At 45.9% G+C, this 50,783-nt stretch overlaps 2 protein-coding genes and 1 long non-coding RNA gene across 3 annotated transcripts; all 3 read right to left on the reverse strand.

The window, feature by feature from the left end:
• Positions 1 to 3,386: 3,386 nt before the first annotated feature.
• On the reverse strand, positions 3,387 to 7,623 carry LOC135373394 (uncharacterized). Its single transcript, XR_010416440.1, has 6 exons — positions 6,450 to 7,623; positions 6,340 to 6,378; positions 5,380 to 5,471; positions 4,924 to 5,038; positions 4,360 to 4,498; positions 3,387 to 3,460 (listed from the first exon to the last, which is right to left on the reverse strand). It is a non-coding gene; the product is annotated as an uncharacterized LOC135373394 (long non-coding RNA).
• Positions 7,624 to 14,027: 6,404 nt separating this feature from the next.
• On the reverse strand, positions 14,028 to 47,859 carry LOC135378829 (uncharacterized). Its single transcript, XM_064611940.1, has 8 exons — positions 47,526 to 47,859; positions 42,892 to 43,004; positions 39,058 to 39,256; positions 32,664 to 32,849; positions 21,612 to 21,688; positions 18,647 to 18,872; positions 17,734 to 17,808; positions 14,028 to 14,111 (listed from the first exon to the last, which is right to left on the reverse strand). The coding sequence occupies exons 1-7, from the start codon at positions 47,622 to 47,624 to the stop codon at positions 17,776 to 17,778; spliced, it is 933 nt and encodes a 310-aa protein (XP_064468010.1). The 5' UTR covers positions 47,625 to 47,859; the 3' UTR covers positions 14,028 to 14,111; positions 17,734 to 17,775.
• LOC135373395 (uncharacterized) lies at positions 26,616 to 28,055 on the reverse strand. Its single transcript, XM_064606607.1, has 3 exons — positions 27,634 to 28,055; positions 27,320 to 27,417; positions 26,616 to 26,985 (listed from the first exon to the last, which is right to left on the reverse strand). The coding sequence occupies exons 1-3, from the start codon at positions 27,800 to 27,802 to the stop codon at positions 26,698 to 26,700; spliced, it is 555 nt and encodes a 184-aa protein (XP_064462677.1). The 5' UTR covers positions 27,803 to 28,055; the 3' UTR covers positions 26,616 to 26,697.
• Positions 47,860 to 50,783: the final 2,924 nt, after the last annotated feature.

Here is a 50,783-nt window from a genome sequence, read left to right on the forward strand (position 1 = left end):
TAAGAGTTCAAACACTTACGACATATTGACTGAATGGGTGGACAAAAGGATGCGTCAGAACAGGATTGCATTTGTGTCTGTGGTGGAATTGAGAGCCCAATGTAATTCTTGCCAGGCGGAGCAGGCTGATGAGATGGTGCTTTGTGTCAGGGGTCAGCACAGTGGTTTATCCATATTCCGAGCATGGAGGAGCGTTGAAAAAAGTTCGGGGGGGAGGGGGGGTCATTATTATAGTTGCATCATTAGTCTACAGCTGAAATTGCAAGGGCACCCCCTGTAGGGGTTACTTCCACCTAGTATCTTGGGTATTTAAAGCATGTAGTAGTTACTATGGGAAAGGCTTTGCGTATCCTGTTCACCGCGCAGACTGGTTTAACGATTCTCTTGTTTTTTTGTTTGTTTTTTTTTTTCAAGTTTGTGCAACATCCATCTCACGAACTGTTGCTATGTAGTATACGTATCTATTTCCTGTATGAGACATGCAAGCTTTGAACAAAGCTAAAGCTAGTAGGACGCCGAGTATTAATTCAGCTGCACTCTTTCTGAACAAGTGACGAAAATAAGTTCTGAAAAGCTCAGAAAAACTATTTTGTATTGAAACCAACCAGCATGATTGTGCATGAGACACGTACGCTTCTTACTTGTGAATATGAGCGCTAGGTTCGTGCTGCCCTCGAAGTTCTAAATATGCGACTTCTTTCGGCATTATTATGCAATGAACTACTCCGGCCCCTTTACACGGCGCCGTCAAACATGAAATTTACACAAGCTGTTCATGTGCTTCATCGTGATGGATGCTGAAAGCTCATCTAACGCATCTAACAGTCTGTCGTTGGAACTTCCTCTTCATGCTGAAGCCGATTCGCGGCTCAACATTTCAAAAGCAAGGCCTCCAAACTCTGCTGCACGTAGCAGGTGCCTCTCAGCTGCTGAAAGGTAGCTGAAAAGCTGACTTGTCGACTCCGCTGTGCTTCCGCGTCATATTGAAAAACCAGCCAGCAATACGGAAGTTGCGGAAACCACCCGAACTTCCGGTGTGGACTTTCCACCAATAAACGTCGCGGGCGTTTGACGTCATACACATGGGAAAACCACTGCATAATAGCTAGAGTTTTGCGTTGATCGCACGAGTTGAGGGCAGAAATAGAAACCGCTTTTCGGCTCCTTTTTTCGGCAAAAACTGTTACCTTTTCGAATCTGACTGTGCTGTTGTTCAATATCGCTGGATTTCTATGAGCTCGCTAATCTGATGCTCCTGTGAGTCTATTGTAAACACTTTGTTGCCAAAGAGCTTCAGTTACAGTTAAAGTGTCTGAACTGCATCGGATTCATATCATTGATGCCATGTAAATGCAGGCTGCCAGAATGATTATTTTTCAGATTCAGTCACACAATTCCATTTTTAACGTGTGCGCATTTTGATTTGCCGAGTAGGATATATCACTTCACGGTCTCTTTAGTAACCTCATCTTTCGTCTTCGAATTGTCAGTCGGGAATCGAATGGGTTCCGCACAAGCAACTATGATCCGACATGTATGGATAGGGAAATACTTGACACTTGTTATCACTTGATATCACACATTGTCTTTTCTATTTTCAGTGTACCTCGGAAACGTTCCTTCCTGCTACCTACAGCTGTCTACCACCCCACACGTGTGTAAAGTACTGGTTGCATTTGGAGCATTCAAGCATGGACCCAAAGACAGAGGCAATGCTTGCAGTTATCAGTGATACAAGTGCTGCGATTTGTGTACATGTACATTACTATCTACTTTGGAAGAGTACCAAGATTTGCTGGTATGTGACTGTGCAATGAGGGGAAGTGCTCACTATGTCTGCGACTTGTCCACATGGTTGGAAGTCAATGTTTGCCCGGTATGTTCATAGAAAGAAATATTTTCAGTAAACCATAAATGTCCTTTAGACGTCCAGAGTATGCATAGGCCTGGATATTTGGTATGTCTAGTAGATATCCAGATATATCCAAACTACGCTCAAAGGACGTATTACAGATCATCGAATGCTTGACGAAATCATGTTGCTGGTACGTTGTATGGATGTCCAGGCTGGATTTTGTACCATCTCAAGGATCTACCTCTGAACCAAAGGAATCTCCATCGGGTATCCGATCTACCTTTTCGTGTGTCATGCACTTCTGATGATTTTTTTTATTTATAAGCAGCACCAAACAGTGGGAATGAGATCAAAATAGCATGCATTTTATTTAATGCACTGCGGAACGGAGAACAGTGACATAACACATAAATGTGAAAATCCAAGAACAGAGATACACTGATGGGTTGCTCATCGCCATGGTGTAGGTTGAAAAACTGGCAGATGAACGATAAAAGAGCTAATGACCAACATATTAGTCAGTCCTTGCCTGAAGTAGGAACTGAAAGATAGCTGAAACAAATTTTTGATGGCTTCATTCGGTTCTAATTAAAATTATACGGCGGTGGATTTACACAAAAACTGGGCGAAACCAAGTACCTTGGCACATTATTGAAATGCGTAGTATATGACATTGTACCTTTTATTAATGAATGCACTGGCTAAGTGCGTATATTTAATGTAGCGATACAATGTATTTAGTGTTGCAGACGTAGAAATGGAAATGTTGGCACTTTAGCATGGCTTTGGAAGGCATTACCAGCCTATATAAAGATTACAACTCTGTGAGAACACTCTGTCATAAACTTACAGTTGTACAATTCGAATATGCTTTGAACTGCATAGAAATTGAACATATCTATTAAGTACATATCTGGTACCATTCGTTATATCAGGTACTTGCAAATGTGTAGTACATGACTTTATACTTGCTTAATATATTAAGTGCATTAAAATATTTGACACGAAGCATTATCACGCAGGTACACCTTCGAATTGCAGTCCACTTCTTCATTTGAGCACTGAATTTCCCTCGTGGTGGATGCAAGCGTGTATGCTTAGTGACTTGACTACAAGGGGAGCATTAGTTGTTTATATATGACACTGTCCAAAAAATGCACTTGAACCGAGTACGGAATGTCCTGTTGGCAGGATCCTCATCCTCCTGAATGAGTAAACAGGTTTTAAAAAACACCACTGTGGAACTCTGAAGCTAAAAAAAAAGAGAGTATGTGCATTCTTGTCCTTTGTTCAGGAAAGCAGTGTCCACACAGCGAGGCCTCAGTGTGCAGATGTTTCATTTGAGGAACCATTTGCAGATGAGCTGGATATTTCAGAAAACAAACATTATTTGTCTCTGACCAATGAAGCTGTAATTACATAACATTATTCAAGGGCAAAATATTTGGACAGTCATTACGTGCACTACACTGATGGCAGCAGAGAGCTCGTGGAATGCATACCTCTGGGACGTGTCCCTGGTTCTTGCAGGTGCACGGCGGAGCCAGTCTTTTATCGCGCTTTCAATGGTATAGTCGCTGCATTTCCGTGTAGACTTAACAGCAGCTGCATAAAAGGAAAAGAAGAAAACACGCGTGTTATTATAAAAATGTAGGGCAACACAACTCAAATGAAACACTCACATCTTGAGGGCTTCCCCCGCTTTGCAGCATTTTTCTTCACATAGTAATTATTGCACACCTTATACTCTCTGTACAATGCTGCACCCTTGGAGGTTACACAGCCTGGTACCCTATTATTGTGAAGTAATCGACCTCGATTACTTTGAGACTCGTCTCTCATTGGTCGTTACAGGGAGAAGGCGTGAAGAACTGAAGTGAATGGCACGCGCTCTCACTCAATTAATTCAAGCACTTGATCCTGCACTATTCATCCTTTATCTACTTTATCACGAAGATTGCAGGATTAAGAGTTTGACTAAAGACATTCATTTCTGTTGTCCATTCCTTCTCCATGTAACGACCAATGACTGGCCCCTGTTCCGAATGACTGGCCCCTGGCCCTGTGGCCGATAGAGGCCCTGTTCAGAAGCACCCAAGCTTCGGTTGATAATGATGATAATAGGAGAAAAATGAAGATGTGAACCCGCTCATCGCGGGGCAAGCTACTCCAGAACTAGTAGGGGAAAAACGACTAACAAGACAAGAGCTCTGCTATTCTATTAACGAAGGTGATGAGTGAGTGCTGCGCACCCTCACGAAGAATCGGCTGAACTTCTCACTGGTCCAACCAATTGAAATCCATTGAAACTTGTGAGAACAGCTGCTTAGCATGCTTCCCTCGTAATACATTTAAGCCACCACCCGCATTAGCTGTGCAGGCAAGTTTTAACGCAAATTTTTATACACTACGCAGTTCTGCTTTTACACAGGAAGAGGTTTCATCTGGCCCACGAGGGTGGAAACATGAGTTAAATGACTGGGGTTGCAAGAAGCTTTACCTACCGATAATGCATCGGGAAACGTTCAGCAGAATGAGTGCTTCCCTTTTTTTCCTTGCCACGAAAATTCTCCCGCCATTCGATCTGACATCAGCATCCTTAGTATTCGCCTAGCACAAGATTCCGGGCTCATGCCCCCAATGCTGGACAAGTAGTGAACATGCAAGGTTAGAAGAAACCAATGCAATTGGAATCCGTTTGGCAATGGAAGGAGCCATAACGCGACATCATAACTGCTTTGTGCCTCTATCGACAGCTGCCAGCAACGGGAAGCATTCACGCAAACATATTTTTATTTGAAATAAATAACAGCTTATTTTCCTGATGTATTGGCACTTCATTGCCCTCTAACAGATTCGTATACGGTTCACGTAAAGGGCTGTTTATACTCCAACAGCAGACAATGTAGCTCGTGCAGGGTTGTCGCTCTCTGCTATTTCCATGTTCCCGTGAGATACTTATCTGCTAAAATGTTGCACGGGGCAAGAATGCCATTCGCGCTACTAAACTGCTTTAGTGTACCTGCAGTGACAGCTATATATGGTGTTCAGCGCAAGCATTTAACTACTTCCAGGCAGTTGTCTTTATGCTTGACGTGTCATAGCCCGTACGAAATCCGTGCAGTATTTCCAGAGATCCTTCCGTTGCTTCGGTCAGACCAGTCAGCACGTCATGGTGGAATTCTGGAATAACATGCATCAGTGAGTAATCGTGCCTGAAGCGAAATTGCTTCACACCAGTTTTCCACTACACAAGCTGATGGGATCAGAACGTTGTTAAAAATCTGACCTAAGCTGCAATATACTGTAACTGGCAGGAAGTTATTATCCCACCCTGGTAAGCAATTTGTTTGCCCTCAAATAAGTTACATATTGAAGCAATCGCGTCTATTATAAGGACTAAACCACAAGTGAAAGGCTGAAATTCCATGTACATCAGCAGCTAATCGGGATGTGTAATAGCACGACCTTGTGAACAACCCCCCCCCCCCCCCCCTCTCCCGTGCATGTAGCAAGTTACTCACCACCAGGAGGTAACGCTTTTCTAATAGTGCGTGTTGGCTGCTGTTGCTGTTTTGTACGTTCTTTGTCATCTCCAGGGACGCCGAACTATGCACTGTATAGAAATAGAACGACTGAAGCATAAGGGCAGCCATGGCAATATTTGTCATGTGTATTTGCTATTTCACATTCAGGGATACATGCTATTTGCTGGATATCCTACCAAGTAGGATATCTCCTCATACAATAGATAATTATCAGCTAATCCCTAATCTGGTGTTCAGACATTTCTGCCAAAGCATCTTTGAAAGGCCAATTAGCAAATTTCACATAACTTCACGCGCTTATTGTGCCTGCACAAAACGTTCACCCGCATAACCAGCAGGAACAAAATCTATGCTTCTATGGCTGCGCTCTGTCATGCCTGAAAACGTTTGCTTCTTCTTCTTTTTTTTTTCTTTTTTTTTTTGCTATTATACAGCGGGACAGGGTAATGTAGAGCGTAGAGTAATTGCAATCAACGCTCTCATCTGCTGCTTGGATGTCACTCATGTCATCTACCACAACCAAAATATAATTGCTCGAACTAGTGCTACACACTAACCACATAATATGCAAGACGTACCCAGCACGTTCATAAGATTAGGATAGACCCCACTCTGCAACAGTCATGTCAAGTAAATGTTGTGCAGGAACGGGGTAGCTGTCGCAGCGAGAAAATTCAGAACTGATGTTGTTTGATTTCTACACTAATGTCTCCTAATAGTGATATGAGTACAAGAAGCCTAGTTAGTATAGGCTGAGGAAGGAGCTCATTGAGTGAAGAACGTATAAATGGACTACAAGTATTATTCAGTCCTCAAGTCGGCACACTACTTTGCGGTCCCACTAACGACTTACGTAATATATGTATACGTGTACATGTGAGGTAACACACCGAGGTCACTTGAGGACAGGGATAAGACCCACAAATTAATAATTACCAATTATGGTATCCGATACCGTGGACAATGCTGCGTCATCTGAAAAAATATTCCCAAACATTCAGCAAATATATGAATACTGCACCCTAAAAAATATTTGCAAGTGTTACCTTGGTCAGGTGTATCATTACGAGGAGTTGTAATTAGAGAACGAAAAGTTAATAAAAACTTCTACAGTGGGACGTCGAGGCTCGTGGAAAGCTCAGTGGTGGCATGGGTGCATTGTAGAGTAAGTCTTCATTGTCAAACAACAACTTCATTTTGACTTTGGAGAGTGGGGAGGTTCTCTACCCCATTGCTGCTGGGGATGTGGGGAATAAAATAACGAGCCCCTTCACAATAACGAACGAAGTCCGATGGTGTCCAAAAATGTCAAAAGAGCTTTGAGCGCAGATCGTTGCTTGGCTGGATTGGGCCAGGAACCAAGCAATTTCGATAGGGAGAAGGGGCGAGAGTCCAGCTCACGAAGAGACTCTGAGAGTGTGGTTCGGGAAGGTTGGTAGTGGGGGCAATGAAGAAGGATGTGTTCCAGATCCTCAAGAGCACCACAGTGGCAGCAGGTTGGAGAGTCAACTTGTCACTGACCTGTAAAGCCATATCGAGGCGCATTCGGTGGATCAGTGCGGCCCTGGATGCCTGTTTGGCCGCGTGTACTTCAAGGGCACGAGTAACGGCCAATCGGAGGCTCAAGGGGTCCGCCAGCCGGACGGCCTGCTGGACGTCAGCATCGGATATCGCGTCAAGAAAGTAGCCAACAGCGACGGTGTCCAGGACATCCTGGGCGCAGTCGGCAAAAACCACACGAACCTTTCTCTCAATATCATAAGCCAGCTCGGTGAGCGACTCATTTGGAAGTTGTACTCGGCTTCTCAACTGGGCATGGAATAGCCCTCGCTGATGACGTTCACCGAAACTATGTTCAAGAGCCTCTGTCAAGCGCCTCAAGCTGTGTCTCTCTGACGGCGACAATGTCTGAAGAACCGCCAGCGCAGGTCCTCGTAGCGCAGAGACAAGGTGGCATGCTCTCTGTTCTTCCGACCATCCATTTGCGTCGGCCAACACTTCAAACTGTGCCAAATAGCTGGTCCAAGGATCCTCGCCGTTGAACTTATCAGGGTTTGCAGCTGCTGAGGGTTGACGTGTCTCTCATGATGGTTTATCGTGGTGTGAACGATCCGCCGTCGTACCAGACGAAAGCTGACCAGTTTCAGACCCTCCCTGAGGCAGATGCAACAGTGCAGCGAATTCGGACCGCAGCTCCTCCACGACGCTGCGTGTATTCGACTGCAGCAATGTTTCCATTTGCTCTCGGGTAATGAAGCTTGCGGCTTCAGGATCATGCTCCACTGGAGGAGCCGGTTGCCGGCGTCGTCGTGGGGGCATTGTTCACGCAACGGGAAGCCCACTTCTGACACCAAATGTTACAAGGTTCCGATCCCTTCACCTCCGTCAGTTCGATCCCGAAAAAGTCGAAGTGTCCGCGCCCTTCACCTTCGACGTCTTCCTCACTCTCGTAACAGTATCTTTTTAATCTTTCCCGTCACCACATTGAATATTTTTCTCCGCAGTAGTTCTGCACTGCGGAATTGAGCAGTGCTGCTGCTGTTTGAGTTCTGTAAGCCGGGAAACTCCGTCGCGCACGAAAGGAAGCTGGGGCAGTTTCAGGTCAGTGCGAAATATACCAATCCTCTTCTGCTCCTATCATTCATTGAGTGTTCCTGCTGGGGTCCACTAGGTGGCGAGCAGCTAAGGCGAATATACGCGCCCAGAAACGACGTTTTTTGCAATTCTGTTTCAGCTATTACCAAAGCTGTAGGGAACGTATTTTACAATGCGATGAGGGAAACCGACGCGCACTTCCTGTTTCTGGTAAAAAATAACAACAAAAATACGTGAGGTCTTCGCAAATTTCGGAGATCGGAGATTCGGCAAATTCACGTGCTCAGAAGTCATGCAAAAGAAAAAAACAACCCGAGCAGTGACCTCATAGTATTCAAACAAATATATTTTTAATACGATTTTCTTTTCACGCCAGGTGAAGCAACCTGCAGGTCGAATACAAGACACGGAAACAAGGGAAAGTTCTACCGTGCCCAACCCAATTTCTTTGATGGGCTCACGGAAGTTGTTGGAAGTCCTCCGTGGAAGGCCTCCTGCGATAAAATGCTGGCAAAACGCTTCCGGTGGTCACTTTCAACCGGCAGCGTCTGTACATGTTTAAAGGGACCGAAAAGTGAATATAAACCTACCGAAACTATATGTTCAGCGAAAAGCTTGAACCTTCAAAAGTTCAAATATCAAAGAACTCCGCTGAAATCGTTGTAGTTTTTCTGTAATCGAATTTTCCATAATTGCATGTCCAGGGACCTAGTAGGAAACCGAGCAGTCTGTCAACAATTGCATGACCCCGCGCCATCTGTCGAGGACGCATGTAATACGCGCACTTCCGGGCGCTAATCCGGCGAAAACGAAAATGGCAGTGGGCATTTGTGACCACTTTCTACGTCAAGAATGTCGAGCCTCTTGAACATGAGTGCGCTGGAATTCCGCATTCGAGAACTGTCGCTCACACAGAAATGTTGTTCGTGCGTTAGCGTGCTGGAAAGTGTGTTCTTCGCAGCAGAAGATTCCTCGTCCAGAGATTAATCGGAGTCACATTCGTCCTCAGCAGTAGCTCACCGTGCCGTGAACATGGACTGCTTTGTGAAATTTCCATGTATCAGGCAGAAGCACTTGTGTAAGCCGAAACAAGCGCTGTTTTTGCGTCGTGCAGGTGTTAATGTGTGAAATGCAAACGGACGGATACTACGGATGAATACTACGGTTTTTGTTGCCGAGAGGTAGAGAATGCGTGTGAAAAGCAGACAGACCATTGCATCAGAACTAACGAATATTTCGAAATACTGTGCCTTGACACCGAAGTACTGCAAATGTCTTTTACATACATCCGAGAAACCGAAGAGCATGGCAACATACGCCGTGTGGTCTTTACGCGCTACTTGAACGGCAAACTGGACGGAAAACCGTTATTTCTGCAGGAAATTCCGTTATACCACATGTCGGCCATTCACAAGAAGGGTATGGGGTGCCCCGAGAAAATACAATAGAAAGTACTCCACTGGATCTTGATCTGCGTCATGCATGCTATTAGGGATGCTTTCCCATCAGTGCGCTGACCTGTAGAAATGTTGTCAACATACATTCATTTATTGCTGTAAGTTTTTCTCGTTGCTTTTTCTTTGCTGTCACAGCATATTATAATTACTAGTTTGTTCCTGGAGGGTTAAGAACCTGTGGGCATAGATGTATTTGTAGGTTATTCTCATGTCTCATGTGAGGAGTAAGTAAGATAATTTTCATCAGTGTCATTCAGCTGAACTGTGTTCATAACCTTTTAGTATACTTTTTTAGTGACCACGTTTCCAAATGTCAACTAATAATTGAACCAAGATTGGGATTTAGCACTTAATTAACTCTGTTTTGCTAAACAGAGTACTTGTAACTGATTCATTGTCACGTCACCAACTAACATTTGTAAAGAAGGACTTGAGGGCTGACTTCAAGTATTATTAACCCTTGATCTGGGTTCAAAGTTAACCATGCACCATTGGTGTGCATAGTACTCCAAAATGGCTAAATAATTTATTGCATAAGTTCTCTGTTACTGTAATTGAGATGTACTTTTGTAAAGTACTTTTGACAGCCCTGCAAATTGAAACTGGCTTCAGTGTACACAACAAATGCATCGTAACATTTAATTGAAATATAATATAAGGGCAGAAGCAACATTTTGTCACAACTCAAACTATATCTTTCTTTTTTATTGTCCAGGGATTTAGGAAACAGAGTAGGACTTCGTGCCCACTGATGTTTTGACGTACTTGATAGAGTTGTAAAACCTGCAACAAAATAAACAAGAGAAGTATAAACAGTTTCGTCTTTCCCTTTTGAATTTAACAAGCTAGTTATATTTTACCATTTGTTCACTTTTGTATTCTCTGTTGGTGAAAAGATTACAGGAACAATAATGCTGCAGATCGAGCGACGACCTGTCATCTTGATGAAGATCAGAACATTTCTTGAGGCATGCTAAGTGAGACAAAAGAAATGTACAATGAAGGTTGTACAAAAACAGCAAATCTCCGTCGACTAAAACTTTACATATGTGGATGTTACCACATCGTGTAGTTTCCATCCAAAAGTAGGACTAGGCAAGGTTGTTTGGTAGGTTGTTGGCATGTTGATGTGCTATACCGTTACAGCACATCAATATAGATGAGGGGCAAACACAGTAGACAGCGTGATGGCTGCAAACTCAAGTGAAGATTTATTCGACAGAACAAGAAACTGAAAGCATGAGTATAGAGAAAGGCAGTGCCCATGCAGTGTATGGTGAACCACATTAATTTCTGAGAAGGTAGGATCGGAAGAGCAATAAAGCGAAATTACAGTTGCGTCTGAGATAGGGGAACTCTGCAAATTTAGGACCAATACGATGTGGTAACCTTCACACTGTAGCTCTGACACACATTGAACAATTCCAGTAGTGGGGCTTCAAAGACCACGAACGTTTGCTGTTTCACTGGGCATTCAAGTGTAGAGGATGCATCTATAGAAAATTAATTAGCGTTCCTTAGTCATAAAGTCATGACTACATCTCAACAGGAAGTATTCTTGCACCCTTCAAACAAGCTAGTAGTTCTCATCGGTTTCTTCTCCCCTTGTTGACGTCATACTAATGTTCTGCACCTGTCCAAAGACTAAAAAAAATGTCACAAAGTCTGCAACACGTAACAAATCTAGTGCTTCAATCTGTGGACTTTGCATACCTGCTTTCAGCTATTTCTGTCATGTCAACTTGAGTGCCTGGATCACAGACACACGAAACAGTTTTGTGCCACTTCAACACTGGAAGGCCCCTAAAATTAAATTTGTGGTGTTGACTATGGTGAGTACGGGACAAGTAGGATAACATAAGTTAAATGGAATACGTCGTCGCTATATTATAATTTATACATGTGTGATGCCTGTACATACCTAAGACGTTGTGCTGAACTCGTCACCTCGGTGAAGCAAAATCAATGGGTATTGAGCACCAGTGTGCTTCGGACGTCTTCGCAATTCGCCTTCTACGGCATCTTCGTAGTCATCGGCAGCAAAATGAGCTCAGCACACACGACACGACTGCTACATCTAATAACCGAGTGTTTCGAACCACATTCGTTTTCGCGCACTCTCCTGTTGAATCTTGTGGTAGAAAACGCCCGCCGCCGATGGTGAACATGATTTTTGCATCCCCGAACACCAAAACTACACCAGGCATATGTAGGTCTCTCGAATAATTGACACAACAACCACGAACATGTCATTCACTTCTCTTCGCGCGACCAACACGACCACCCACGACGTAAACAATAAACGCGATAACACAGACGGCCTTGCAGATGGCGCGGCGGATCGTAGCTCGTAGCGGCGAAGTAGCTGAATGCTTTGTTAACGTAAAAGCTATGGAAGTGAGCGTCATTTTTAAAATGGCGTTTAGCTGTAAGATAATGTGCGTCAGCTTTGTTCTCTAAAAAATTAACTCTCACGTGGTAAGGGTTGACCAATCCCTGGGAGCCCTGGACCTGAAACCCAAGTTGCTCTTTTTCGCCGTTCGCTGGCAGCACCGTCCATGTTCCGGCAGTCTTCAAAATATTTATACGTAAAAAATATGCGGAATTGAGAAGTAATGCTTTCTGTATCTTATCAAACAACGATGTTGTGCACGACAGTGGGCAAAAATATGGGGGTTATTTTTCACTTTTCGGTCCCTTTAAGTATGGATGGCAGCTGTGGTGGATGGAAGGGTGGGAACTGTGGGGGTCCCTGACGTAATGTTGTACGGCGGGTCAACTTTCTCCTCACGATTACTCACAATCAGGGTTATCAGCCTCGTTTGACTTCGGTCGTTTGTTAAAATTTGTTCGCTTTGCCTTACTGTATACTCCCGCGCTACTCAGCCGGCAGCAATCTGATTGGCTAGTGGTTATCGGAAGTCTGAGTCGGGCCGCGTTTGTCTCTCTCTGAAGCCCTCTATTGTCTACCATGTCACTCAAGGAAATAATTGCGATACAAACTTCAATGGGACGAGCGACATGGCCGAGTGGGTAACACCATCTACTCAGTTAACACTTCATTTTGGCCACGTTGGTCCAGATCCATACTCATACCCAGTCACACGGGCTAATTTGGTGTCATTTTCGTGAAGTACACCCCGACCAATCGGATGTCACTCTCGCTACGCGCTTGCTACATAGCTTAAGTAAGTGTCACTTAAGCACTGATTGCGATTACGATATATAAGAATAAACGTCGGCAAAATTTTTAGGCGTGTGCCACAATACCTTCCTCGCAATATTTTTTCTTTGATTTAAAATTAGCTCCTGCAAACCGATTATCTCTCGATCGATCTCTTCCAAGATTAAACAAATTGGCCTCAAACATGCGCCACAACAAAACTGACCTCCAAAAGATCGCTGAGACCGCGAAGTTCTCGCTGTCTCGTAATGAGAGTGATTGCATGTTTTTTCGGTACAATGTCACACTGTACTAACATAAAATAACACGTTGCTGTATATTGCGGTGTCGGTTGTATAGTGTGTTGTGTTTTTTGCATGTACCACCCATTTACTCTTTACCCATGTACCACCCATTTTTCTCAACATTTCTGCATGTACCACAAAGCCTGCCGTCGAGGCTATACACCCGGTAAGACGAACAGAAGTGAAGTGAGTTTGGAGAAGTTCCTAAATCGGTAGTGCATTTTGTGCCGAGAGTCACTAAAAGATGTCGTGTGACAGCACACGAATGACACTAAAGGCAAGTGTCACTCGTTCAAGGTGACACTAAATGGTCTGACAGGGGAATAAGAGAAGCGCGTCTAACGAAGGGACAAGTACAGAACGGCACACACCCAGAGCATCTGCTCGCCTGTGGTAGCTAAGGTCGTGCTGAAGATCGGGTGGTGATTGGATCGAATCCTACCTCAGACTGTGCTGTACCGAGGTCTTCCCTGGGTTTTCCGGTAGAAGAGTGTCAGCACCAGTCCACCCAGGATGCATGTACTAACCCCTTGTCCGCTACCCCTTCCTGCTGTGTTCTTTCCATCTGTGCACCCCTGACACCCCTACATGTGCAGCCTGCTCTACCGAGGGCAACACTTCCCACCTACTCCTCCACTGTCGCCTGTTCGCCGCTCCCCGTGCCACTCTGATGGAGCGGCTAGCTGCCCTAGGGCTCAGGGAGGTCACGCTGGCAACGCTACTGGGCCCTCTGCAACGCCCCATTCAGTGGCGCGTCGGAAGGGAATTCGTACGCTTCCTTACCGACACAGGGCTCGCGCTGAGCCTGTGACTGCGCCTCTTCTTTCGCTCTTTCCGATTTGTCTTTCTTTTTTCTTCTTTCTCTTTATTTTTCCTTTTCTCCCTTTTTCTTTTAGTAAGCGGGAATAGCAAGTCGGCTGCTGGAGCCAGGCTAACCTTTCCCCTCTTTCGTGTTTTTTGTTTTGTTTTGCAATAAACCTATATTCCCCCCCCCCCCCCCCATCTGTGCACTCTTTCATGCCGCCCATCGCCACCGTTGTTTCTCGGCGCTGCCACGGAATTAAAAAAAATAACGAAAAAATGAGTGACGCCAGGCTCAAGAAGCACTTGTGCGAGTGGGCTTTTATTGCTAAATAAACACGTTGCTCTAGTCGGTGAGGTTTCGTCCACATCAAAGGTCCACGGTGACTGAAAAAAAAAAAAAAAGAAAAGGTGAAATTCATCATGCCGCGACGTCGGCACGAAGATTATAGAAGACCACACACTAAAAGCAGTCGTCATTGAGAAATATATCGTTCTGTTTGTCGATTTGTGGAAAATGGGAAGTGCCCGCCCCTTTACGTTTTTCAACTATAGTTAGGACAGAGAACAATATCATCCTGAATGGGGGTTAATTCTGACAACTCCTCCTAGACAGAGAACGTCACGTCGACAAGTAAGCAGGCCTGCTTACTCGTCGACGTGACGTTGCACCTATAAGCGTCAGCCAATCAGCACTGTGTTTTCAACGGCCGTAGCCGATCGTGAACGTGCTTTCAGCGGTCGTAGCCATGGAGACGAGACACCGTCAGACGCATTGGCAGCCACTGTCGTGCGCGAGGAGTGAACGCGTACTCGTGTACTAAATGGGAAAACAAAATAGTCCCATATTTCACTCAAAACTGATTTTCGAGAAGACGTGTGGCACTTTTAGTGTACAGGTTCAATTTTTTCAGGTTAGCTGCAATCACTTGCGAGTACTTGAATTCGCGGAACCTCGAATCGGGGTAGCAGACGAACTCTGACTTTGCGTTCACGAAGCTAATGAGGGAGAGGAGGTATAAGACATGCCTTCTATATCTACACTCTTAAAAACTAACTTCACCACATAGCACGCTCCTAGCCAACCATCATCCCGAATGACAACGTTCTCGCCCCTGATTTGTTGAAAACGGGAGGCGGAGCCTATTTTCTGCCGTGCATAATGCCACAAAATAGGCTCCGCCTCCCGTTTTCAACAAATCAGGGGCGAGGACGTTGTCATTCGGGATGATGGTTGGCTAGGAGCGTGCTGTGTGGTGAAGTTCATTTTTAAGAGTGTAGTTGGCGTTGGTTCTGAGCAGGTTCGTAGCATAGGGCGTTCGGTGACGGGGAGGGGGCGCGTTCAAAGCCCCTCCCCAACCGAGCACGTTCCCTTGATACATTTAAGAATGTGCAGTCAAGCTGAGTTCCCCCTCCATATGTGAAGTTTCAATGAAAATGTTGTGACGTCCAGGATACGCCTTAGTGGCAGGACACACTGTATTTCGGACTGTAGACGGGAGCATAATGACTTCCTCTAGCTATGCCGTTTGTTGAATATGTTAATTTCCACTTATGGGGAGACACGAGGGTGAAACTGGAACTTGAAACTTGAAACAATGGATCCATTTTGATCAGTGAACCAATGTTAGCACCAACGGTTACCGACAAAACTAATCGCATCCACTTATCGCAACGAGTCTCCCCCAACAGGCCATGTCAGGCAGTCCGCTGGAGAGAAATAGTGTGGTAACTGGACACGGTACACATGAATCTGCGACAAGAAAATTTTCCACTTTAGTGTCCTTTTAAGTACTTTTCGGAAGTAATCTGTACTCACTTGTTTAGTTACTTCTAAGCGAACTCTGTTCTCATTTTTCCCGGAGACAGGAAGGGTCCAGAAAAAGAGTAATTTCGTGCTTTTTGTTTGGGTGTTATGCCCTTATATCGTATATGTGTACGCGAAGCCCCTGCGTCCAGCGACTCTCGTGTTAACGGTTCTCGTTTTAAAGGCTTCTTCGCTGAAACCATACGGTATCGTGTAAGAAAAACAAAAAAAAAAAAACAAACAAGACAAGCACACGAAAGTGAGAGATGCGAGCGATAAAACTTCAAACAAAATGTATTAGCACAAATACAGAACTCTCTATAAATAGCACAGGGTGACTCTTCCCAAATACAATCTGTTGGAGTTTGTGCTCGTCTCTGTGCTGTTTGATGTATTGGTGTTTTTTTTTGTTGTTGTTTTTTTGTTTTTTGCGGCACACTATACGGTATGGCATCGTACCACCGTGCCCAAGCGTCCACAGGGGTCTTCTTAGAGCTCCACGTTTTAGAGAATGCCGTTTTAGGGAAAATTCCGACGCGTTACGGTTTATCGGAAGTCGGCTAATAGAATGGCGTTTTTGACGAAGCGACCTAAACTCCGCGTTGGCTGCTTCGCTTTCGTTTTGATGTGTGGTCTGTTGAGATATGCAAGAACTTACACGTGTTTATTCCTAGAACCCGTATGCTGAGCCTCTATGAGAAAGTGTATTTTTTCTTTTTTTTTTTTTTTTTGTTAATCGCATGGAGGATGAAATTTACTTTCCAAAGCTGAAGGAATTATTCGCGATATGACTGGGAACCCGTCTTCTCCTGCTTCTTTTATTTTTGTGGGAAAGCGGGGCAGGGTGTCGTTGTATGACACCACCTTGTTTAGCAGTATATAGTCTGAGTGGCGCCGCTTCCGCTTCACAGAAGCATTGGGAAGCGAGCAGGGAGAAACTAAGATTTTGATTCAGTTCTTGTTGCGGGGCGTGGAAGTGCTGAAGCCGAACCATGACGACAGATCCTGAGCTTTGGCACAACAACAACAACAACAACGACAACAAGGACGTGAGATAGTGACACGATGCATTCCACACGCAGACTGCTGGGAGGTGACCCGGGTTAGCATCGCCCTGGGCCGACGTCAACGGCAAACTGTGAGGATTTGACTCAAAGCGTCCGATGAAAACGCAGGGACTACCCCCAGACATCGCAACCGATGTTCTGTTCTGTTCTGTTCTTTATGGGGAAGGGAAGGCTAACCTTCCCCATACACAGCGGTAGCTTCCACTTCCCAGGCACATCCAAGCGACACCCGAACTCCCACTGTGTGGCGCTAACAGCGCGACACAGTGAGCTCACCGTAAGCTTGTTCCGTAAACTTTTGTCCCACCCTGTACGTCGGTACAGTTCTCTACTGAACAATGCCTTTTTTTTGTTATTTTTTTAGTTATTTTTTTGACGGCATGCTTTTGCGTTAAGCGTTTATGACATGACTATGTACATGTATGTATGTACATGGCTATGTGTGACATGGCACCATGTATACGCGTTTAACTAAAACGGCATATTTGAAGTTGGCTTCTTTTTTTTTTTTTTTACCGGACCTTTAGATGCGAATTTTCTCTGTTTCCCTTTAAAATACGAAGCACAAAGAACAATAACGAAGTGGCGGTTATTCTTCCTTCGTATCTCAAATGATAGTTCGCTTGCCAAGCAATAATTAGTCGATAAAGTTCTTCCACGGTCGGTATATTTCCGGAGTACCGAAGTCCCGCATACTTTTCGCAAACTCCGCGTCCATAGTGAATTCTGCGAGAAGGAGGTGTCTCTTCGATAAAAATAAACTTTGGCTTTGCAATGCACAGCTTTGGACAAAAGTTTACGAAACGCGGCACTGTCGTATTTCTCCTTCGCAGCAGCCCCCTGCTAGATGTCGGAAGTCGGTGTCCTGCTAGATGCAGGAGGGGATCGAACAAGAAACAGGTCACCGCCTATTCTATTCATCTGGTGATATGCGGCACCATGCTGTCCCGTAAGCACCTGTCCCAACCATTTCACGATCAGGTATACATTTTTCAACCTAACACTTTAGGTCTTCTTCCGTTTTGTTTCTCTTTGTCAATGCAAGACTCTCACGTATTATGCATGTATTATTGAAGAAGAGCGTCTGTCAGACAACATATCATTTCATGAGAGATAGTGAATTGAAGCAGCTTACATCGGGTGTTCGTCATGCGTTGCTTCCGAAGATGAAGGCGTGCTAGACCCATTCATTGGAGAGGACCCCAGATTGCTGTTTATAAAGGACGAGAACATTTATCAAACAAGTTTGCGTGACAAATTCCACGAATAAGCTTTCCCTGCACAACCAGTGACAGAGGACTGTGTCGAGGAACTCGCCATTGCGTTACGCCTGTATTGCTCATGGCACGGTTCACTACAAGTTTGTGATTCTGGCGTTATAGAACACAAGCTGTTTTGACGTGAAACACGTGAGCTTTGGCGGGATCCCAGCAGCTAGTGGTGAGATGTGAAACAGCATTTTTCTTGACGGCTATGGTTCGGGCTACTTCTCTTCCACGACCTAATAACGGGCTTTCAGTCGTGCCCAGGACGTCCCACTTGCTGCTGACTCATGGACCGTATTTTTCCTATCCACGCAAGCATTTTAACAACGCACGACACCGGCACAATCTTTATAACTAATTTTAATAGTATTTATTAATATAATTAATACTGTAATAAACGGTTGTAAAGCACCAAAATTTATCATGCCGGGATCAAAAAAGGTCCTGTCACTTTGGCACCAGCACAAAAGGAACGCCCTCCCGCGATGAATGGATGAATCGTCTTAGGAGGCCAATAAGGGTCCGCTCCGCATTTGTCGGCCTTCTTTTGAGGGAGAGGGAGAAGAAAAGCGGTTTCTTTCATCTCGCGATGTGAAATTTGATGCCCAGTGACGTAGCCAGAATTTGCATGGGGAGGCACAATTTATCCCTCTTTCCCTCTCCCAAATGATCTACAGAAGGTGCAATTCAAAGGTACAACACCCCAATTACCCTCTCCGTCGCTGACTACGCCGCTGTGGCTGTCCCTTGCACAACGATCCCCCCTTTTTTTCATCGACTTACCACGAAGCAGTTGGTGAGACTGAATTCCTTGCTCACGCTGATTTTTGATCTTCTCATATCTCCTCTTGTGGCTTTGTATTTGTCCACTGCAACCGTCAGAGCGGCCTTGCCGTCCTCGCCTATGACGATGCTGTCCCTCATAACTTTCATCATAACGGACAGGTTGGTGGTCTTCCCTGTGTGGCTGAACAGCTCAGTGGTGTCATCCTTGATGACGACGGCGGTGCTGCAAGTATAGCGTTCGAAACACCGTCGATTACCAGAGGAAAGTATAAGAAAGGTACAATATCTTATTTATTTCATAGTAGCGCCGCGAAGCAACTGTGGCTATGAGCGACGTACAGACATGGAACAGATGGAGAAAGCACAGCAGGAAGGAATGGGGGATGGAGCAGAGGGGTTAGTATGCGTCCTGGGACAACTTCAAGGGAAGCTGTGCCGACATTCGTCTGGGAAGTCTGACGGAAAACGAGGAGAAAACCACAGAGAAGCACAGCCGGAGCGGGGATTCGAACGCTCGTCACCTCCCTTGCTCAACGCGGAAAGCGGCAAGCTTGGAAACTTCTATGCCGCGCCAGCAGATAGGTACAAACTGATGAGCGTCTCGGTCGGCGAAGCTCCGTTGCGTATTGCCCGCGACACGCCTGGAAATTTGCAGCCTGTGCCCATTCGTATCGTAAGGTGGCTAGAGTCGTATTCAGCTTAAGAAGGCAAATAAATCTAGTCAGTCTGCTCTCAAAACAATACAGTGAATTCTCATTAATATGACCCCCCGTTAATCTGACATATTCGCTTTATGACCCTTTTTCTCGGGAACCGTTCCGCCCGGCATGTAAATCCCTCTCGTTAATATGACAATCCGTTTATCGGACAATGACCAAGATGTTTGTCGCAAGTATAGGGTCAAACACAGGCATTATATTCCCGCTATTATGGCCACGTCACATGACCCTCAGAATAGCCCTCGGGAGAGGCTATCTCGTACCTCGCTCAGTGGGTGACACGTGTTAAAGTAGGGCGACACAGGTTGCCTCGTCATTTTTTGAGCAGATAAAGGTCGATAACGTGTCCGCAACTGATGGTGCTATTATCCATTTAGAAAAATTAATGACTGAAAACTGTTTGACGTAGTCATTGCTAACAGATTTTTCAGAAAATAAATCATAATTACGTCAGCTTTCGTTGTGCGTAGCGGTGTGTCCGGTCCGCGGAGGGTCCGTTTCCCGTTAATGTGACAATTCGCTTTATGACCAAAATCCGCGGGAACGGCAGTGGTCATATTAACGAGGGTTCACTGTAGCATCCGGAATACCGCATCAACGGGAACCAACCAGTGCTGTGATTAGCTCCGATAAGCACGATAACCTTACCAACGGTCTGCTAAAACTGGCTATTACTGCTTCGAAGATAGGATGTCTGGACACAGACATATGTCACGCCCCCCCCCCTCCTCCTTACATCAGATAATGTAATCTGCCACACTTACTCTACTTCCTTATCTGCTGTTAAGGCTGTCCGCATGATACTACGCTGAGGCAGCAAGAATTCGAAAGAAACAACACGACACGAGCCGCTCCTCCAAAGCAATGGCCGACTTCGGAGTATATTCACGCATTCAATACAGGCAACACACCGACGCCCAAAAAACCGAGCAGACTCATTGGGCGACGCCAAAATAAGCAAAACGAACACCCAGTACAATGGAACACGCCCCTGCAACCTCCCGCGCAGCAAAACATGCAAACACGTTCAACGCGCTAACTCCATCAAAAGCACTGAGAACAATTGCACCCACTAAGTTAACCATGCATTCACATGCACAAGCTCCAATGTCATATGCTGCACTGAATGCGGCGACTGCTCTATGCAATACATTGGCGAAACCGGCCAACAAATGAACAACAGCCTTCCCGGCCACAGGAAAGACACCTCCAACAAGCTCCCGAAAGCAGCCGTTGAACACTTTAACGCATAGGCGCCGACTGCGGGGGGGAGGGGGCTTGGGGGCCTGAGCCACTCCGGAACTTCCCTAGGGGGGCCAGGCCTCCTCCGGAAAGTCTACCCAGCTGACACTCAAGATGAAAGCTTTCAGGGATATCCTAAGAATCGATCTCGTGTTGCATGCGAGTGATGATGAAAATCCTGTAAAAGTTCGTCTCATAACGTCACAACACGGAATTCCTGATACCCTGCCCGACCTCTCTCTATGGGAGGGGGCGGAGGCGTTGTGCCCTAGCCCCCTCCGGCAGATTGAAAACTCTCCGCCTATGCTTTAACGCTCCTGGCCACAATTTTGACAACATTAAACTATATATATACTAGAAACCGCGTTCAGATCCACACGTGGCAGACATGGCAGGGAGTCTTATCTCATGTACTAGTTCAACGCCCCTCACCTGATCGGTATTATTAACATATCGTAGGCCATTTGAATGGACCTGTGCATATGCGCATGCGCAGCCACCTGCAGGTATGAAGTAGTCCGCTACAAGGGTTCTTGGGCGTTGGTGGTTGAGGTTGGAGACGGTTTGTACTCACAGTGCCCGAGAGGCGCTTTCACTCTTTTTGCCTGCCTTCTCTTTCAAGTTTGTCGCACGGTCGCCAGGATTACTCGCATGAAGACGACGTACCACATCCCGCCACTAGTGGCAGTGCGAACATAGAAAGGGTCCATTCCGTTTGGAGGCGAGAGTGTGCGTGTGTGTGGGGGGGGGGGGGGGGTTCACGATTGCATTCGATGCACTATTGCGTTGCATTCCATCTCCAGGTTAGTCCAAGTTCGCTGCGGCATTTTCCCGCGCGCGAGAGTGCATTCTAGGCAGCTTCTTTTCAATCGGGGGTTCACGAAACATTTATTTCCCGCAATTTATTTTGCCACGGCCGTTGCAATCATTTTATTTCGATGTATAGCCTATGTATGCTTTGTTCACTTTCACGCGCTTCATTGAGAGAATGTAAGACTTACTCTGTGTCGACGGAGCCTGTCCATGTTATGTAAGCCCCAGGACTCAACTTAACGGTAGGCATTAAGAATTCTTGTCCCTGAAACATGAAGACAGGACTAAAGCAGTGTTCTCAATTATCGTGATTGCACAAGCGTGCTTTCGAGGCACGCTCTACCGCACAATGGTACAGGTCAGTGCGGCTTAAGAAGGTCAGGCGGGATAGATGCCCTGCAAGAGTCGAAATATTGATTTTTCTTTGATATCTATTTCATGCATTGATTTTAGTCTTTATTTCGTGGCGATATCGTTTGCTGATTCATCAGGTAGTGAAAAGAGCTGCTGGTTGCGACGACCGTCAGTCGGGTTGTCCAGCGATGTCGGTGAGTTCTAGTGCATCGTACGCTTTAACCTGTGCGTACGTTGGGGAGAGGGTGGTAGTTCTGCCAAATGCGCGAGGCTCTCTTTGTGTTTTGCGCGTACGCACAACCACCGACGCTTACGTACACGTCGGCCCCGATGCTAACTGTGAGATCTGGGACACATTTGGGCGCGAGGAGCCCTGGGATACACACAGGTTTCACTTGCGGGAGTTGGGTAACGTCAGGTTCAAGGGACATCGGGAGAAGTTTCCGTGAATGACCAGGGTCGAGAACCACTGGGTGTAATCCATGTCTCATTTGATGGTCACTAGGTAAAGTTCCGTAGAGCCTAAGTTTCAGTTTGAGTTGACGAAATTGAATTTGTCATCGTCGAATTTTGCCACTCCCATAATCAACCCGTAAATGAAGTAAACCCACAGCAATCAAAACGAAACATGGAAAAGTAATATATATATATATAGATAGATAGATAGGGGAGAAAAGACACCAGTGACTGAAGTAGGGAGTAGGGGAAGTTATTTATTAAGCTGGCATTTAAACTAAGGCATTTAAGCATTTAAACTAAACCCTTAGTTTAAATGCCAGCTTAATAAATAACTTCCCCTACTCCCTACTTCAGTCTCTGGTGTCTTTTCTCCCCTATCTATATTCAACATCCTGGTCGTTCGAACCTAAATTTTGTAGCGTATATATATATATATATATATATATATATATACATATACATATAAGAAAACATCACTCCTTCTCCTCGAACTTCACATACATATCTGGACCGCGCCCTGCATATGTTTTGCTGACATGTAAGAGGTTGTTGGTTATAAATACCTCCGAACCACGATATGTCGCTCTTAATGCTTCTCATTTGGTGTCAAAATGGCGATGAAACCGGTCGGGTCGAGGCCATGGTCGCACCTTCAATTTGGGGTGCAGCACTGGCGCCAGTGATTTATCCAAGACCCCAATACAAGTGGCGAATTCAAGGGGAGGGGGGCCGGTTAGGCGATCGACCCCAGAACGTCAGGTTATACATTGGCTTTCCCTCTCTCCCCTCTCCCACTACGCGCTCCGACAAAGAAACCGCCCTCCCCCCAAACCGAGCGTCTGGTTCCACTCCCGACCTGTACCCCCCGAAATGTCTGACACCAGTTTCCTAACTGAGGTGACAATGACGTGACATTTGTGTCCGACCCTATGTGTCATCTGTTTATCTGGAGTCACTATGCAAAATATTTTCACTGTGCGGTGTGTTGTCCCTGTGGAAACAAATTTAGAAAAAAGCTATCCGTCTTTTACCCCCGGTTGCACCAACGACGCTTAACGCAGAACCGAGTTCGCAGAGCTAGTTGAGCTCGGTTCCAGTTTCCGAGCGTTGCACCAAACGAGCTCAACACTAGCGCCGCCCTCAAACTGCTATTAAACCTCCACTCAGCGGAACCGCCCTCGTCGGCGGCTCAGGGCGAGGAGCCGCGCTGATGCCGTCAGCTGTTTGCTCGATTATTTGTTGAAATAGTCGTGCGGAGGCGACAACAAATGAATTTCTGTCATTACTGCGAGGAAGAATAGTGTCAACGGTTCTTCTGTTGATACAGTTGCATCTGACAAGAAGGATGGGCGCATTTTCAAGTCCTCGGAATGGTTTCGTGTAAGCGGACATGTTGACTGTTGTGAGGTGCTGTGTGTGTGTGTGTGTGCGCGCTCAACTTTTATGAGCACAGATTGTGTAAAATAATGCCGCAGATGTGGTAGCTAAACATATGTGAGCAGCCGCGTTGGCTGCCTGTGTTCGTATGTGAATGTGGTGGTTTACGAAGTGCTGTTCACGGCGCAGCTCATCGATACAAGTGAAATACGTCAGTGCACGGTTCATAAATTGCTGTGATTTGGGTCCGGATGAGAGAAGTGGCAACGGAACGATCTCTGCGTTGCCAGTGTTTGCCCAAACGTACGGTAGCCCTTGCTAAATTAACTTTTTCCGCGTAATGAGTGTTTAATTACTCTGACACTGGGTTTTTGCTTTCGAAAGTTGTTCACTTCTGTAACCCGGGATTCTTCGCAGACGATGTTACGCAGACAGACGAATGCAGACCAACAGCGATGTATTGTACAGTCCTCATGTAATAAATAGCTGTAGTCTTTCACACTTGTTTCCTGGACGTTTTTCTTTTTGTAATGTAAAAACGAAATTTTCATCAATCGCGGTCTCTTTCATGCTGTCGAATTAGCTTCAGCTGCGATTGCAGACGACAAAACAGTTGGAGGTCGTCTTGCGACTTCTTGTTGGTCAACAAAATGACTGCACTTTTGTCTGGGTTCTTGTCTGAGGACAGTGACATTCAAGATCTACAGGACGTTCTTCTTCTGCCAAGGGAAGCAATGCCAAGGCAAATGTGCCCACGAGATGACCCATTTAGCAGGTTGGATGATGAGACATTTAGGCAAAGGTTCCGCTTGACGAAAGCTGCGACTCTGCACGTTCTTGGACTGTTTGAGGCACAACTTTCACACGCAAGCAACAGAAACAACCCAGTGTTGCCACTCAACCAACTGTTGATAACGCTGCGCTTCTATGCGACAGGCACATTTCAGGCTGTTCTTGGGGACCTTTCTTTCATTCATAAGTCTACAGTATGCCGCATTGTTAAGAAAGTGTCACGTGTACTGGCATCTCTGTCAAAGGACATGATTAAATTTCCGACAACAGCAACAGAGCGGGCTACCACCACGGAAGAATTCTATAACATATCAAACTTCCCGTTTGTTGTCGGTGCTCTGGACTGCACCCACATTGCAATTCAGTCTCCAGGTGGTCGACTAGCAGAGCTGTATAGAAACCGGAAAGGATATTTCTCTCTGAATGTGCAGGTTGTGTGTAATGCACACCTGCAAATCACAAATATTGTTGCCAGATGGCCGGGGAGTGTCCATGACAGTACGATTTTCAATAATTCTTTGCTGCAAGGGGAGTTCGAACGGGGCACATATGGCCAGTCACTTCTGCTTGGTGACGGCGGATACGCCTGTCGGCCATACCTGATGACACCCCTTCGAGCAGCGCGTACAACATCCGAACGAAGATATAACGCATCCCATATACGCACCCGTAACACTGTAGAGAGAATGTTTGGCGTTTGGAAGCAGCGCTTCCCTGCTCTCAGGTACGGGCTTCGCATCAAGCTTAGTACAGCACTTGAGGCTATTGTTGCTATGGCAGTGTTACATAACATTGTCTCTGCAACTGGTGATCCTGTGCCAGGTGCAGATTATGATGATCCACGTCCTGTTCATCCTGAAGTGGAACCTCTCCCGGGATTGGACACTTCGACCGGAAGCAGAACGCGACAACAGCTCATCCAAGGCTTTTTTTAGAGTGATGAGGACAAAGCGTTTGTAAAGAACGACTATTTGCACAGCAAATTTTTCCCCCTTGAAAGGGTTGTGCTTGCTTTGCATATTTCATGTACGTACACATAAATGGAGCACATGTTGGATGTGCATTATTAGAAACATAATTCACTGGTTGTTTACACTCTCTTGCAAGATTTGCAGCTCTAAATTCATCTTTTTCACTTGGTTTTCAGCTTCTTCTGTCTTGATACAAAGCAGTCTCATCTCAGCCTCATGCCGCTCCTTCAATATTTTTAACTTTGCATCCAAATATGCCTTCCTCGGATCAGCCACTCCAGCATACTTGTGGAAAGCACTCCGGTTGGAGGGCCCTCCTGTGCGTGGATGTGTTGTGGACCTCTCATTTTGATTTACGCTACTGGCTTCTGCGGAAGTTTCATCCTGAAGCAATAGTTTAGTATAGTATAAGGGCAGCACACAGTGTACACATCCTTGCACAAGTGCCGCATATGCTCACAAATTCAGAAGTTGTGTTTGGTTGTGCGGCGCTTGTCTCTGCTGCAGTGAACACACTTCTTTCTTGGGTGTTCTGAAGTTGAACAGTGTCTGTTAATTGAAATGAAAGTACGAGGGTTCTGCTACCAGGTTTGGCTTGGTGTAATAAAATGGAGAGTGTGGCTCTTATTAAGAGAGCCAGCTACTCCAATTCAATGTTGAATGAAGTAAAGAACACACACATGTAGTTTTCTATGGGTTTTTCCATATCAAAGCTGTGACTCGTATTTACTTGTGAAGTCGTTTTATGTGAACACATTTACCTTGAGTGAAACGCGTTACATTCGCCAAAGATGTTTGAAGCGCAGATCAATTTGTTGCGGCCCCTTGTAATAAATAGAACCATAAATCAATCTACAAAATATTATGGCAACTCCTTTTCTATTAACATTCTTTTTTGTTTCCTTTTCACCCGGTTGTTCTTTGCAGCTATTGAGATTTTTTCCGTGATATTTTTACTTTTACTTTGTGATGCTATCGCAGACAACGAAAAATTACAAAGGTGTCTTCTGCCAGTATATCGTCGTGAGACAAAATGCCGGAACTTGAAGTCTGAAGTCTGCCGGAAGTCTGAATTCTTGGCGCACAACAGTGACTTCCAACACCTTCAGGACATGCATCTTTTTCTGAGGGGCATCTTTCCAAGGTCATTTTTGAAGAAGACTACGATAGACACAGCAAACAAGAAAAATGCTTTATTTACAAGTCACTTTTAGTTAAATGCAGGGGTCATACACTTTGTACTGCAAACATATATATATATATTACTGCGTTATATATTATACTGCAAACATATATATTTCATCAACAAAGGAAGCATATGCTAAATGTGAGTATGCTGTTGCAGTCTCTGTAATTCAAGCTTTGCTTTTGCCAGCTGTGTCTCTGTCAGCTCTGCCTCGCAGAGGAGCACCTTCATTTTCATTTCGTGTTGCTCCTTCAGCATCTTCAGCTTTTCCTCAAAGTATGCTTTTCTGGCATCAGCAACTCCAGCATATGTGTCCAGGGCACGCTGGCTGGTGGATGCTCTAACAGGTTGCCCCGCCATACGTGATGCTGCTGTAGGCATGACATTATGGCTTTCGTTTTGTGTCACGGTAGAAGCTTCAACCTGAAATAGTGGCATCAGCAAAAGATATTACAGTGGATAGGAGAGCCTAGCATGAAGGCATTGTATGGGGAGCATTTCAGTTTTTACAACATGTTTAAAAACGTGCCATGGAACGGGCCTGTTACTATAAGTCAAAAGCAGGCAATGTGACATGTCGGTGGGAAAAAGATATGATAGTCGTCGACAAATACCTGTTTGATCCCAATATCCCATTTTAGAAACGTATCTTATAACTGAAGTAACTACAAGGATTTTTTGAGACACAAGTACAATGAGTTCACTAACACCGTCCCACTGCAAAAAAAAAAAAAAAAAAACTATAATAGATCCTCACAGTTCCTGAAGATGTGCTGGGCCCAGTGGCAGATGGTGGGGCAGCCATTACTTCCAGCTCGATACTGGTTCGTTCTGTGTCAGCGTTCCCAAGCGTACCTGTTAAAATGCACAGAAAGTATGAGGGCACCATATTCTACGTGGATGGCTCTACCTTTTTTTAAATAGCATGTATGTATATTTTTCATGCAAAATTTACGCTACGCTGTAATACGTGGTTTAGCAAATATCCTTAAGGTAGTTCTTAAAGAGAGAGCTTTTCATTGATACAGCTTCGCAGGTGGGATATGAAAATGCTATTTGAGTTAGCCTTACCGTACAAAGGAGCATCGGAGTCGAACGCATTTTCGTTCGGTGCAAACTGTTCCGCCAGTAGAGCGGCAACTCTCTCCGCCGTCTCTACCTCCTGAGCTGCTTGGGTCGTCGTCAGTTGCTCGCCTCCTTCACCAGTTGGCAAGTCCCTTTCTCCCCCGCCTGTCAGCATAGTTTGAATTCTGTTGTGTGCTATCAGCCTCCTGCTCCTTTTTTTGAGATTTTCGTAACACTTTTTGAGCTTCCGTGGCTCCCGGAAGGTTGTGTCTGGTGCCGAATTGAAACGGCGGGCGATGGTTTCCCATGCTTCGTTTTTCTGCCTGACTGTCACCGCATTTGTTCGTTTGTTTTCAATGATACCTATGTAATCTTCTGCAATATCTAGAAGTTTCTGTTGCTCTCTCGGTGTGAAATTTGGACACCGCGGTCTCGACGACATGATAACACGGCAGTCGCGATCCTGTAACAAAGCAGACGACAGCGTAGCAGACGACAGCATTTGCAGAATGAAGTGAGTCATGCAAACGACACAATTCGGCTGGAAAAGAGCTTTATTTCGCCTTGTTTCAAAAGTAGAAACGCAAATTAAGTTCAATTACAGCGAAGAAAACTGTCGTCTGCTGTCACGGAAACAAACGAGCGTGTTGGGCCCGTCGCAAGGTGTGTCGGTGTATTGCATAGTCATGTGATCTCGAAAAGCCAATAACACGTGGCCGTCGAAGCAGACGAACAAATTCCCTAGAATTCCCTAGCCTAAACTAGGTTTGGCAAAGTGACGGGCATAAATGAGCGTGAGGTTTGGTGCAACGCAAAGTTGAGGGCTTCCCCCCGCTGAACCTGGTTTGAGGGAACTCAAGCGCTAAGCCGGTCTCCCGGGAGCGGCGTTTTAAGCCGAGATTGGTGCAACCGGCGGTTAGAGTGCAGGTCTTAAGGCCCAAACGCAAGGGGCGTTTTTCCAACGTTTTCAGGACGGGCGAGCGCTCGGCGTGCGTGTGACCTCGTAAAAACCAGTTTTTCAAGGTTCCGGGACATTTGATCGAACGCCGTTTGGTCGAAAGCCGTTTGATCGAACGCAGGACATTTGGTCGAAAGCCATTTGATCGAAACGGCAGCGGTCGTTTGATCGATTTTTTTAATTGGTTCACTTGGAGTGTCGAAAATGACAAAAAAAGACAAGGAAAAAAAAGCTGCAGTTCTAAATGGAGTTATCCTAAGGAACATTTAACTTTGTGTAATCTGCTTCCCCGTAAACACATTCCTCATGCTAACCCACTTTTTAGTGTCCAAAAAGCAGTACAAGGGCCAGTGTTGTTCACCGTTAAGTCGTTGGACAACCGAATAGGTTTTTCCGCTCTGACACATGGTGACTAAACATGCTGTACTTGTTAATCCCCCAACCCTTTGTGAAATAATAATAGATGTCAAGTATTAAACATTTTGGCAAATGAATTAAAAAATAAGTAAGTGAAATTTTTGATGTTTATTCCCGTCGAATGTGAACAAATTTTAACAGTGGATTATTGTTTGTAATCAACTGACCACTGTATAGGAGAAAGAGCAGTTTCAGTTTATTTACTTTTCGCCTATGTGCAAGTGAACCTAAATTTAGTTCTTGCAACAGACATGTAACCGAAGAAGTCCTTCGAAACTTAGACAAGATTATAAGGCAGCAGATCTTTGTACTTTCTCTATTTCTTCGGATATCGTGCATGTGTAGTGATTCGAGGCTGCAGATGCATACTCTAAGGTCGAACTAAGGTTTTTCATGCTGTTAATTTAATCTCTCGTTGTACCATGGCGAAATTTCGTTCTTAGCACGCACAGACTTCGAGTGGCTTTGCACATATGACTATCCCGTTTCAGACCGTTCCCTTTAAATATGTCGCGAGCAATAAGAAGGGTGCCCAGAACAAGGATAGACTATCGGCTGCTCTCAACCTGGGGCAGCTTTCTTCAATATGATCCCACTGATTGGTAAATGACAAACTCCTGCAACTAACCAGTGGTCTCCCCTCTTCAACTGCAAAAAGCAAAAAAAAGAAGAAATAAAAAAGCAGAGGACACTGATTGCTCCGTATGCTCGAGTCAAAAGTTACAGAAAAAGTGGTGCGGACAACACAGTGCATGCAGCTTTGAATTCCATTCGAACAAACGTCTTTCGAACAAACGGCGTCGATCAACCGGCTTTCGATCAAACGGCTTTCGACCAAGCGGCGTTCGATCAAACGCCTTCGATCAAACGGCGTTCGACCAAATGGGCGGACACCGTTTTTCAACGCGGGCGGAGGGCGTACGCCGGAATCTGTCGACTACAGATATTCGCGCGCGTCTGGGCGAGTTTTCCGAGAAGTAGACAGAACCGCGGCCGTCGTGAGGCAGACAAGGTTGCGTATGAGTAGCCCGCATAAATTTTTGGGATATTATCCATCACACTAAATCCAAGGTATATCTAAATTGGTAGCGTAAACAAGCGAAAATACCAAATCAGACCCATCGGCAAAGCCACCAGCAAGAGGCGCGAGTGATCCTGGGTGTTGAGAGTAGAGGTACGGTCGTAAACACAAAAACTTTACAACATGGGCGTGGCTTGTGTGTTTACTAATAGGTTATTCATAATTTCAATGTAGAAAAAACTTTCTGTTGCCCCGCTCGTGCATATATACGAAATCATCTACCACTCGAGTACATTTCCGTGTCCTGCTCCTTTAGCGCATGTGTCACAGTAGGCGAGTTTATCCGTGCATCTCTGTATCCGTGCATTGTGTCCGTGCATTGTAATATTGAGTTGGTACACTTTTTGAGTGAAACAGGAAACGACGTTCACATCTCGGAGCTGTAGACCAAGAACCACTTGTGTGAACAGATAAATACAATGCATCCCCTGTTGCTGGCCCCGCGAAAAAAAAAAAAAAAATCGTCATGGGACGAGCGGCCATGATAGCGTGAGTGTTAGCAGGAATCAGCTGTGCACCAACGATGCCATATTTCGTTGCAATTTACCTATAATATAGCCACTCACTGAATAAATGCAAACGTCTAATCACTAGGTGTACGTGTAGCTCTAGGAGAGAAATGGAACTAAAGTGAATCTTCCTAATTTCTGTGCGGTCATCACGATGCCCTTCAGTCTGGAATTGTATAAATCTGTGATAACTCTATATATTTCGAATTGATATGTTTAATTAAACCTGATGTCAATTATTTTTCTGTATTCTCGTCTGGTGTCGTTGCTTGGGTGAGAGAAAGGGTATACAACGCAGACAAAGTGCGCGAATGTAAACGTGCCATGGCTAATTATGCACTACTAATTATTCATAGTGCTGACGTCATCCCTGACGTCATTTATTTACAATCGTAGTAGTCCGCTCAACGGATGGATGGCGCTGACCGTCTCTATCATGGCGTCATTATGAAGACACAGGGGCCTATGGGAGTTGCGCGACCTGTTTAGATATACCTTGATAAATCTACGTGAACATTTTAATGGTATCTGGAATGAAGGAACGCATGAACCACAGGAAAGAAGAGCATCGGCAAGTCTAACATATATTTGTGGTCGACGAATATAGCAACAGTGGCGCACGTGACTCGCTCCGTACGCGTCCCAAGCGTTTCGGGTGGTCGCCTGGCTGGCGTTTCTTCGCCGCGTGTGCAAGGTCATGGCGTGCGCGCGACGTTTTAACGCTGAGAAAACGTCCAATGCGCTTCGCCCTTTAGCCGCCCGTCCCTGCGCCGTGCGCGTTGTAACCGGCAGAACGAACGACGAGGAAGCGAAGGATGAAAGTACGGGAGAGCTAGAGGAGCAACGGCAGTGGGAGAGTGTACTGCGAGAGCGAAGAGGGCGTGAGGAGGAACGAGCAGAAGGAGGGCACGCTTGCTAAGCCGGAACACACTTGGTTACAGTTCGTTGAGCTTGGCTCAAAACTTGCGATTGGAAGCGTGGCTGCCGCAAAATCGCACTTGTGAAAAACTCGTGTACTCCTCTGTCAAGAGTCATCCGCAGATTTTGGTATACGTGGCACAGACATAACCGCGGTGTACCTCACCAACGACTTGATAAGGGCTTTACAACGACTTCACACCGACTAACGGAAAATAAAAACAGCGCTGTATAACTAGTGATAAAAGAAGGAAGTCATTGAAAAGGTTAGCCAGCTGTAGGACTGGAACCCACATCTTCTGGATTACCGGGCTCTTACCAATTGAGCTAAGCTAACATGTCTCTCCAATGACTTCCAAGGGTGCGTCATTTGAAGGGACAAAGACATACGCTCACTCCACTTTCACCCTTACACGTTTTCCCACTCGCACACACATTCACACGACGGGGCGATGCAAGCGGCATCTGATGTACATGATGGGAATTGATGTTTCGAGGCTGGGACACACAGAAAGGACAAATGCATACAAAGCTTTGTATGTATGTGTCCTTTCTATGTGTTCCAGCCTCAAAACATCAATTCCCATCGTGTATAACTAGTGTTCCGGGATTTCAAATTTATCCAGAAAATGCAGGCCAACAGACGCTGGTAGAATTTTCGGCAATTCGGATTTATCTGAAAAAACTCCCGTCTTTTTCCGTTTTTTTTAGAGATCCCAGAAGCCCAGAATTCGGCAGTCAGAGCCGCCTTTTTTTCTTGACCTCCACGTGAACGAAACACTACAGTGGCGCATGAAACACAGGTGGCGCAAAGTGGTCATTCTAAAAGGTCGCTAGGTGGCGCGAAGAGCCGGGTGGCGTGAAAGCGGAAGCTGTCAAGGAATACCCTGACTTTTAGATGTTCACATCGTCGGGTAATCGCGATAGCGATGCCGTTGTCTTCCTGTACTGTCGCGTAACACTAGGCACCACAAACGGAAAGGATGCGCTACCGAGCACAGAATTACCGAGCCGAATTCCCGAGTAAGGCCGAGCCAAAACTGAGTAAGGCATTCCCGTTAAAAGAGATGATGACTATCAGTTAACGCGCACGCCCAAAACATACTCGAAGCACCTGAAAATGTGTCCTGTTTATTACACAAAAGATACTCACGTTGTTAAATGTCGATGGGCTGGACTGTGCAGTTTTGATGACATGCATTTCCATGAGTATGTAGAAAGTAGGCACGTCGGTCAGTCGCGTTGTAAATTCATGAAGGACAAGCTTCTTGAAGATGTCAAGGGTGAAACCGGGAACATCCTCATAAGCGCTCCATATGTTGGTTCCGTCATCCTGTATCTAGGTATGAAAGTAGTAGTAACAAAGTACGTAATAAAGCAAGTGAGGAAGCCGCACAGAATAAGGGGAGTAACAGACAGCCCTGCGACTGTACATGTCGAACCAAGGGCCAACACAAGGGTCAAACAAGTCAGCTGTCCGAGATCGGCGGAATATTCCTAGTAGGGCGTGTTCTCATCACGATGTACTATATCACATCGATCATGACATAATAGACAACCCTTATGCAGGAGCACATCCTCATATTCCGTTAGGGGCCGCTACAAGAGGCGAGATCTGCATCATGAGTGGGTACTGGACACTTGGGCACAAGCGGCACAAGCGGCCATCCCACCGTTGCAGACGATAGCAGCAGAACAGCGTACAGCTTCTATCAAAGCGGAAAAAAATTATGATGATGATGATGATGAGAATCAATTTATAAGTGCAGCAAGAGCGTATCTCACGTTGGACATGAACCGCTCTCACAAATATCCTATAAGGTAAGCCGGACTACAAGTTATCATAGCAATTCATGAAACTATAAACGGGCTGATGAGCACCGCCAGGGCCCGTTTCCAAAGTGCGGCCCTGAGGCGGGATTCGAATGACATGGGCGCTCTATTCTACTGGGTCCCCGTTCATGAACTTTCATATAACGATCGTTATTCTTATATATTTAAAGCTCGTGCGTTCCAAAGCCGCATACTGCTGCTGCTTGTGGTGCTGACCATGCTCGCCGTTGTCAACCTCACACACGTGAGTAACATCACGACTGCCGCCCTGGCGAATGTGCGTCCTGGGCCGACTTCTAAAACTCGTGGCGAATCACCGGCCCAAGTGATGCATTTAACTCGCGTTATGGGATAACGACAAGTTCAAGATCGAGCTCTAGGTCTTGGTTGTCACATTCAAATTTGCTTTTGTCAAGGTTAAACGTTGGGTCCAGACCCGAAGCATTGTTGCTTCATACGAGCTGCATATGGCTACGATGTCCTCACTAAAGCACAACGGACCATTAAATTTCCTAAGCGCGCCCATATTTTTTTTATTTTTTTAAGCGGTTCTTCCGCCTCGAGAGACAAGAGTTTTTGTTTTGTTTTACGTTAAAAATGCGTTGTTCGTTAATTTAGGCGCAGTTGAAATCGCTCCTCCTCCGCCTTCCTCCTTTCTGTTGTGCTCCTTCTCCCTCTATTTTGATACCACACGGATCGTCTTGGGGGCCCTTTTGCGTTGGATCTACGCACGATTCCCACAAAGCGACGTAGGTAAATTGTAGGAGTGCCAGTCGCAAAACGGTGGGCGAGATTTCTCCGCCTCGAAAATAATGTCGCTAGTTCGCACACCTTCTTCTTCTCCATTGGCTCCAGTCCCTTCGCCAGCATGCTCGGTGGAGATTGGCCAATGCTCACTTCAGCGCCGGATTAGCTCACGTCCGTCTGTTCGCGAGCCTTGTCATCCATGTGTGCGCCTCCACTTGCCGAGGTTTTTTGTATATTCTGCAAGCTTCGGAACCCAAAGGAGAATAGCATGGAGTCCCAGTGCATCGGATGGTGTTCACGATAACCAAGAACATGATAGGCCAATCGTCCTCTTCCTTTTGAGCGAGTGACACCACATTGCTGAGTTTGGATTAGGTAACGTCCCTTATCGTACCGTTTCCGTAGAATTCTTCTCATGCACTAAAACTCGCTATAGGGCTATTGCGGCGATGTTTTCATACCGCCATTTCGTTCCCAAGTGGCCACAGACCCAACAGTGGGTAGTCTCATCAGGCGGTTCTGCATGGCGTTTCAAGCGGTATGACGCCAAGGAAAGCTAGAAAAGCTGTAGGAAATCTGCAGAAAAAAAAAGAAAGAAAAATAACGGAGCATCTTTTTAAGTGAGAACAACTCGAAACTGTGTATTTGAAATACCTCTGTCGTCTGCTAAACTACCGCCCGTTGAATATTTTGGAGCGCTGACGTTCTGCTCATCCGCGCCACCTGGTCCAGAGAAACAGGTCTATTCACTCAGGCAGTTCGAACCATATATAGTGATGCGCAGGAAAGACGAATGCGACCAGATGTGTACAAGGTTGCTGCTCGGCTATAACGAGTGCAACGTAAATCACACGACAGTCTTTCACCGATGAAAGGTAAATGAATTTTAGATGCACATCAGTGGAAAGCCCATCAACAATGACATCAATGTGAAGTAAGCCAGACCAAGCTAGACAGACGAGTTGGATTGGCTTTGCCGACGATTTATCTCCATGGTCGTCTGCTTGGGCTTGGTGTTGTCAATACGAATTGCTTATTCCTTTGAAAACTCGCTCAAGTTCGCGTACTAATGCTACAGTGACATGCTAAGGAATATAAGAGTCAGAGTTACTGTTTCACCAACCGACGGACAGGGACACAAAACAAAAAGTAGAAAGAAACAATAGCCAGCGGGTATCCCGAGTGTAAGGGTGCACGGGAATACCCAATTAGAGATTATCTTTACCGCTGGAGGTGTACGCCTTTTTTGTGACATTTATGCTGTTCGTAATTGTCGTAAAAAAGACGTTTCTTCAGCCGACGGACAGGGACAGAAAACGAAAGTGGGAAGCATCAATAGCCAGCGGATATCCTAAGTATAAGGGATCGCAGGGGTATAAGAGAGTATAAGAGATGCCAGAATGGACTAGTGTAAGAGAGCAGGAGTGTAAGAGGTGTGCCCACTTAGTTACCTGGATAAGTGAACGCCCCGACATGCCGTGTGACGAGGTGTTTGTTTTAGTTTTACTTTGAATGACGTTCAACAAAAGGCAATAGTGTGTAATCGTGGCGCAGTTGACCGCACGCCCGTTTCCATACGAAATTATGCAGCATTCGTGGCTGGAAGCAAAAAGGTTAACCGGCGTGAAAACCAGAACGAGGCTGAATAAACGTCATCTGTTGTCTCGATCTGTTGTTGTCTATAGCAAGTTTCTCTCGATTAAACACGTTGATAACCAATTGAGTACACTTTACGAGGGAGCAGCACGACCTTGCAGCTTGCTTTCGTTCTGTGTACGCTATTGAGGGTGGACTATTAAAAGTGCGTCTTACATGTGTCGTGTAAACTTTCTTCTTTGAGTGCTCCTGTGGAATAACACTCAGCTGACAACTGCTCCGTAGACGAAAGCGTGCTGGTCGAACGCAATGCATCCTGGACAGGTTCTGGTCGCAGGTTACAGCAAACGTCAAGGCACACGTGACATTAAAGATGGCGGCGCCCGTGATCGGCGGCCAAACCGTTTGTAAACAATGCGGTTGTTGTTTCTGCGCGACGTTTTGGGTGTTTTTCGATCACGGTAATTATTTCTATCCGATAATCTCGCAGTAAAACGCGCAGTTTTGCACATAAGGCCTTGTACTGTTGACGACTTCCAAAGGTGTGATGATGAGCGCGCGTTAAGACTCACTGGGCCGATGCGATGTACTTAAACTAAGGAGAAATTGGCTACCATGTTGCGGAAAAAGCACCGCATAGTTTACGCTGGCAAAATACGTTCATCTCTTCTCGTTATGACGACGAAAATATGTCGGTAAGCGTCAAAACGACATGTAAACGAAGTCACATGACCTCAAAGTGACGTTTTCTATGACGTGCCACCAGAACAAGATGACAGTTTTGCCAAAAGCACCCGCTTGAGAGTTACAAGAATGGGGGGGGGGGGGTTCTGTCACCCCTGTGACTTTATATCTCTATCAACCGATCGAAGCGCTACCAATGGTATAAGAGACCAAATCGACCTTCGAGCAGCAATATTGCCAGACAGTCGCCGAGATAGGTTGGGCACCGCCTGATGTCGTACTTTTCGAAACTAGAAATTAGTTGCATGAAAATTCCGCGTCGCATGGCTTGGGAGTATGGAGTGCGAGAGGCGAAAATCGCAGTGGCTCTCTTATAGGGTTCCGAGGACACGAAATCAAGTCCGTGGCAACACCTTCACAGAAAAAATGGCTAGGAAGCAAGCGAGCTGGTGAAGATGATGCGTAATGTAAAAACCCCGGAGACTTCGTGTTGTGTCTGTCCCTTCGTGTTCCCTAGTCTCGGGGTTTTTACATTATGCACCTTCACTGAGTCAGGGAAGAGATGCCTACCACATGGGAAGCATCGAATGTATTGCTCCATAGAGGAAAGCGTGCTGTGCGGATGCAATGCATTATGGGCAGGTCATAGACATACGTCACAGCAAACGTCACCGCCCACGTGAACTTAAAGGTGGCCGCGCCCGGCGGCGTAATTCAAAAACAGTACCCTGTACAACGGATCGCGCTGTGTCTAGCTTTAGCGGGCGATAGCTGATCGTCTGGCAACCTGCGTTACCATGGCAACGCCGAGACGCTACTGCATTTCCACCGGTTTCAAATATCGATGGAGGAAAAGAAAGCAGATATATTTTCCATTTGATGTTTCGTCAGTGACACTTTTTTAGTCTGTTTTGTGTTTGTTGCGTCTTTATTAATTACGTACGGTTACATCAATAACGTCAGAAACATAAAGCGGAGCACCCAGTGGGACACATTTTATGTAATTTATGACTCGACTTCCTGTCGTGTGATATGTTGAACTGTGAGCATTGACAGTGTGCCAGTGAGACCATACAAGTTATCAGCTGAGACATCGTATCAAGAGACGTAGTGGTGGTGGCGTCATGGAAATGGCGCACAATGGTCCACAAATTCTGGCTTATCTCTTATCTGGCTGGTCTCTTTATTAATTATACATATTTTTGCTGTTGCGTCAGCGGGAACAACCGGCTTCTGGTGTTCGGTGTTTATACGTAATTTCTGAAACCTCTCGAAACACGGTAAAAATGAACGCCAAACGAAATTACAGTAGTAAAAGATTGAATTGACTTACCACATAATACAATAACAAGATAACTTCTCTTTGTCACTTATCTTCGTCCTATCTAGTAATACGTCGGAAAATATACACCGCAAACAAAAGCTTAGCTGATTGCATTTTCCTTCTTGTGCCATTTAAATACAAATAGATTGGGTGCTATCTGTAGGAAACCCAATATGTTCGCTGACCGAATTCCAGCTTGCGATACTGAAATACTGAAACATACGTCGGTGCTTTTCACGGACAGACCAGAGATGACACCTTTATATGGTACACCACCCTCAACTAAAAATTCAAACTGCCACATACGTGCCCTTTGTGTGATATGAAATTATTTTCATAACTAAGGAAAACATCAATTTTGCGTTCTGATTCAGTTTTTCTGCCCATTCATGTACCTTCCATTTACGCTACCATCAGGGGTTTGCCAGAATGATATCACAGTCTGATGTGCATTTCACGCCTATATGTATTCACGATTCCCGAAATGTTGCGAAAAGTCTTCACACCTCTCCTGGCTCTGCTAGCGTGCCAGGCGCACGACAAATTTTTCTCACAGTTCAACTCAAATAATGATGAACATGAAAAGGCCACCTTCGTCGACGGCCTATGCCATTAAAACTGAACTGGCTGACTACTCTCTCCCCATATCAAGAAGAAGCATCCTTCTTTTCAACGCGAATCACAGGTCCTGAGTTGACACAATCAGTCTACTTGGAAAGTACAACACAGCCAACGTCTGCAATTTAACACAGCCTACAGAAAACTCGGCCACAGAAGTGGAAAGGTACGCTGATGAAAGATCCCTGCATTCTTTCCTCCAACGATATTTGGAGCCACACGGAAGGCAGTGGCGTCTCGGCGTCGCCACGGCAACGTAGGTTGCCAGAGCATCACCTGTCATCCGCTAAGAGTAGAGAAAGCACGATCTGTTGCACTGGGCAGTCTTTTGGAATTACGCCGCCCGGCGGCCAAACCGTTTGTAAACAAAGCCTTTGCTCTTTCTGTGCGCCGTTTTTGCAACATTTCGATTCCGGTAATTGTTATTCTCCGATAATATCGTAGCAAAACGCGCTCTTTTGTATATGCGGGCTCATACTGTTGACTTAAAGTAAGGAGAAATGGGAAACCTTGTTTGCGGAATAAGCATCATATAGTTTGCGCTTGAAAAATATGTTAACCTTTAGACTTTATGACAACGGGAATATGTCGGCCTGCGCTAAAACGACATGTAAACAAAGTCACATGACCTCAAAATGACGTTGCAGATGACGTGTGACCACGACAAGATGGCGGTTTTGCGAAAAGGACCCACTTGAGAGTAGTTACAACGATGTCTGGTTTGTGTCGCCCCTGTAATGCCTACCATCATCTTAGCCGAGCTGTCGATCTCGGCTTGAATCACGTGGAAGCCTGGACTCATAGGACTGTAGGTGGTACCGAAGCTCTCTGCGACAATCGTCTTAGACGACAGCGTCTTCCATCCGGTGAACTCAGACTTTTGCGAGACGAGAGCGTACTCCACGTACGCCACTCTACCCTGGGTCTGGAAGCGAAAGATATGGCTGCAAGAGAACAAAGGGCAAATGTCAATGACTTGATGTTTTGCCACAGCTAAGCAAATAATGAAGTGCCCACAAAAAAAAAGAAAATAAAAAGAAACAACATCAAGTTATCGTTTCCTTCAAGTTCCCCCTTGTCTTCCTCAGAAGAACGCAGAAAATTTTTAAATAAAAAAAAATAATTTTTTGTTCATAAATTTTTTTTTTCATGTTGTTCAAAATGTTTTTTAAAAAAAAAAAAACTTTATTACGGGATGATGGCTGGGGAGTCTCATCGCCGGAGGCGATATTCTACCCCATGACCAAAAAAAAAATACTCAACAGAATCCTCGTTTCCCGACAGGACATTGAACCCGCTTTCTCTTGGTGTACTAGTCAGGTACTTTTGGGGTACAAATAGAAACAGGTACCCGCATTAGTCATATCTTTGGAACCGTTCAGAAAGCGTCCAAGACACAGCTACCCCTTGCAAACTATCAGATTACTCTAATCAATCATTCCACTATTTCTTCTCTCAAGACATGACTCAATCTTGCCCCCTCTTGGCTTAAGTCAATAATTTTTTTTTGGCTGTGTCTGTTCTTCCATAATAGACAATACCTAATACGTTGATATACTCTCACACTGTCTACATTATACCTACATCCTGCGTCATGCTCATGTCTCGCGACGTGGCTGCCGTCCCATGAGGGTTGAACGCAATGTTCCTCACACGACATTTCACTCAAGATTGTTCTTTCCTCTGGTACTAGGGCCTGATACTACCTGTCCGCAGCCCATGTTCCCATCAATGACCAGAACGTGTTCAATTATAAGCCATGTCTATATGTTGTTACTTCGTCATGCACTCACTTTTTGTTTTCGTTATCTTCCCAGCTTTGCGTCCTCATCGAATTTCTGCGCTATCTTGACGTGTTGTGATACCTGCCCTGATGTATATACTCAGAGGAACGTAAATTTAGCCTCTCAAACACGCACCGGTGTCGGGTCGACGGCGGTTCGACGTGTTTCTGTCGATACCACCGACATCGGGGATCAATCCAACATCCACTTTGCAACATCCCCCAGAGTTGCGCCGATGTTGCATTCGGACATTGGACTGCTGCGCACCTAGACATTTGGCCAATGTCACGTGCCTGCCGTGTGACTTGCCGATTTGTGCCCCACGTCACGTCAACATGATTGGAACTTGTCAAATTGAACTTGTCTCCTGACTAGTTCTGCTACTCCCGAAACAAAACAACAAACAAACAAACAACCCAAAACAAACAAAAGTACATTCCCCATCCCCAACAATTAGTGTGTATCTATAGTGTGTATTAGTGTGTATCTATTACTTTGTATTTTGTACCGTGCGCGGCCGTTTAGTACAAAAACAACGCTAGACTGTTCACATGTGAAGGAACAATAATGCACGTAGTCTCAGTCAAACTGGTTCTATGCCCTCGTTGTAACCATATTAACACCACGCCATATTATTTTTTTCTCTAAAACAACAGTATCTGTCATTGCTTCGGGGCTTCGTAGAGTGCGTCTCAAAAATCAAAAAGAGATGCATTAGAAACTCCTAGGACTCCGAAGTCCAAGAAACGTAGAACGAAAGTGACATTCACTCCCAAAGAGAATACAGATATAAATGATTATCTCGCGAGCTTCGGTATGTTCGAGAATCCTGTTCGCTTGTGAGTGAAAGTGAAGATTGAGAAATTTAGTTGGATTATGCACACAAAAACATCGAAGTGAGAAACTAGTTGGTATATTGAATCGTCATCAACGTAACATCTGTGTTTCCTACTGCATTTGGTTTCGGATACACAATAGACCAATATAAACCCCTCTTTCCCCCATAGAAACTTGATAGGAATTATTCTGTCGGCACCACCGACATTGGCCCAAGATCCACTTTGCAACATGTCCCGGAGTTGGGCTAACGTCATATTTCGACATGCTGTGTTTCGACCACGACCTACTAGATTATAGAGACCATGCCATAGGCACGCCTTCCCAGCGCCGCATTTGGAGGCTAGCGGTGGCGCTACTCATCAGCACCGTTGATACTTACTAAGTTTCTACAATACTTTGTACTTCAGCTTACCTTAGTATTTTTGTACAAGTGGTGGATGTCCCACGGAAGATGCCTCTTTCTGGAGTTGATTATCATCATCATTCTACGCGTTTTCATAGGTCTGTCGTCTGCTACGGTTGTCGTATGTCCGCTTCTGCGCGTTCAAAATTCAAATTTCCATTGTCCAATCATGATGTAGGTCTCGCGGGTTGATGTGTAGCCTCCTAGCGGATCGTGCGGACGGACTCCTCATAGGGGTTGCCGATTATGACGTGGTCGTTGTAATCTAATAGGTCATGCTTTCGACATGCCAATTTCCAGTATCATGTCGCTCGTTTCGCTGAACATCGAGTAGACGTTGACGGATCCGGCCATTTTTCGATGCGCTCGTGCCGGATCGGGCCGAGAAAGGTTGATCCCTGCAGAGCTGGAAACGTCCTGTCGTCGGAACGTTTTTTTTTTTTTAATTAAACTACACAACCAGTTGGAATGAAACGTGCAAAAATGTTTATGTCCATAAAATTCAATAATTAAATTCAAAGTTATGCAGCACAGTGTCGTTTTCCTGGTTATTTCCCATGATCGCCGTCTTCGTTATGCCTAACTACGGCAACATAACATATTATTTTCGATTAGATGTCGGCAGCGGAACAGAAGTTGTAATTGATTTCCGAGAAGCTCGTAGGAGGATGTTCGTCTGCGGCGTAGGTGTACCGCCATAACGGCGGAGAATGACCACCACATCATCATCCCATTTGTGTGTGTGTGTGTGTGTGTGTGTGTGTGTGTGTGTGTGCTTGTGTGTGCTTGTGTGTGTGTGTGTGTGTGTGTGTGTGTGTGTGTGTGTGTGTGTGTGTGTGTGTGTGTGTGTGCGCGCGCAGCGTAAAACCAGAGCAGTCTGAAAAATTTATGTCTCGAAATTCCCGGTTCGCAGTGTTTGTTTTCATCGCCATTTATTTTGGGTGGCAGCCAGGTGTCATGGCGGCCATCATGATATCAAAAAAAGAACAATCAGGGGTGCGCAAGCGTGATTGCCAGCCAGATCGAGCCTGTTTATAGTGCTCCTCCCAATTGCTAGACTGCCTTTTAATACACGGCTCTACGCCGTGCGCAGCACATTTGTTGTGTCGTTGAAATTACCACCTGTTCCCTGGCCGTAGGTAAAGCTTCGGTTACGTCATCATTGTTAGGTTACTTTCTGCAATAGGCAATATCACTGTGACTGCATATAATTTAGACTTCATCTGGAATGCGGTCTGTCTCTTCCCGACGCCACGTATTACATAATCAATTTTGAATACAAACATATTCGATACAACTATGTCCTGGTTGGCCCAGGTCATGTTAGGTTAGGTTGAAGTTAAAAATAATTCCTTTTCTATTCCACGCTTACTTTTCTCTGTTACAGTGTAAACGTGGTAACACACGCGGAAAAATTCTGGAAATGGAACCTGTTAGCGATCTGTTCTTCCGATTCATTTCCAGCTCCAAGACTCTTTCAATGCCTACCCTTAGACGCGACGTTACTGTAATTTAATTCTGCGTGCGCCAGAGATGGCAAAGGTATACGTACGTGCCGTTAAAGCTCTGGAAATGGAAAACGTGCACAAACTTCAGGCCAGGCATGAGACCCGTTGGAAAAATTAGAGCATTATCCTCATTCTTATCTATGGCCTTGTATCCGTTCTGCAAGAAACACAAAGCAACATAATGCATTTGTCAATGAATGCCACTTGAGGTTGAGGACGCGCAGAAGAGTCCATCTGCTTCGTCTATCGGGCAACCCAAGATGACTAACAATGTCTCGCTGCCCGGACTCGGCTTGGTGCAGTGAAGGTACCTCTGGATGATCAGCGCCCTCCGGTAACACTTCAAGGTGTTCGGTACGATGTAACCTGTTTTTCATACCTGCTTGTACGCATGAACAGAGTGACCTTGGGTACGCCGAACAATAGATGGGACTAGATGGGGCTCATTCACACGGTGAACACCAACGGGAGGGTAGCGCCGACGTTTTTCTAGGGATTCTTTGGACATAACATCATGCTCGGATTTTCCCAAAGCCCATCACGTGACCATCGTAAACTGTCACATCTTAGCACACTTTTAAATTCAAATTCAGAATCATCCCACAATGACTAATCAACCAACCTCAACCTCAGAACCCATCACGTCATAAAGCATAATTCAACTTCAAAGCACATCACGCACTTGAGAATTCGTCACTAGGGTTCAAATTCAGATATCGTCACGGTTTTGAACTCGAATTCCAACGATGGGTTATGAAGTCGGTGATGGATTGTGTAACGCTGAGGCTGCCTGAAAGAATCGGTAGACACCACACGCTCTTGCAGAAGAGAGCAATTCAAAAACAGCCGGGACTCATGTCATTCTATGCAAAACAAAAGGTTGTCACGAAGGAGAACTTGCTCTTATGACATTTGCAGTCCAGTCACCTAAAGAAAACCTAACAAAATACAAATTAAGAAGACAAAAAGTTTCCACCATTCGTCCAGTAAAACGCGCAGACAAAAGGCGAGCGCTCATAAGTGCGTAAAAGGCATCGTGTATTCGTAGTACAATTTTTCACTACTATATATGCAGTCGTATATATCGTATACAGTCGTATGTATATGTCGTGCAGCTTACGCTATACACTACAAACATGACACGTAGTGGATTTCTTTTTTTTTTTTTTTTTTCTGACCCACGCGGCAGAACCAGGATGGTACGTACGTAACGCATTACAAGTAACTCGTCACTGGTGTAGTTACTGTTTCGGTGAGCGAAGTAACGACTTAGCTAATGCGCCATTTCAGAAAAGACTGGCGCCAGTGCGCGGCCAACTCGCAATGCAGTAAAATGATGGGCATGATGAGCGCATGTTCTCTTCGTGTTCACGATGCACAGGAAAGGCTTTTTGCATGTATAAAGACCGTGAAGCCCCTGGCAGTAACGTCGTCCACTTAGGACGCCTATATGCCGTCATTACAAGCCCGAGGAAAAACTTAAGCAGTTTTCTGTTTCAGAGCAGTGAGCAAATGTTCCGTGTAAGAGAAGAAACGGTTTCCACTCACGACGGAGGAGTACAGCTAACAACATTTATCTCAATGCATGTGACAATGTGCAATGTGACAAATACAACAAATAATGTGCGATTCTTGCGACTTTAATGTGTGTATTGGCATCGAGGCGGAAGACCAGTCACAAGGAACGGCTCCCATATAACTATCTCAACAAGCTAGAACTAAAACTAGAACTAGTACAATACCAACTCCTGCTTGTGAAATCACGTCACGTTAACGATTGCTGTTCGTGCTTTTCGTCGCCATGCAGCACACCTAGACTGCGGGGAGTTGCGTACGGGATAACGGCACGAAGGAAAGTAATGCTTAGTAGTGGACAACGTACCTTCCATGCGTTTCTTCGAATAGCACAGACAAAGTTAGCCACCGTCTTCCAAACTCCACAGCACCAAGGACTGCTCTCTCTCTCTCTCTGTAAAACTCTGTGAACACCCGCTCGAACGAGGCTTAGAACGTGTGCCGGCCCCCGAGTGTGACCGCCGTGTACCGCTATGCAGCGCGCAATCGACACTTGGTAGTTTATCTTTACGGCTAAGAGAATGAACTGCCGTCTATCCCGGATTGGAACGAGGGGTTGAAGGAGCCTTTGAAGGGTGCTCCAGCGAATCTGTGGAACCCCATAGGCTCCTCAACGCTGTGCCACAAAACGTCTGGAACGAGACATTGATGAAAAGCGTGCTGCGCAGTTTCATGGCTAGAACAGAAAGGACAGCGAGGCGAGGTGAGGCTGTAATGCCTGCTACCGATGAGGGACTGCAGAGAGCGTAGGCTGCCACCCAGATCTGGAGCACACTGATATACAGACAGTGCACGACGGTTTTCACGGTGCTGCTAGAATATACTATCAACCGCACGGTATACGGGTTTTCAACGTCGGGGAAAAGAAATGTTGTTCGACCTTCTGCAGTTTTACACGACTGCAGTTGTACACCAGGTGGTCCAAATTATCCACAGTCCTACCCTGCGACACGTGCGACATGTCGCCACACTGCGCAGACAAACCTTACGTGCAACCTTCCCGAACCACACTCTCCGAGTCTCTTAGTCAGCTGGACTCTCGCCCCTTCTCCCTATCGAAATTGCTGGGTCCCTGGCCCAATCCAGCCCAGCAACGATCTGCGCTCAAAGCTCTTTTGACACTTCTGGACACCATCGGACTTGGATCGTTATTGTGAATAGGCTCATAATTTTATTCCCCACATCCCCACCATCAATGGGGTAGAGTATCGCCTCCGGCGATGAACCTCCCCACTCTCATTCTCAAAATAAAGTTGTTGTTGTTTCACTCTGGACCGTGTGCACGTGCGGTGCAAAGGGTGCGAGGGCAGAAACCAGCACGTTGAAACCAAAACTGCCACCGGGGCACCCAGACCCTTCCATTCCCATTCCTGGGACAGTTTCCGCCATTCCATTCCAATTCCATTCCGGCTTCTGCTAAAACTGGAATGATTCCGGAACCATTCCAACTCCGGAGTGGCAACTCCGCAATCCTGGTCAACACTTTGACCTATAGGGCCCCCTAGAGTCATTAAATAAGCTACGCTTCAGAGTATCGACACTGAGCCGCCATGTTGTTTCGGATGACCTCCAGGCCATCCATTTAGCGCTCTTCGAAGTGTTGTCTTCTTCCACTGCTGAACTTCATCTTCATCTATTTCTACTGCCAAAATAGAGGTGGGGCTGGAGGTCATCCGAAACAACATGGCGGCTGTTTTTGCCTCAGTGTCGTTACTCTGAAGCGTAGCTTATTTAGTGACTCTAGGGCCCCCACCTCAGCCCCCACTGCGACGGTCGTGCTCCGACGAGCCTTGGCTACTAGCCTGAATAGGAGCGAATAGTGTCAAATCGTGTAGCCAAAGAAAGCAGCAGAGCAAGCGTTGCCAACAGTTTTGGAAAGTGCCCCCGTTTTCGCGGAATAAAAGTACGGTGCTTCACTCTGTTGATTCAATATGGCTGCCTCCGGGCCTGCCTACATTGAGAGAAGCGCCCCGTTCAGGTCCTCCGCTCTCCTCCAATCCTCCTCCCCGCCACTCTTTTTTTGCGTCTCTCTCCGTAACATCTCTGCGTTGAATCCACCTTCTTTGTGCCCGTTAAGTGGCTGCTGAGTGTTTGGCGCTCTTACCGTTAAGTGGTTACACTCGTACTCCGAGTTTCGTACGCGAGCGCGCTCTTCACGCCCGAGCTTTTGGATGGTGCACGAAAAGGGATATCGTTCTCGGCCATGTAAAGTCTTCCCTCCTTTCCACGAAAGCGAAGGAAGAGGACGTGGAGTGGCGGCAGAGCAGAGAGAGTAGGAAAAGGGAAAGGGAGAATCGGCAGCACAGGGAACTTGACCAAAAGCTGTCGCAGGCGCAGATATGGGCGGAGAAACATTTAGCGACATTACATCTTCCACAGGCATTTAGACAAATGCATGTAAGACGCGTTTCGTGTGTACGATGTACGTGGAATCTAACTTATGATGCAGCCGACACGCGTTAATATGACACTCGTTAGTATGACATTTTCACTTTATGGCCACTTTCTGGGGCACCGTGTCTTCCCAATGGAGGTCCTGCATATGGGCCCATCGTTATTATGACAGCTCCATAATCCGACTATGACCAGCATTCCGTGGGACGAACTGGAGAGAAGACTGGAGAGTGTATTCTTCCCCCGTTATTGTGACCGTCCATCACAGTTCGAGTCATACTCCTCACCCACAAGCCCAGTGGTCCAGGGATGACGTACGCAGAGCACGTATACGCCATCGCCCCTGCCATGGTCAGGGGTAACACTGCATATTGACAGTTTTTCTAACCAGACCCTTTGAACGGATTTCATTCGTTGATAAATGGTAAAGTTATAAATAATAAAGTATGCCGGCAAAATGAAATAAACTGAATTGAAATATTGTGACTGCAATGACTGTGTCTTCAATAAATGAGACAGAGCCAAAGAGACTTACTTTATGACCTCCAGCTTACCTGGAGCATCAATGATACTGCTCGTTAATATGACCATTCGCTTTATGACGAAAATCCGCGGGAACGGCATTGGTCATATTAACGAGGGTTCACTGTACAAGTAAATGAAGTTAGGATTTGTGCGGGCAGATGGAGGCAAACAAAAAGAAACGTACCTGAAAGACGACGTGGACGCCATCCGCCGCACGGGCTTCTGCAATAAGTCGAAGTTGCTTGGAAGTGTATTCGCCTGTCAGGTTGATCAAGGCGGACATGCTGATTGTTTGATTTCTCAACACAGCGAACTGATACGGGCGACTGAAATGGTCTGGTGATGAGGCGAGCTCTCGGCCGTGTCTTTATACTTGGTATTGAATAGACGATTGTGTTGAAGCGCAGACTACTTAGTCAGCTTTACGATTCTGCGCTATCTCGTTTGGCAGAGTCGTATGTATGCCCCTCTGCTAGCTTCGCGTACGAAAGTAGTGCCTTCCAGAACTTTCCATTCCAGTCCTGCATGAAATGAATGCACTTTTCTTTCCGCCTTTGCATCACCACAAAATACTCATTTCTGGGGATTTAGATATTTAATTTGAGTTATCTCTTTTCACGAGGAAATAAAACTAATCCTTAAAGGGGGCAAACTCTGAATGACTATGGCGACCCCATTTATTTATTCATCCATTTCTTAATTTGCTCACAGCGCCCATTAGAGTATTACAGTATAGGGATTGGAGGATTCAGTGCATCTGACACAACAGAAATGCGGTTAGCAATTGACACAAAGAGTAATGTAATACAGCACATATAATTCAAAACATTACGTTCCGGTTGGCTTGGGTCGGATCCGGTCGGGTCGGATCGGGTTGGGTTGGGTTGGGTTAGGTTAGGTTAGGTTAGGTTAGGTTAGGTTAGGTTAGGTTAGGTTAGGTTAGGTTACCCGACAATTATGATATTGACAGGACACCTGTTCCCATTGCGAATCATTTGATGTCCTATGATATCCATCAGGATGTCCTAGATACGTCGGCACGTCCTGAGGCAATTCCCTTCATACTTCTTTACCCGTTCGCTGGATTTCTACCCGTCAATGTATTAAATCAGTTATCTGCAAATTATCAATAATCTTCTGACAACTTTATTCATCACCGTACTCACTTCCTACTGATAATCTTACTCAAAAGCGTACTATTCCCAAAACCAATTTGGGGCAATTTGCTCTTGCACTTTTTTTTGTGTGTGTGTGTGTACCGAGGTCTGGTACGCTTTGCCGTTGGTCATACGTCGGACTACCTCAATTCGTTAATTTAAACAGGAAGCTCAATATATTTTTTCTACTGGTGACGACAATCTGTTTTTTTTTTTTTTTTCGCTTTTTACGTGGTCAGATTTATGTTTCTTGTTTCGAATCTTATCGAATGTTACGTTTATTCCTTCGAAGTGTGTTTGGTGCTCCTTTGTTGTTCCTCAGACAGTGACACCTTCGAACTACGTCGCTGGTTCACACTGGAGTCCCATTTCTTACACGTTTTCTTTAAATACTGGATTGCACATAAAGAAAGTTCAATGCTGAAATCCCGCGCATTTTAAAACAACACACTGCGTTGTCTAATAAGGTGGCAATGAGGGTCTGTCCTTTTCCATTCCACTGTTTAAATGAGCAAAAAATGTTTACAAAGTTCAAACAGTGTTTCCTCCGCTGCTTCTCTAAGAGCTACCATTGTTCCTGAATGTCCTCTCGGGCACCTGAATTCAGTATTTTCTGCAATATTTCCTGCAATTTGGTATTTTCTGTTGCGGGGGCGCGACGGGTGACAGAGGCTCCCTTGGGTATAGAGATGCAAAATTTCCAGAAATTTTGAATTGCTCGAAAATAGCCGGTTCTTTTCGGGATTTTTCCCGAAAAATTGGAAAAAATGCAAACAAACGTGGTTGCTGCTGAGTCGAAGGATTGCCGGCCAAACCACAGCATACAATGAGCTAGAAGCTTTAGTAGCGTTCATCCTCTAGGCATAAATGCAGAGCAGAGCATCCCACGAGACTGCTGTCTACTCAGCGATAGGTAATTAGAATAACCCCTCCACCCCTGCGCTCTTGTGCGCAGTACCGCACACGACACGCTGCCCACTGCATACGGGACATTCACGTACTGTATGAAAACTCAGCTTTCGGGGCTGCTGTTTGCAGACTGGCACAGTCTCTTCCGCCCCCTCCGTCGCGCCTGCTACAGGCCCCACCTTTGTGGGCCCTCGTGCTGCCTCCGACGGACATGCATATTCCCGACATGTCCCGCAAAAACGACACTCCTGTCCTCGCTGCGCGCCAGTTTGCTCTTGACCATTTGAACTCGGTCCACGGTCAGCGTAAAGCAATTTTCACGGATGGCTCGGTTGTGTACGGCGCGTCGTCTGCAGCTTTCTACATGCCTCACAGCGACACTGCGCAGGCTTTCAAGCTGCCGCATGAAACTTCATCCACTGAAGCGGAACGCACAGCCATCTATGAAGCGCTCAACGCCATATCCCTTTCACAGGCTGACTCGTGGTCCATCTTCACGGACAGCAAGTCAGCATTGGGGACCTTGGCGTCGTACAGGTGCAGTGCTATTTGCGATCTCCGCACGCTTGTAATCGCCAGATACAACGAGCTCCTAGCTTCCGGCCACAGCGTATGGCTCCAGTGGGTACCCAGTCACGTTGGGCTGCCCGGAAATACCCGTGCCGACATTGCTGCTAAACATGCCTGTGGCGGCTCGTGGACGACGATGACAACAACGTGCCTCTGCTGGCGCGCGCCACTGCGCCTGCCAGCCAGTTCTACCGGCACCGTCCTAGCTGAGGCCACGTCCATCTGCCCGCTGGGACATTCCATCATCGCCGGTCAGGACTCATGTAGGGGAACACCACCTCCTCTACATTTGGTGACCCGAACTATGAACACCACGTTCGGCGCAATTAGGCCCTTGACCATCCCAAATTTCTGACAACACCATGGACTAGCACTACCACGGCACGCTCTCCCTGAAAGCCCCCGCAATTACTCGACTAATCACGACAACATCACGACCGCTGTTCGCCTGTCAATCAACACGCCGACCGCTCACGTCCCGCTTCCGTCCACGCTTCCGATCCGCTGCCGACCCGACCAACCGACCCGCAACGACCCACCGACCCGACCGCTCACTGATCATCGCATCCGCCCACGGACCATCGTGGAGGAAGACTATCGTCCTCTACATGCCCATACCACGGCTGCCTTGAGTCTCAGCATCCCGCTTTCAATGTCAGCCTGCCTGCTCCAAATACGTCGCTTACGCTCTCGCTGTGTCCAAGATTTCACAGAACGTGCCATCTCGCCCAATACATTTCTGCACTCCATCGACCCAAAAATGCAATACGTCCCTCTCCCAAACATCACGAGGAGGGAGGCGTCTG

Source organism: Ornithodoros turicata, chromosome 1, assembly GCF_037126465.1.
Source record: "Ornithodoros turicata isolate Travis chromosome 1, ASM3712646v1, whole genome shotgun sequence".
NCBI lineage: Eukaryota > Metazoa > Arthropoda > Arachnida > Ixodida > Argasidae > Ornithodoros > Ornithodoros turicata.

What these genes read in the sequence shown, in the direction of transcription:
- LOC135373395 (XM_064606607.1), bottom strand. Translation starts at nt 27,802, where the DNA reads ATGCTGACAGGCGGGGGAGAAAGGGACTTGCCAACTGGTGAAGGAGGC. An exon ending in CTCCGATGCTCCTTTGTACG is followed by an intron (nt 27,418 to 27,633) that starts GTAAGGCTAACT and finishes GCATTTTAACAG; the next exon opens with GTACGCTTGGGAACGCTGAC. An exon ending in CCAGCACATCTTCAGGAACT is followed by an intron (nt 26,986 to 27,319) that starts GTGAGGATCTAT and finishes CCACTATTTCAG; the next exon opens with GTTGAAGCTTCTACCGTGAC.
- LOC135378829 (XM_064611940.1), bottom strand. Translation starts at nt 47,624, where the DNA reads ATGTCCGCCTTGATCAACCTGACAGGCGAATACACTTCCAAGCAACTT. An exon ending in TTCCAGAGCTTTAACGGCAC is followed by an intron (nt 39,257 to 42,891) that starts GTACGTATACCT and finishes GTTCTCTTGCAG; the next exon opens with CCATATCTTTCGCTTCCAGA. An exon ending in GCCCATCGACATTTAACAAC is followed by an intron (nt 21,689 to 32,663) that starts GTGAGTATCTTT and finishes TTCATGTTTCAG; the next exon opens with GGACAAGAATTCTTAATGCC.